General features: G+C 38.6%; 9 protein-coding genes and 2 pseudogenes across 13 annotated transcripts; 6 read left to right on the forward strand and 5 right to left on the reverse strand.

Annotated features, from left to right (window-relative positions):
* Positions 1-12016: 12016 nt before the first annotated feature.
* On the reverse strand, positions 12017-14687 carry LOC117126199 (annotated as a pseudogene).
* Positions 14688-14967: 280 nt separating this feature from the next.
* LOC103873856 (F-box protein At3g26010-like) lies at positions 14968-16834 on the forward strand. 2 transcript variants are annotated; one of them, XM_009152263.3, is made up of 2 exons: positions 14968-15733; positions 15881-16834. In XM_009152263.3, exons 1-2 carry the CDS (start codon positions 15301-15303, stop codon positions 16654-16656), a joined length of 1209 nt encoding a protein of 402 aa, XP_009150511.1. In that variant the 5' UTR covers positions 14968-15300; the 3' UTR covers positions 16657-16834. The 2 variants fall into 2 exon arrangements, with proteins under 2 accessions (XP_009150511.1, XP_033129707.1); XM_033273816.1 differs by having other exon boundaries at positions 14968-16834.
* An 882-nt stretch (positions 16835-17716) lies between these two features.
* On the forward strand, positions 17717-20714 carry LOC103873844 (pentatricopeptide repeat-containing protein At3g46790, chloroplastic). The gene has a single exon (XM_009152254.3). The coding sequence runs from the start codon at positions 18493-18495 to the stop codon at positions 20458-20460; it is 1968 nt and encodes a 655-aa protein (XP_009150502.1). The 5' UTR covers positions 17717-18492; the 3' UTR covers positions 20461-20714.
* An 11187-nt stretch (positions 20715-31901) lies between these two features.
* On the reverse strand, positions 31902-34211 carry LOC103873836 (protein PLASTID TRANSCRIPTIONALLY ACTIVE 16, chloroplastic). Its single transcript, XM_009152244.3, has 5 exons — positions 33664-34211; positions 33061-33528; positions 32866-32934; positions 32703-32761; positions 31902-32550 (listed from the first exon to the last, which is right to left on the reverse strand). Exons 1-5 carry the CDS (start codon positions 34084-34086, stop codon positions 32034-32036), a joined length of 1536 nt encoding a protein of 511 aa, XP_009150492.1. The 5' UTR covers positions 34087-34211; the 3' UTR covers positions 31902-32033.
* Positions 34212-38671: 4460 nt separating this feature from the next.
* Positions 38672-40313, reverse strand: LOC103873825 (receptor like protein kinase S.3). Its single transcript, XM_009152231.2, has one exon. It carries the CDS (start codon positions 40260-40262, stop codon positions 39273-39275), a length of 990 nt encoding a protein of 329 aa, XP_009150479.1. The 5' UTR covers positions 40263-40313; the 3' UTR covers positions 38672-39272.
* Positions 40314-40687: 374 nt separating this feature from the next.
* On the reverse strand, positions 40688-45181 carry LOC103873816 (low-temperature-induced 65 kDa protein). Of its 2 annotated transcripts, XM_009152221.3 has the most exons (5): positions 42213-45181; positions 41786-42118; positions 41276-41706; positions 40965-41175; positions 40688-40875 (listed from the first exon to the last, which is right to left on the reverse strand). In XM_009152221.3, exons 1-5 carry the CDS (start codon positions 42313-42315, stop codon positions 40832-40834), a joined length of 1122 nt encoding a protein of 373 aa, XP_009150469.1. In that variant the 5' UTR covers positions 42316-45181; the 3' UTR covers positions 40688-40831. The 2 variants fall into 2 exon arrangements, with proteins under 2 accessions (XP_009150469.1, XP_033140920.1); XM_033285029.1 differs by having other exon boundaries at positions 41786-45181.
* Positions 45182-50842: 5661 nt separating this feature from the next.
* LOC103873807 (AAA-ATPase ASD, mitochondrial) lies at positions 50843-53635 on the forward strand. Its single transcript, XM_009152209.3, has 2 exons — positions 50843-51625; positions 51905-53635. Exon 2 carries the CDS (start codon positions 51916-51918, stop codon positions 53422-53424), a length of 1509 nt encoding a protein of 502 aa, XP_009150457.1. The 5' UTR covers positions 50843-51625; positions 51905-51915; the 3' UTR covers positions 53425-53635.
* A 2777-nt stretch (positions 53636-56412) lies between these two features.
* On the forward strand, positions 56413-59604 carry LOC103873797 (protein TOC75-3, chloroplastic). Its single transcript, XM_009152197.3, has 6 exons — positions 56413-57679; positions 57783-58004; positions 58100-58207; positions 58304-58495; positions 58578-59081; positions 59161-59604. Exons 1-6 carry the CDS (start codon positions 56507-56509, stop codon positions 59398-59400), a joined length of 2439 nt encoding a protein of 812 aa, XP_009150445.2. The 5' UTR covers positions 56413-56506; the 3' UTR covers positions 59401-59604.
* Positions 59605-59933: 329 nt separating this feature from the next.
* On the forward strand, positions 59934-62290 carry LOC103874431 (annotated as a pseudogene).
* Positions 62291-62429: 139 nt separating this feature from the next.
* LOC103873789 (UDP-glycosyltransferase 76E11) lies at positions 62430-64293 on the forward strand. The gene is made up of 2 exons (XM_009152191.3): positions 62430-63183; positions 63264-64293. Exons 1-2 carry the CDS (start codon positions 62703-62705, stop codon positions 64154-64156), a joined length of 1374 nt encoding a protein of 457 aa, XP_009150439.1. The 5' UTR covers positions 62430-62702; the 3' UTR covers positions 64157-64293.
* On the reverse strand, positions 62866-66528 carry LOC103873783 (transcription factor LUX). 3 transcript variants are annotated; one of them, XR_004455367.1, is made up of 3 exons: positions 65505-66519; positions 64782-64957; positions 62866-63307 (listed from the first exon to the last, which is right to left on the reverse strand). XR_004455367.1 is itself a non-coding variant. In XM_009152183.3 (2 exons), exon 1 carries the CDS (start codon positions 66374-66376, stop codon positions 65519-65521), a length of 858 nt encoding a protein of 285 aa, XP_009150431.1. In that variant the 5' UTR covers positions 66377-66519; the 3' UTR covers positions 64603-64957; positions 65505-65518. The 3 variants fall into 3 exon arrangements, 2 of the variants coding, with proteins under 2 accessions (XP_009150431.1, XP_033140945.1); XM_009152183.3 differs by lacking the exon at positions 62866-63307 and having other exon boundaries at positions 64603-64957; XM_033285054.1 differs by lacking the exons at positions 62866-63307; positions 64782-64957 and adding an exon at positions 65380-65444 and having other exon boundaries at positions 65475-66528.
* Between the last annotated feature and the right edge of the window lie 2713 nt (positions 66529-69241).

Consider the following 69241-nt stretch of genomic DNA (forward strand, 5'->3'; position numbering starts at 1 on the left):
ACCGAGCTTTGGCTCGAGCTCGGTCGCTACGTAGCGACCGAGCGGGACGGCGTCTATGCGCGGTAATTACGCAGCGACCGAGCTTGGTTTGTTTGGTTTGAATCTTCAAGGATACTTCTTCGTAAAAAATTCGTATTGGTTATATTTTACGAAAGTTGTATCCTTCTTTTTACTTGTTCTTTCGGAAATACGATCTCCGAGGATTTTCGGGTGGTAATTCCGTCGTAACCGTTTTTAACCCCAACAGTTAGCCCCCCAGCCCGTTAGGATCATGCGTCGTAGGATCCTAGCGTGCGGTTAGGCATGTTTGGTAAGTTAGGCGTGTTGGATAGAATTTATTATCCGAAAGTCCGAGATTTGAATAGTAAATCCTCATGCCTATAAGAAGGGAGGTAACTTGTTTCTAGATTTTCATTTCATTATCTTCTCAAAGTTTAAGAGTGAAAAGATTCTTTCAACTTTCTCTCTCTGTCATTGAGACTTTTCCTTTTCCTCTTTGTCAAGAATGTCTCAAGGGATTTCGGCAAATGCTCGGCCTACTATCTTCAATCACGGAACTGTCCATCACGGACGCGGTGAGGTTTTCCGAGAGATCGAGTTCATGGCACACTCCGTTGACCCTGCCGAGGCCGACGTATATTGGGTGGCTATGTGCAACGTGGAAGAACCGCCTCCCGAGCCGTGGGTTCCCATGAGACCTTTTTCGGAAAGGGTCATTGGGAGACCGAGCAGGTGTACCCTTCCGTTCCTCGGGACCGTACGCAGCTTCTGTCACGTTCCGGAAAACGTGGATTTTCGATTACCCCTCGAGGGGAGAGAGCTGACGAACCTCCTGAAGGCTTTTTTACTTTGTACGAGGAGCATCTGATGCGTGCTCGTCTGTGGTTTACCATTCCGTTGGTTATAGTAGAGTTTCTGAACCGTTTGGAAGTTTCGATAAGTCAGATTTCTCCCCGCGGTATAAAGCATCTTGTCGGGTTGCTAGTCTTGGGATATGAGCGAGGCATAGAGCTCACTGCTGATTATCTCGAAGCTTTCCTTGCCAAGTCTCGAGTTGGGACCGATCGTCTGTATGGTTTAAGGTCGCGCACTCATATGGAAGTTTTGAAGGGATTCCCTCAGGGCGGTTGTGGATGGAAGAGTTATTTCTTCTACGTTAGGTTGGACCGAGCCTCGATCGCCGTGGAGTGCCTTCCCTCGTTTAGGCGACTGTGGGGGGCAGGAGGTAACATGCTGAATGATCACTCATTGCTTTTCTTACTACCCGCTTTTTTTTATTCTTCCATATCTGTACTACGTTCATTTTGCAGTACACAACCCCATTCCTCCTTTTCCGGAAGATTTGTGCATTGTCCGAGACCTTCTCCGTGGTGGTCCGCTGTTTTGGGGTCATTTTTCTCCCGAGAGGGTCCGTGCGGCGGTCGAGGCTCATCGATCTCGTTTCAGCTCATCGATTGATAATGCTATGGAGGCTTCTTTTGAAGATACCTCCTTGTCTGCTGTCTATGCCACTGGGCGGAGCAGCGGTCGAGGGTCGCTTGACGCTGAGGAAGATGGAGAGCCGACCGTAGAGGATCCTGTTTGGATGGACTGATCCTTTGTATTGATGGTTGAGTTTGATTATCGTTTTATCTGTTTTCGGCCGAGTGTGGCCTTTTGAATTTGGATTTTGCTTAGGCCTAGATGGCCGTATTTGTATTTACCGGGACTGGCCGTCGGTGGCTTTGAATCCCTTGCCGCCTTACGCGGTTTATTTATATGATGAATGTTTCGTTTCTCGAGTTTTTCCCGAGTAGGTTCGAAGTAAATATGAGTTGTCGTCTCATATTCAATTCCGATGAGACGTCCAATCTGTTGGTTCGTTCGTGATTTTCGTAAGAATTACCCATCTTTACGATTTTCTAGAATATTGAGATACGAACGGAGAGACATGGTTTAGGATCTCGTATCTTTTAGATATCATGCCTTGAGATGTTTGAGACCAGAGCGTTGGGTTTAGGGCAAGACCTAGGTTTACTTTCGGTTAAGGTTTGTGCGGTGACTAGCCGGCTATCGTTTTTCCTGTTGCGATTTCTTCCTGACTCGTACCGATTTAAAGTCCGCGATAGGTTCTCGGCTTATATGACTTGTATGGTACGAATCGAGCATCTTCTCAGAGTCAACTGGAATTGCTAAACCAAAATTTCAGATTTTTGTTGTAGCGCGCTTTTGTCCTTGTGTTGGACGTTTTGAAGATCAAAAGAGTGATCGAATTGCGTTTGTTTAAGACGGCTAGCGTGTTCGTCGGGACCAATCGACGAACGGGGTGTAAGATGTTTGGTAGTCGCGTTCGGACAATTTGTTAGTATTATCCTTGAATTTTAACTTTTTGCGACGTCTCGCAGTCGTTTCGGGGATTATACGTGTATCTTTGTGTGTTTGAAAGATGATAATCTTTACGATTTTTGGGCCGGATAGGGCCGCAGACAAGAGTCTTAACGTTTTCAGACGTGTCTTGAAAGTTTCTTTTGTGTTTTACTGAAGCGTAAACGTTTTCGATAAAAAGGACAACGTATATTGTAGTAAAAGTTTTTGAAGTTTCTAAAAACTCGATTACAATAATGAAGATTTTTCTAAGTGGGAGTATACGAGTATACGCACCCACTACCCCCCCCCCCCCTTTTTAGAGAGGGGGATAGCTGAATTCGTCTTTCGACGAACTGCCTACGTACCCCTTTCGAGGATCAAGCCATCTCGTAGTTCTGTTTCATGCCACGAATGTTCTTACTCGGCGGTAGATGTCGCGATGTCCGCCTTGACCGTGTCGATCGTGGCTGGGTCAACGCTATTTTCCGGATGTTCCGGTTGAGTTGTAGCGTGGGCTTCGGACTTGTGTCGAGCTTCGACGTCCGATGCGTTTGCGTCGGTAGACGATTTTAATTCGTCTTTTCCCAGGGCGCTTTTGGTCGAAGATCGATCTATCTTCGTGCGTTTGCCATTTGCAGTTGCAGAAGTCGTGATTTTCCTTAACTTGTGCTCTGCGAAGAAGCATAGCCGCGACTGTTTTTGGCATCCCCAGATAGCCGCGACTCCGTTTGGCGTTGGGAATTTGAGACCCAGGTGGTAAGTTGACGGAACTGCCTGCATGGCGTTGAGCCATGGGGTTCCCATGATCACGTTGTAGATAGCGGGATGATCGACTACCGCGAACTCGACGATTTTCGTGATCTCTTTGGCCATGACTGGCAATTGGATCGATCCAAGAGTCATCGATACTTCGCCTGAAAAACCCGTGAGTGGTTTTGGCGTCGGAATCACTTCTCCGAGTTTGATGTTCATCCGCTTGAGAGTGTCGCGGATGATTACATTGACCGTGCTTCCCGTGTCGACGAGTACCCTTCCGACTTCTAAATCTCGTATGACGAGATCTATGACGAGCGGGTCGCAGTGAGGTTGGTCGATTCCGCCGGCTTCTTCCTTTGTGAAAGTGATCGAGCAATTTTGGCCATCTCGAGGAGGAGACCATGTAGGCCAATTTGCACTCGACTCTGCCTTCCGTTGGTAAGCCTTGATGGCCGATACTGTATCACCGCAGTATTGTGATCCTCCGATGATCATATTGACTCTGCGACGATTGTTATCGTTCCCCTTGTCGTCCGGCCTCCTACCGCGTTTATCCCCAGGTTGGTTTCGTTGAGGGGATTTTTCAGCGGGCGGATTCCTGTCCGTCTTTGGAGGGCGATCAGAATCGAGGATGAGATCCTTGACGCTAGTTATTTCCGAGAGCTCTCCAGCGAGCAGCTTCGCGGCCAGTCTTGCTCCCAAGACTTTGCAGTTGGTCGTGGAGTGTCCTCGGGATTGGTGGAACTCGCAGAAGGTGTTTTCGTCATACCCTTGATTGCGAGTCCATGTGTTGCCCGTGGTCCGGCCTTGATCCGAATTGATCGCATAGTTATGCACCCCTTGGAGATCTTCCCCCTCGTGATGGACGTACTTGTCGTTACGAGAGTTCTTCTTTTTCCCTTTCGGATCCACGTCTTTCGAGGACGGTCTTGCCGCCTTATGTTTTTGCGACAAGACTTTAGTTTCTTCCTCGACTATGATGTACTCCGTTGCTTTGTGGAGGGCGTCCTGGATCGTTCGCGGTTTGTCGAGAGTTATCCACTTTCTGAATTTCGACTTGTACCATAGCGTCTTTCTCAGCGCGTCGATGGCCACTTTGTCGCTTATCCCGCTGACCCTGGACATTATCAGCTTGAAACGACTGATAAACTCACGGAGGGGTTCGTCTTCCCTCTGGGAGAGACTCCAGAGATCAACATCGGAAGTTTCTCTGTCTATGAATACAGAGTACTGTTTGAGGAATTCCGATGCGAGCTGTCGAAAACTCCCGATGGTGTTGCGACGAAGGCGTGCGAACCATTCGAGCGCTGCTCCTTCAAGATTTTCGACAAACAGGCGGCAATAGCCGGCATCCTTTTCGCCGTCCTTCAGTCTTGCTCTTCCCATCGCGATGTGGAAAGCCTGAAGGTGCGCTTTTGGATCGGCCGTACCATCGTACTTCGGTACTTTGATTTTTCCTGGATCGGACACCCTCATGTCCAAAATTTGACTGGTAAATGGGTCTTTCGAGCTCCGTCCAACAGTCGATCGATCTCGGGGGCAGCACTAGTAGCATGATGGATTTGAGACTTTACGGCTCTCACTTCTGCTGTAGTCTTGGTGATGTAATCACGAAGATCGCGGATATCCGATGTCTCGTCAGTGGATTTCTGAGCTTGTCGGCGTTTACTGCGAGTGAGCTCAGTTTGCTTTTCGGCAAGCTCCTCTTGTTCGTTCCAATAGGCGACTTCCTCTTCTTCCGTCATTGGTTTTTCGAACGGGGAGCCTTCCCGAGCGGATCGGCTTCTGGTCCTTCTTGGATGTCTGTCGACATCCTCGTCGGTGTCGTTGGAGACATTGCTAGGATCTAGGTCAATGTGTTCGGCTTCGTTATCCTCCGAGTCCTTTGCAGGGGGCGGAAGACTTTCGAGGTTTTCCTTTTCGATGGGAGATTTCTCGCTAGGGTTTTGACCGGAAGGTCGTTCCCGCGCGACTCCTGTTCTATCGAGTGGGGTGGCGAAGTCGAGCCTCTTCCCGCGGATTTTGGTGGTTCCGCGGGGACGGATTGCTTGGGTCCTTGCCGTTAAGGTTTCAACCTGTTTGGTCAAGGTATTCACGAGCTTATTCTGTTCTTCCAACCTTTTCTCATAGGTGGCGAACATCTTTTTAAACTCCTCGAGCGTCGCGGCGTTGGCTTGTGCGTTGGCCGCGGATACGTCCGCTGCTGGAGTGTGGAGATCAGTGCCGCTGCCTCCGTTAAGAGGATTTTGCATGTTATCCGCGTCGTTAGTTGACATGTCTGATTGAGAGTTGTGTGGCTTTTGCGGGTTAGATTGATCCGTACCCCCCCTCCTTCTAGCGCCAAACTGTGGGAACCGAAATTTGCACTGTCGATTTCCGTTTAAATAAGGAAACTAGGAAAACCCTAATTTCCCAGAGGACCCGGATATCTGCTAATTACCACACGTCAAGCAATCAGAACACGAGAATAACAACGATAAAGAATAAGAAATCGAAAAAGAGAGCAAAGAAGATCTTATTCCAAATTTGCGTATGAGCGTTTACAACAAGGTATAAGCCTGGGCTCGAGAGCTGTCGGCGAGATTCCTAGTTCTAGTAACCTTAAGACGGCTAAACCTAATTGAGTCGCAGCTCGAAATAACAAAAACGGAAAATTGCCTAAATTGCTCTAAGTGCTAAGTTTTCTCTGAAAAAAGTTCTCCTCCATGCTCCTCGCCTATGACTCCTTATATACTAGCTCCAAGGTGGGTTTATGCTTTTACACTTCTGCCCTTAAGCCGTCATAGCATAAAAATGGAGATATTCCATTTTTCCCGATCTTCACAATTATCTTCAAAACTTCCGTATTTATCCGCGGAAACTTGACATTTATCCTTCCTTGTGGGCCAAGCGTAAACCGTGCTGCGGTTTACGGGTTTTTGGTTAAGAAATCGCAGGATGGGCCTCGAGTCGTGTTTTAGGTCCTTTTGGGCCGTCTTCCGACTCGACACGTTTACTACGATATCTTTTTGATAAAGAACGAACCTTCCGCGGTTTCTAATCCGCGAAGTTTGATCGATGAGTTAGAATAGCGGAAAACATGGACTGAGCTTGCTACGGTCTTCGGGAGATAGCGTTCGAAGATTTGACGAGAATGCATGGATTGATGTCTGTCGATGTTCGGAAGAGTTCAATCGCTACACAGCGACCGAACTTCGGCTCGAGCCCGGTCGCTACGTAGCGACCGAGCTTTGGCTTGAGCTCGGTCGCTACGTAGCGACCGAGCTTGGCTGAGGTCGGTCGCTACGTAGCGACCGAGCGGGACAATCGCTCGGTCGCAACGTAGCGACCGAGCTTTGGCTCGAGCTCGGTCGCTACGTAGCGACCGAGCGGGACGAGCGCTCGGTCGCTACATAGCGACCGAGCGAGACGGACGCTCGGTCGCTACATAACGACCGAGCTTGGCTCGGGCTTGGTTGCTACGTAGCGACCGGACGGCGTGTATGCGCGGTAATTACGCAGCGACCGAGCTTGGTTTGTTTGGTTTGAATCTTCAAGGATACTTCTTCGTAAAAACTTCGTATTGGTTATATTTTACGAAAGTTGTATCCTTCTTTTTACTATTTCTTTCGGAAATACGATCTCCGAGGATTTTCGGGTGGTAATTCCGTCGTAACCGTTTTTAACCCCAACACCATTTAAATATGTAAATGCTATTGGGAAATTGGATGCATTCCTTCCTTTGGTGTAGGAGTATTGGGATCAAACCCCAAGTCTTTTTCACTCAACTTCTGCTATGTTTCGTTTCTCGAAGAAGTTAAAGAATTTGAAGCCACTCATTCGGGAGTTGGGGAAAGAGAAGTTGGGGAATCTTACCAAGAAAATAAAAGAAGCTTACGGGCTGTTATGTGAGAAGCAAAATCAGACTCTTGCAAGGCCGAGTGATATTGCTATTAAGGAAGAAGCAGTTGCTTATGAACGTTGGCTTCATATTGCTAGTTTGGAGGAGGACTTTGTGAAGCAGCGCGCAAAACTTCACTGGCTACACGTGGGGGATCAAAATAATACGACATTTCATAATGCCATCCGTACCCGTCAAGCGCAAAATACAATTCGGGAGATAAAGTGTCCAACTGGGAGCACTGTTACTCAGCAGAAGGACATATAAGAAGAAGCAGTTTGATTCTTTTCAGAATTTATGAACCGCATTCCTGATTACTATACTGGTGCATCTATTGATGAATTAAAGGAGTTGTTGGAGTTTTGTTGTTTTGAAGAAGATTGTACTCTTTTGGAAGCACAAGTTATTGCAGAGGAGATTCGTAAAGTTGTCTTTGCTATGCTATCTAATAAATCTCTTGGCCCGGATGGATTCCCCAGCGAGTTCTTCAAAACTTCTTGGCCCATTGTTGCGCAGGATTTCACCATAGCTGTTCAATCAGTTTTTAGGTATGGGTTTCTTCCGAAGGGAGTCAATTCGACAATCTTAGCTCTTGTTCCAAAGAAGACTGATTCCTTAGAGATGAAAGACTTTCGGCCTATAGCTTTCTGCAATGTGCTCTATAAGGTGGTTTCAAAAATCTTAGCAAACAGGCTCAAGAGGTTGCTCCCGCGTATCATTTCGGACTGCCAATCTGCGTTTGTTCAAGGTCGGTTGCTAATGGAAAATGTTTTATTAGCAACAGAGCTGGTAAAATATTACCATAAGGAGTCTGTCTCGCTGAGATGTGTGATGAAGATAGACATTTCGAAAGCTTTTGACTCAGTGCAGTGGTGTTTTGTGCTCAAGAGTCTGGAAGCTATAGGTGTTCCGAAGAGATTCATTCACTGGATAAAGCTCTGCATTTCCACTCCTTCGTTTTCTGTTCAGGTGAATGGAGAGCTTGCGGGGTATTTCCAGAGTAAGAGGGGGTTGAGACAGGGGTGTTCACTCTCTCCGTACCTATTCGTTTTGTGTATGAATGTACTTTCCCACAAAATAGATAAGGCAGCGGCCGAGAAGAGGTTTCAGTTTCATCCTCGGTGTAAGAATCTATCTCTCACTCACTTGTGTTTCGCCGACGATCTGATGGTATTTGTTGAAGGGACAAGAGAGTCTATCGAAGGGGCATTATCGGTGTTTGATGGGATTGCGAAATGGTCGGGGCTGCGTATAAGTCTTGAGAAGTCGACAGTTTATTTAAAGAGGATGAAAAGAGTCGAATATTGGTGAATTTCCCTTTCGCGGTGGGTACACTTCAATTACGCTACTTGGGGCTTCCTCTCCTGTCTCAAGCAAAGAGGAGACCAGACTACCTCCCGTTGGTGGAAAGGATTAGAAGTAAAATTTGCTCGTAGACTTGTTGGTTTCTTTCATATGCGGGGAGGCTTCAGTTGATACAATCAGTGCTCGTGAGCATTGTTAACTTATGGGCTTCTATTTTCAGACTTCCTAGTAAGTGTATGAAGGAGGTAGAGCAGTTATGTGCTTCTTTTCTTTGGACAGGTTCAGTCTTAAAGTCCTCAGGAGCTAAGGTTAATTGGCGTGATATCTGTAAACTGAAGATTGAAGGTGGTCTTGGGGTTAGAGCTTTAAAGGAGGTGAATACAGTGTATGGTCTGAAACTTATTTGGCGGATGCTTGTGGGTGACTCTGTGGGGGAAATGGATAAAGATGTACTTGTTGAAGAAGAGAAGCTTCTGGGCGGTGAAATCAAACTCTCAAGTGGGATCATGGATGTGGAGAAAGATGTTGAAACTTAAAGTGATTGCGAAGGCATTCTACAAAATGGAGATTGGTAATGGAAGACATATCTCATTCTGGTATGATTGCTGGTCGGATAAAGGAGTGATGTTTGATCTTTTCGGTGAGCGAGGTTTCATTGATTTTGGGTATAAGAAAGAAGGCTACTCTTGAGGAAGCGATTTTGAACATTCGTACAAGACGGCGTCTCAAATCAGATATTCTTCAGGATATTTAAGGGATAATTGATTCTGTGAGAAGTAATATTCAGTGTGGGAGAGAGGATGTAAGTATTTGGAAACGAAGGTCCAAGGTTCAGAGGAACTTTCTCAACTAATGAAACTTGGATGATGATAAGGGAGACTAATGTGCAGTGTGATTGGTCTCGGGGGGTTTGGTTCTCCAAGGGAACTCCCAAATTTGCTTTTATAACCTGGCTGGCTATGAGGGGTAGATTATCCACAATGGACATGATTATGAAATGGAGCCAAGGAGTTGATGCTGCGTCTGTGTTGTGTAAGTCTGCTATATAGACTCGCAACCATCTGTTTTTCGAATGCTCTTATGCTTCACAGCTATGGGAGTATCTAGTTAAAGGTATTTTGCTAAGCTATTATTCCATCAACTGATCTTCTTTGGTGAGGATAGTCACAGGTGGAAGCTTGGATAGGAAGGGAATGTTCTGCATTAGATATGCTTTCCAGGCTGCAATCTATGCAATTTCGTCATGGGGAGAAACCGTATTCGTCATGGGGAGAAACCGTTGTCTATTTCCATTTTACAAAAGCTTACCGAAAAGGGGATTAGGAACAAGTTGAGTTTGATGAGTTCAAGGAAGGGGGGAAGTGCTTAAGCTTTTGTCTTGTTTTTAAAGAGGTTTACACAGGATATAACAAGACTTTTTTGGTGAATAAAAATTTAACATTCATTCAAAAAAAAAGAATAAAATCACAAATCTTGATTTCTCGCCATAGTCTCCCTTCTATACACGAACATCTATCAAATTCTTAGGAACTTCTAAACTTTCCTTCTGTGGTATTCATCGATTTAGATTCGGTTTATTTGTTCTCTCTTGACAATTTTGAGGAATTTTAGTCTGAATTATGCATGAACCCTAATTCATTACGATACAACTTTACCTAGTTATATAGTATTTAACAGTAATATTATGTTCTAGTTTTACTGAGTTTGCACAGTCGGAATGGGTATAGCCTTGTAGTACTGAATATAACATAGAAACTACTCTATTAAAATAGAGTGATTAAAAATCTATCGTACAAAATCCATCGTTTTATCATTAATTAGTAATTTAACCAATTAACCTAAATATACTCATATATGTTTTTTTTTAACAAAAAGCAATATACATATACCCAATTAGATTCCCAATAAGAACTTAAATACATTTTCATTTATATAAGTATTGTTTGTTGTCATTCAATTTAGACTATATTCATTTAACAATCATATTTAATTTAGGTGATTTTATTAACAACCTTATATTGGCATTATCCCAATAATTTTGATAGAATATATGTACCGTACATCTAAATCCATTAGAAATATGACGACAGTTTTCCAATACAAATGACACATATGATTACTTGATTTTGCCTAAGCTATTTTACCATGAAATAAGACTTCTATTTTTTAATGGTAAGAATAAAAACTAAAAACTAAAACTAAAATATTATACATTAAATAAAAATATATTTTCAAAGTATCGTATTAACTTATTTAATTTTGCCACATATGACCATTTTGAGAATAAAATTTTGAAACAAGAAACCAATAAAATTAGTAATAATTTATATTTTATTTTTTGAAACATGGTAAATACTATATAAAATAATTTTAAAATTAAAAATTTAATATGTTATTACATTTTTGAATAACAAAAAGAAAGAGTTGTTATTATATGTTTAGTACAATTTCATCAAAAACAAATTTCACCAAATAAAAAACTTTTAAAATAATATTATATACAAAAACAAAAATTGATATAGAACATATATCTTTATAACTTATTTTTTAGTATTACTTTAAAAATAAATATATACGTGCACACCTAACTCTAGTTACACGATGTGAAAATTACAGAAAGCATACCATTGAGCAGCACTCATATGGTAGATAGGGATGGATGGCATTTGATAAACAATGGAAAATATTCGGTTAAATCAGGATATCATGTAGAACGGGTTTACCCAGACAGGGACAAACTACCATTAATGTTTCGACCCACAGTTGATATATTGAAAGCGTTCTGCTGGAAAATACGGTGCCCACCAAAGATAAAACATTTTCTATGACAATTGGTGACAGGATGTATAGCAGTCAAGAAGAATCTGCAAGCGAGAGGGATACATGGGGATATACGTTGTGCAAGGTGCGGAGCCGATGAGAAATCAATAAACCATGTCTTTTTTGAATTTCTTCCAGCACTTCAGGTTTGGGCTGTCTAAAAGATACCATCAAATCCATCTATTTTTCCAACAAGCTCGCTATTCATCTATTCTGGAGAGTTTTCCCGCAGATGGATGATCATCAGTTTGCATGGATACTATGGTATATTTGGAAAGGAAGAAATAATATTTTTTTGTAATCTGGACATTGATTCTAGAGACACGCTTAATTTGGCAGAAATAGAATCAACACTTTCGGCTGAGATACAAATATTGAACGAACAGAGGAATGTACAACACACAGAGGTTACGACTCTACCGCCAATTCCAGGACGATGGAGTTTCACAGATGGTTCCTGGAAAGAGAATAATATTTTCTCCGGATAGGGTTGACTCAGTACTCTAGAAGGATTTGATGGGCTGTTAGAGGTAAGGAATGTTCGGGCTAGTCTTTCACCTCTTCATGCGGAGATGGAAGCACTACTATGGGCATGCAATGGAATGCATGAAAAATTTACGTCAATTTCAGGTCACGTTTGCAACGGATTGCTCTCAATTGGTGAAGATGGTTTCGGAACCAGAAGAATAACCAGCTTTTGCAAATTATTTAGAATATATCACGGTCTTGAAAGAAAGTTTTCTCCAATCAGAGATTATATATGTACCAAGAACGCAGAATACAAAGGTGGATAGCCTAGCACGCAGTGTCAGGAAGCAACCGTCTTTCGTCATTCAAATGAATCAAGATCTACTGGTTTGGTTCACAGAGCCAGTATGAGTTTGTATAAATTGATGACAAGGGTAACATCTTGTACAACTTGTTATTTTGTTAAACAATAAATGTTGTAACTGGGCATTACTCGCTAAAATAACATTAAAAGGTTAAATAGAAGATAACATAATTAATTATTATTGTTTTTTACAGAAAAAAAGGAGAAATCTTGAAACTGAAATTGTGTCGGAATCACCAAAGCCTTATCTCATATTAACCTATCATCAGCTCAAAAGTGCAGTTAAAAGACCTGACTCTCTGATTCAAAATCAGCGCGCGGTTACATATATTTTGACTTTTACATTTCTCAATATACCAAAATACTAATCTTAGCCCTTGTATGAAGTATATTGACCATTATATAATAAGGAGATGATATATGGCATAAAATCATGCCAAGCTGATGCACACACGATGTGGAGAAAAAGGAACTGTAGCATGCATGTTGAGAAGCAACTCCCATCTACTCCTCTTATCAAAACAATCATAAAAAGAATGTCTACTAATATGCAAGAGTGTTGGTAAGGCAATCGCCAAGAGTGTTTGACCAAAGATACAAAAACCACGAGTTGTAGCAACAAATGGTAGTGGCAATCAACGCCCGTGTTGTCGGACGAGTGGAAATGGAAGAGAAAGAGCTGTTGCGCGAAGGCGAGTGCTACTATTAAGTTGATGACGTATTGACGTCCTATGAGCCACTGGTCTAGTTTTGTCAAAAAATGATGGCAAAAGCCGCAGAGGTTATGAAGGTGACGGAGATGCAGGAGTGCTCAAAGTTATGGGGATAGTTTTGTCACTGGGATCAAATGGTTGGTGATTCTTTTGACCAGGAAGAGATCCACAGACATAAAAAAAAGCGAGGAGCCTACAATGATCAAGAGAGCTCTAGATATCTTAGTTTTGAAAGGGAAACCATGTACATGATATGTATGATTTTGAATGAAGAGAAAATAGTTTGATGTGGTCAAAGAGGTGCCATAGACCAAGTGCAAAGAAGAAAAAAAACGGTATGATGTGACCCACTAATGTTCCCATGTTCTAGCTTTGGAGGTTCAGATTATGGAAGGTGGCAGTAAATATTACTTTGCGTAGATGAATAAATGGAAGATGAGTGTAACAGCTGAATGAGAAAAGATGATGTTTTTTTCAAACGCACATCATCGTGTCTTAACCACAAGTTACAGCGAATTTGGATAGGTGCTAAGCATTCTGGATTCAAAATCTACCATCTCAAATATCTTGTTTGTTTGTTACAAAAAAAAAAAAAAATATCTTGTTTGTGTGGCAAAAATAAGAATTCATTCTAACATTTTTATGGTTGGTAACCAATAGAAAAATAAGCTTTTATTTACAATTTTTAAAGTATCAATTATGCTTTAGACTATTTCTATAAAAAATACTGAAAATAGTTGTAAGAACCTTGTTCACTTTGAATTTTTAAAATGTCTATTAAGTTTTTTTAATAGCTATAACAAATACAGCTATAAAACAAATACGTCTAACCTAAACTATACAACAAATAATTTATCTTTGTCGTCCAACCAATTATAACCAAAGTATTATTTTCAAGTTAAAACAAAATAGCTTAAAACATCATAATAATTTTAGACTTTAATTATTTATGTAGTGATTCATTTTAATTATTTATGTAGTGATTCAAAATAACTTTATGTTCTTCTTTAAAACATCATAACTATCTTGAATCCAACTTTATGTTCTTCTTTATATTTTTCTAGAAAATAGACAAATTCTACTATAGAGTGAGATTTGCTTCTATATGTCTTTTTAATAGAATTCTATTTTTAAGAGAAATAAATAAATGTTATTTCAAATTCTAAATATAAAACCAAAAGTATAATTTATCTATATATTTCTTTAAAAATATAAGATTTCTATTATAGAGTAGTATATTGGGTAAATCCACTTCTATAATATAATTTTCTATTTTAGAAAAAAAAATATTAGAGATATACATTGGAAATTCTGTAAAACCCGGCTCTTTCTTTAAAACAACTACGATAAGACTTGCGTCTTGCGCATGGTAAATTTATATGAAAATTATTTAAAAAATATCGTATGGAAAAAAATTTATATTATTGATCTAATTAATATATTTGACCCTTAAACAATTTTTTAAAAACTTTTTTGTTAATTACATAATTTGTTTACTAATGAACTAATATCATTTTTAAAAATATTTTAGGTCAAAAAATTATTTATCGCATAAAAACCTAACGTTTAGGCTGAAGAATCTCATGCCTACTATTTGGTTACAATGAAACTATGTCAGCTCGGTTTTATATCATGATTTAGCAATTTAAAAGTTAATTATGGTTATGAGAAGTTTACGTTCATGTGTCAATCATATCCATCTTCGATATTTTTCTCATTTTGTTTTATGTTGATTATTGCTCGATATAAATATTGATTTTTGAGTTTATTCTCATTTCTTTCTTTTATTTTGGCCTCAGATTTAGAAAATATGTAAGATTCAAAATTACTAAAGAGATACATACTTAGGTTAAGATCTGCGCCTTGTGCAGAATAAATACTTATTTTATATTTTTCTGCATATTATGAAATAATAAAATAATAATTATATATTAAATAACTAAGAAATCAGTTACTATTATGTAATAAATTGGCTTGCACATATAAATCAAATGACCGCTCTTGTTTATTCGCAATCATTTTAGAATAAATAAATCAAAACAATCAATCTTATTTATCGTAAATGATATATAATTAAATTTAAACGATATAAAGTATATGTATATATATATATATATTAACATAAAAACCTACTAAAATAAAATTATTTATTTATATAATTTTATTATCATTGTATATTATTATAGAAAAAAATTAAACATTGATCACAAAAGTTTATGTGAGACTTTTAACAGTTTTAGTAATTTATACTAGTTTTGAAAAATTCTAAATACAACATATACAAAAAGATCCAAAATTTTAATATATGATTAATGTAATTGTGTAATTTATTTTAATAGTAAAGAATTAAACAAAAATGATAGAAAGCATACAGATTATTAGCAAATCTTTATTATTTAAAATCATTAATTACTATATATATAATAATTATATTAGTTAATTTCGTAGGTTTTATTTAAAGAAATAATATATAATAAATAATCATCTTGTTTTAGTTAATATAAAATGATATCATACAGTAATGTAGAATAATGTGGGCCTTATTATTGCCTCCTTTTAGTTTAACCCAAAAAGATTTAGCGGAACAACAGCTGAGTAAGTAAAAACCTCGAAACCCTAGTCATCACTTTCGCCAGAGTCCATCTCCAATGGCGATGGAAACAAAAACACACCTCTTGGAGGTATTGCAAACAGAGATTCTAGCGAGATTACCCTTGAGAACCATCTGCAGATTCAAATCAGTTTGCAAGACATGGAAATCAACAATAGAATCTGTGTATTTCCGCCGTCTCTTTTTATCTCTGCACGGAGACTCCTCCTCTTCCTCGTGGTCGCTCATGTGCGGACAAGACGAACTAATATTTTTCCATGGACGCAAAACATGGGATTATCTTCCAAAGTCTCCAGCTCCACTCATCCCACCGTCTTTCAAACGCTTTTATGTCGGTGATTGCAACTACGCTGATTCCTCCGGTGGATTGGTTTTGACCACAGACGGCTCTGATAAAGCTTACTGCTACGTGGGGAGTCCGGTTTTACAGCAATGGATCAAAATCCCCCCACCTCCCTCTGATCCCAAAGGTGATTCTTCCGTGTTTGGTTTAGTGACTCGCTTGGACGAGGACGGTGTCGTTTTGAGCTTTAAAGTGATTAGGATAGCTTCTTACCAAGTTACAAATGATTATCTCTCGAGTGACTTGAGTGTGTTACTGTATTCCTCTGAGACAGGGGTCTGGACTTTTAAAGTGATCCACTCTCCTATTCAAATCGGCAACATGTATAATATCAACCTCAACGGTACAATCTACTTTGGTTGTCTCTCTGTGCCTGGAGTACTCTTAGCTCATGATTTCTATTCTGAATCCGATCAATTCCGGGTTGTGCAGTTACCGGACTATCCGGATCACAACAAGGATTACAAACGAACCTTGACTACCTCAGGAGGCTTTGTCATGTATGTCAGAACATTAGCGAAAAAGGAAGATACTGTTTTGAAGATCTGGAGGTTGATGAACAATGATGACTACTCTTGGCAACTTTTGTGGGAAGTCGGCTTTCCGATTACAGGTAACTATGCACCCGTGGCAATGCATCCATTTGATGTCGCTACTGTCTATCTATGGAGTCAACGGGATGATCATTTGGTATCGTGTAACTTGCGGAAACAGGACTACACAGTCCTGGGGGATGCAGCTAATGATTGTTTCATTGACAAGTCTGTTTGTAAGAAGAGTGTGGATGAGTTATGGCGTCCAAGATCATCATCAGGCGAAGATGAAGACTTGAACTTTCAGGTTTGTATCTGGTTGTTCCAGTTCGTGATCCCGCGGTGGATGGAATCAGTGCCTCGTCCTCCCCATGCTGAGATGATAGATACAACTTCGCTGCTTTCTCACGCTACTGCAACACATGAGAGAATGGTGAGGGAACATGAGACAATGATGAGGGAACGTGCGGCAATAATGGGGGATGAAAGCAATGACGAGTACTTTTGGATGGGGTGATATCAGTATGTTTCTTTGATTTGTCTTTTCTGAATCTGATAGAACACTTTCAATTATTTTAATCCTACAAACTATTTTTGGACAAAGGTGTTTAGTAGCCACAATAGTATCATCAAAATACATTATTGTCGTAATATTATCAAAAGAAGTATTTGAATTCAAAACATGTTTTTCGTTATTACAACAAAGAATCGATTTGCTTTTGGCTCCAATCCAAAATCACGTTCATATATGTGTAACACACTATACATGAATGGATCGTCTCTTATCTAGTGTCATTTTAATAAATACAGAATTAAGTTTAAATTCACATGATCAAGTTCTCTGAATTGGAATACGAAAACATTATCAGAAGTTGGTACTTTTCCAGCAGCCATGATTTGATGTCTTTGTCCGAAGTTCAGAATATTCAATATAACAGTCAAAGGTCAATACAAAATGATGTAGGAATATGAAGTAACCTCCGAACGGTGTCATCAAATGCAACTACGTAGCATCTTATAAGGACTCTGGTATGCGATGAACATTCAAAGACTCAAAAGGAGAGATTATAACATGTGACATGGGGAAGCTTGAAGGAGGACATACAATAGAAGATGAATGTTCAACACTACTATGGGCAATGCAATCAATTCGGTCTCTAGGTTTTCATAAGGTGATCTTTGAAAGAGATAACCAACTGCAGTCAATATTGTGGCTATTTCTGAATTAATAATCTATGTTTTATAAACAGTGTTATTTCAATATTTTTTCTTGTTACATAAAAACTGTCATTTTAAAATTCTAATATAATATATGCCTGATTTAGATTTAACATTAATTGAAAAATACATTGATTTATAAATATTTTTATCTATCTCAAATTTTATTGGTTAAATGAAACGCCCACAATTGGCAAATTTACATGTCTTATGAGGATTCACGTCTAACTGCATCACATCATGAGCCGCTCTTTGAGATCTACGCCTAATTATATTGTTTGCAACATGTTGAAGATAATCTGCATCATCCACTTTCTCCAAGACTCGAAACCGAAACCTCTTGGTGTATAAGCATTACTAAAAACCCTTAGTTAAACCATTAGATTAAGAAGACTTTCACAATAAATATAATTATAAAAAAATGTGTTTAAATTTATATAAAAATTGTCAAAATAACACAATTATTTTAAATTTTAAAAACAAAAGAGTGTAAGAGAACAAAACACATGTGCATATCTTTTAGCTAGGAAAATCATAAGACGATGTTTATTGGGGGGTTCTTCAGGTGAGGTTTGTAGCATAATATAAAAATCGTCTCTTAACTTTTAACTAAGAAAAACTAAGAACCGACTCTAAAATATTTTATTTAATTAAGAAAAACTAAAAACCTCACCCTAACTATGCCATATGTTTGAAACTTATATCACACATGGATTAAGAAAATATTTATGTTTTTATATTTATAAAACAAAAACATCATTATTCTTTGTACCAAAAAAAAGAATATAGCTAAAAGAAGAAAAACTTTTGTAAAAGGGTCACTCCGGAACAGTTGTGACCCTCCGTTGGTCGCCGTGGTAGAATTTATTTCCGGCCGAAAGGATTGGCGATGGAAATGTGATCAACCTTATCTATCCTAAACCATCCATATATGGGCCTCCACCACGAAAAGCCCAATAAAACAGGCATTTTATTACCACGTGATTGGCACATGAAACCAACCAGGGAAAGTAGAAGAGAAACTAGTGGTGGCATCGGCAAGTTCGCACCCCTCTCTTCTCTTTCATCGATTCGATAGAAACTTTTATGTTTTCCTTTTTGCAAAAAATTCCGGGAAAATCTTAGTCACCGGAAAATGTTCCTACCTCAAGCTATACAACCGCCTTGCTATACCGTCAATTTCTTGCCTCGCTCTTCTCCGAAACCACCGTCGTATTCCGTTGCCTTTTACAATCATTCGACAACCTCCGCCGCGGGAGCTAAAATCTCAAACAATCATCTAATCCAGTCGTTGTGCAAAGAGGGTAACTTAAAACAGGCGCTTCGCCTCTTGTCTCAGGAACCAAGCCCCCCTAGTCAACAGACTTACGAGCTTCTGATTCTCTGCTGCGGTCGTCGAAGCTCTCTCTCCGATGCTCTACGTGTTCATCGGCACATTCTGGATAATGGGTCTGATCAAGATCCTTTTTTGGCCACGAAGCTTATCGCTATGTATTCAGACTTAGGCTCTGTTGATTATGCACGCAAGGTGTTCGATAAAACGCGTAAGAGAACTATATACGTATGGAACGCTTTGTTCCGAGCTCTTACGCTAGCGGGTCACGGAGAAGAAGTGTTGGGTCTGTACTGGAAGATGAATAGGATTGGAGTTGAATCAGATAGGTTCACTTACACTTACGTTCTCAAGGCTTGTGTCACATCAGAATGCACTGCGGATCATCTTGCCAAAGGGAAAGAGATTCATGCGCATCTTACTCGACGGGGATACAATTCGCATGTTTACATCATGACTACATTGCTGGACATGTATGCTCGATTTGGCTGTGTGGATTATGCCAGCAATGTGTTTAATGGGATGCCTGTTAGAAATGTGGTGTCTTGGAGCGCGATGATAGCCTGCTATGCAAAGAACGGGAAGGCTTTCGAAGCTTTGAGGACTTTCCGTGAAATGATGACAGAAACCAAAGATTCATCCCCTAACTCTGTGACTATGGTGAGTGTGCTTCAAGCTTGTGCTTCCCTTGCGGCGTTAGAGCAAGGGAGATTGATTCATGGGTACATACTCAGGCGTGGGCTTGACTCCATATTGCCTGTGATCAGTGCTCTTGTGACAATGTATGGTAGATGCGGTAGGCTCGAGGTGGGACAGAGAGTATTTGATCGGATGCGTGAGCGTGATGTTGTATCCTGGAACTCCTTGATATCAAGCTATGGCGTTCACGGATATGGAAGGAAAGCTATTGAAATATTCGAAGAGATGCTCGCCAATGGGGCTTCCCCAACTCCTGTAACATTTGTCAGCGTTTTGGGAGCTTGCAGCCACGAGGGACTTGTTGAAGAAGGAAAAAGATTGTTTGAGTCAATGTCGAGAGACCATGGGATTAAACCACAAGTCGAGCATTATGCTTGTATGGTTGATCTGTTAGGTCGGGCGAATAGGTTAGAGGAGGCAGCGAAGATGGTACAAGACATGAGGACTGAGCCAGGGCCTAAGGTTTGGGGTTCTCTTCTCGGGTCTTGTAGAATTCACGGTAACGTTGAGCTGGCAGAGCGTGCGAGTAGAAGGCTATTTGCTCTTGAGCCGAAAAATGCAGGGAACTATGTTCTGTTGGCAGACATTTACGCTGAAGCTCAGATGTGGGATAAGGTTAAGAAAGTGAAGAAGCTTCTAGAATACCGAGGACTGCAGAAGCTGCCTGGTCGGTGCTGGATGGAAGTGGGGAGGAAAATGTACTCGTTTGTCTCGGTGGATGAGTTCAATCCTCTAATGGAACAGATTCACGCTCTCTTGGTTAAGTTAGCAGAAGATATGAAGGAGAAAGGGTACATACCGCAGACCAAAGGCGTGTTGTATGATCTTGAGACAGAAGAGAAAGAGCGGATAGTGTTGGGACACAGTGAGAAACTGGCGTTGGCGTTTGGGCTGATAAATACAGCGAAAGGAGAACCTATAAGGATCACCAAGAACTTGCGTTTGTGTGAGGACTGTCACTTGTTTACAAAGTTCATCTCAAAGTTTATGGAAAATGAGATTTTGGTTAGAGATGTGAACCGGTTTCATCGGTTTAAGAATGGTGTTTGTTCTTGTGGAGATTACTGGTGATACTTTGGGGACTTTATACGTTTGCTTATGAATCATAAGCAAGGGAAGGGAGACATGTCGACTTGAGCTCCCTCTTGGACCTAATCAGGGCAAAGAAATAACAAACACGTTAGGCTTTAAAAAAGTTTCATGTAATATATGCCAACAATATCTGTTGGGGATCATGATTGTTATAGCATACGTATTTGTATTTTAGCGGCTGGAATAAAGTTTCAAAGACAGCTGGTCTTAAACGAATTGGTTTAGGAACTGGATTGATTTGCCTCATCTTGTTAGTCTGCAATATTTAGGTCAAAAACAGTCGAACACTTTGCTCACCTCTTTCTCTGGCTGCTTCAGACACCTCTTCCTTGAGTTTTGACGCAGACGCATCTGCAGCTGCGGCGGTTTAGTCTTCAGTTTCCTCCGTTCAGCGCTGCTTTCTTGCGTGGCAAGTTTCTTGACTCTACCCTTTAACCGTAGCAACCTAGAGGGCTACAATTTAGACGTTTCAGAAGCGTTCTGAACCGCGGTAACGACCTGAGAGCCAGTTTATCGTAGGAGCTTCCCGAGCTGGTATCTCTGGCCTTGTTAAATAAGTTCCCACGGCCTGCACATTGTCAGATAAGCTAGTAGCTTTTGAATTTGCTTCTCTAGCTATTTAGCTGCTGGCGCTGCATCTCAGGATTTCTCAGCTGGGACTTTGGCTTCTTCCTCAGCTCTAGCCCTTGTGATCCCATTTGCGAGCATTTCCTCATCCCGTATTCGAGGAGTACACACACTGTCGTGGATGATACTACATCAAAAATAGTTCATATAAACATTAATTTTAGCCATAAACAATCTGTGGAAAACGCGTTTAAGATCACTACAACTTTACTAGCAATCCAACAACTTCAAAATCAACAAGAGCCAATGTATCACATAGAGGCTTCTTTACTTAAACTGAAAAGTTCATCTACATACGAAAGGACACAAAAGTTTCTAAGAGGAGCTACAGGTTTCGCTCTTGTGTTATACTTGTGCGATAATCCTTTTTAATCACAGTATAATTAATTGGTGGCCTAGGATGAACTATTACGTCTAGGGGTAGGAGTGATGTTCGGATATCCCTCTTCAGTTTCGGATGAGATTTTTGGGTATTTTCACATAGGGGTATTTCGGTATATGATTTTATTGAACATATCGAATTGGTACTTAACGCTTGTCTAGAGTAATCGGAATCGCAACGAGAATTGGTCATCGACGATTTAGACATCGATGATTTAGACATTTAATAGTAATTGCAACGAGAGTTGGATGTCTTATTTATGAATTCGAGTTTTAGGATTGATCTTAATAAAATCCTTACCAACTATTTATTTGAGTAGAGTTTCTCTTGGACTAGTTTAAGCATATCAAATTTGGCGCAATTTTCGGGGAGTGTTTGATTCACCATTAGACTATGTGAAAAAGGTATAGTTTAGGTTTTTGTTTTCTTTGTTATTTATAAACTTTTTTTTGTGTCTTTCAGGTGTATGCGCGATCAGAAGCAATAAGAAAGGCGAACTAAATAGCTAGAGAAGCTACAAGAAAGGCGAACTCTTTGACTTCTTGGATCCAACTAAGTTAGAATGCGCGATTCGTAAGCCGAAGCGCTCAGTATCGATCGACACCCTTCAGCGTTGATCGACAACACTCGAAACCAAGTAGTGATCGATACACATCAGGCATCAAACGACACTCACTTGCGGCAGACAGAGATTGTTGCACCACTTGTGTTGATTCAGAATGCTAATGGAGACTTGCATGTCCGTGTGGGTCATCTGCATAATGCAGCATGTTAAAAGATAGATGATCATGGAGCTAATCTCAAACTTGAAGTTGGGGCTAAGTATGCTGCAGCAGCTATTGATGCTGCAAATGATGTGATAGATGGACCCATAACGTTGGTTGATTACTACATACCTTTCAGTACTACGCCAACAAATATGCTATTCTTCCTCCAACTTTCAAGAGGCATGAATTTGAGCTGAAGCTGGCATACTTCACCCTTGTGGGACATCAGCCTCATCACGGGCTCCCACACGAGTATCTTAGGGACAATTTGAAGAAGTTCAAGGATTTGGGTTCTTCTATTAAAGCCAATGGAGTCTCTTATGACCGCCTTCTCTGTAAACTCTCCAAGTACTCTCTTGCTGAAGATGCTTCTTATTGGTTTAAACCGTTACCACCAGGATCTCTTACTTCTTGGACAGTCATCCTGCGAAATTTTTTTGAAGACACTAAATCTGAAGACTTTAGAAACTTGATCTCCATATTCACTCAAGGACCCACTAAATCATTCAATAAATTTTTGATCAGATTCAAATACTAAAGAGATTTTCCACACTATAGATTCAACGAAGTACAACTACTTGGTACATTCTTCAGAGTTCTTGCGTTCGTCAATAAGATGGATCTTGACATAGCTAGTGAGGAAAATTTCAACACTATAAATCCGGAGGAAGCTGTAAGACTTATCAAAAAATTGGCATCCAACAATAGTACAAAAAATATTGAATACAAGAAGAAGTTTGTTGAAAGTTTGGATAAGAATCAGATGGCTGAAGTAAAAGCAAAGCTGGACACATGTCACATTCTTGTCAATAAAGAGGTTAGCTTCGCAAAAGTCTAGAGGTTGATAACACTACTAAGAAGAAAGAAGAAAAGGAAGATGTGAATTTTGTTAACGAGACTTATTTTCAGGATCAGTGATTTGGAAACCAGGAGGGAAACAAAAACTTCAATAGTGCTGACCAGAAAAATAACTACATCAACAACCAAAACTCACAGTACCAAAAGCACTTCAACAATAATAGTGGCATCTTCACCAAGAACTATGGAGTTTCCTCTTATCAAACTTCTGCTGCAGCAACTCAGCAAAGCAAGATGGGGTCTATGATTGACCAAGTCCTGGAGGGTCAGCAGAAAATGGGAGCAGATTTCAATGGGAAACTAGATGTTGTGTATACTGAGCTTAACAGCAAATTCGAGGCTCTCAACACCCACGTGAAAAGCTTCAAACGCAGACTATCCAACCCAATGAAGCTGGGAAGAAACAAGAAATCCTGGTGAAGGGAAAAGGTGAAGCTGGACAGAGGCACTACGTGAATGCCATCATTGAGGATGAATTTTGGCAAGTGTTGAGGCATGTGAAGCTTGGAGAGACGACTTTGAAGTTGAACGTTCTATGTCGTTTGGCAGTATACTCACTAGTGTTGAGTGACGACATCCCAGCATCGACCGATACCTCTTGAAGATTCTGAAAACTCTCGACATGCATCAAGTGTCGATACATCGATTAACACCCTTCTGAACTTTCTGCAAATCAGACACACGCTGCAAGTGTCAGTCGACAGTCCATGAACATCGATCAACGCCAGCTAAACTATGATTGACGTCCTCTAAAGTACGATGCACAAAACTTATTATTTATCAGAAAGCTTCTAAGAGACAAATCCAGATTGGAAAGAAAAAAAAAAGAATAAGCTAAACATCTAGAGAGAGAGGCCAATGATAAGGAGATGGATGCCTTCACTAAAAATGTATTGCAGATCCCCAAAGAGGAGTTTTGGAGGATGCCTTATACAAGCATATGCTTTGGATACTCACAAGCATAGACATAAGAAAAAGTTATGCAGATGTTCCATCAACTAAGAAGCAAGATGAACAAAATCATAAAGTTGAAGAAGAAGAATGATCAAGGAAAGTTTGTGGTTCCATGTATTGTTGTAGGTCACTAATATCCAAATGTTTTGTGTGGAACTTTTTCTTCATTGAGCATCATACCTAGAGAAATAGCTGATTTTTTGGAGTTAAAAATAAAACAATGTCTTGACACTTTCACCTTTGTAGACTGCTCCAGATTAAGTTCAAGAGGCATTATCAAGAACTTGGAGGTGAACATTGGAGATGATATCTTCTATGTATACTTCCATGTTATGAACATCCACATAGAATGGAAAACCTTCTTGCTGCTTGAAAGAGCTTCATGGCTACAGTAGAAACAATTTGCGATGAAGACGAATAAGTTGTTTCTGACATTTGTTGATAAAGATGTTTTCTATGATCTTGTTCGTTTGTTTAGAGGGAGAGACACCAATTCCTACATTGAGCTTAGTGATAATCTAGGAAATGTGGCTATTATTGGCGGTGATTAAGATCGAGATAGTAAAAACACAGAGGCAGCATTTGATGGACACCCCATTAGTGTCGGTTGATACCACAAAGATTTCTGAGCAGATGAGACCTTTAACGTTAAAGTCTGCTACTTTTTGAGGGCAACCCCTCATGGACTGCAAATGACAGTTTTGTAAGCTGATGAGTACGAGATCTATAGATATCAAAAGGGTTGTGCTAGAACAATAAAGGAAAACTTATTGATGCATCAGAGGCTGCAATCTCTGATATACTCATAATGTCTGTGAGGGTAGGAAATGAGAATCACATGACACATGAGGTTCCTAGACCCTTCCAGAGGAACAACAAAACCCTAAGGAACTACGGTGCCTCCTCTTATCAAAATCCATCAGCAAAGAAGAAGCAATACACATGCTATGCTGGAACATATCTTTATAGGCCAGGAAAAAATGGTAGCTGATTTGTGTGGAAAGATGGATGCAACCTACATCCAGCTGAATAACAAGATCGAGTGGATAAGTAACCGTGGGAGTATGCTGGAAGTTCGTGTGTATCAGATTGGTGCTACTGTGAGGAGACAATAACAACAGAGAGCAAGAGGTGATGATGCCATACAGAGCTTTGTGGGCTGGTGGTTCAAAATGACTGCAGAAGATGTTGAGACTTTTTTTCCAACAAGTTCTCATTCGCTTCAAGCCTAATTTAAAATTCCAGACGTCGAGCTAAAGACTATAAAAAAGCATTGAGTGAGAGGCAACCCACTATTAGGTACTTTTTGTTTTTATATTTTATAAAAAAAAAGACGAAGAAAAGGATTCAAATACCAGCATTGATCGGCAGCTGGCAAGTGTTGGTCGACACTACTTCACATGAGCATTGATCGGCAGCTGACAAGTACCAGCATTGATCGGCAGCATGCATGTATACTCGAGTTTCCTTGTTCAATTTTTACAATTTTTATTTATTTCTTTTGCCAATTTCAGACTGTATAATATTGGAGACAATGTTGTTTAAGTTTGGGGGAGGTTTTACTGATGTTGTATTTTGTTTTGAATGTCAGTTATATTGTTTTATTGGGTCAAAACAAAGTCAGTTGAGGATGATGAATTTTTTCTTGGAACTAACTGCCTAAGCACTTTCTAGTACCATTCTCTGATTTATTGACTGAAGGATGTACTGAATGTAAACACCAAAGTAGATCACCATATTATGTTGAAGATAATAATATAAAATTATTGGATTGCATCTTCTACATTGTGATGTTTGGCTTTAAATTTAAATATTAAAAAATAATTATTTAGTGTCGAATCATGATTTTTTATGTTTTTATAAATTATATTTTTGTAACTGAACTAGAACAAAACTAAAAAGTCAACTCGACTAAACTTAAAAAAAAAGTATTAAACCGAACCAAACACAAACCAAACCGAATTAAAATCAAACGAACTAAAATCAATTCAAACCAAACTAATTAGAGTTAACTTTGGTTAAATTTTTCTTAGACCCATATAAACCGAACAAACCGAACCCAAGACGAATCCATAATTAAACCAAAAATGTCCACATCTGATGTACGCAATTGCTATGGATACTCGAGAGGTATGAGGCTTGCAATTCATTGTTTTCCCTCGGAAGCTCCATTTATTTTGTGCTATATATTTTTTATATTAAAAAGGATACAAAGATGGGATACAACATTAAGCATCTCACTACGGAGCATCACCGAAGAATGTCAACGAACGAAACCAAAGTTTCCCAAAAACAACAACCCCTAAATAGGGAACCAAACTTACAAACACCAACATGAAACATAATATATAATCCAGATTAAAAACAACCAAACGATTAAAATCAACGAAAAACCCAGGAAACTCCATTTCATATTCTTTCTAGAGTTTTCGTGACATAATATGGGTAATAGAAAAATATACGTATATATATATATATGTCTGTGTATGATAGCGAAAAAATACCTTTGAATTTGTTTGGTTTTAATAGAATGTAAAATTAATTCAATAAAAAAACTGTTTTACATCGAGTGCAACTTTTATTTGTCAAACAGTGTAAAAAAGAGGCTGATAAAAAAACAGTGTAAAAAAAATAAAAGAAACTTTCGTATTAGCTAGCTTTTTGTGGCAAACCATTTTCCTAGACAATCTGTGTAACGTTTGTCTCCTAGTGCTGTGATAGATGACACTCTTTTTCTCACAATTTTGTCGAAGTTCTTCGCGATTGTAAGAGCTGCGGTGGGTTGATCTTGTTGAGATAAACTTGAAGATAGCTTGAGGTTGAAAGTTATTAATCCATTTGAGATGTGGTTTACAAAAAAGATTAGGAAATAATGAGTTGTGTTATATCTAATGAGTTTAGGATAATTAGATAGCTATATAAGGAGATACAAAGATGTTGCATAAACTTGTGAGTTTAGAGAATTGTGATTGAGAGCTATGTTTTGTGATAGTTTCCTTGAGAGAGATTAATAAGAAGTGTTGTTCTTATTGTGGGAGTTTTACAATCATGATTCTGAGACTTTTGATTACAATATTTGGCATCAGAGCCACAAGGAACAATGAGTGATATCGTAGCTACAACGGGATGTTTGAAAGAAGGTGGAAGTTCCTCGACAATCCAATATCCCATGCTCAATGCAACCAATTACACGGTTTGTTCCAAAAGAATGAAGATTGCACTTAGAGTTCACAAGGTTTGGGAAGTTATTGAGGAAGACACCACGGATAGGGAGAAAAATGATATGGCCACTGCATTATTGTTTCAATCAATACCTGAAGCACTTATTCTGCAGGTAGGAGAGTTAAACACATCAAAGAAGGTTTGGGAGGCCATTAAAGCTACACACATGAGAGGAGAGATAGTTAAAGAGGCACGACTTCAGACATTAATGGCTGAATTCGACCGTCTCAAGATGAAGAAAATGAAAATATTGATGACTTCAGTGAGAAACTATTCAAAATATCATCAAAGTCAGCAGCTCTAGGACCTAACATTAAAGAACCAAAACTGGTTAGTAATTTCTTAAGAGTCTCCCTCGAAATAAATACATCCATATAGTAGCTTCTCTTGAATAAGTGTTAGATCTCAACACGACGAGCTTTGAAGATATTGTCGGCCGTTTGAAAGAATACGAAGAACGTATTGCTGAAGATGAAGAAACCACATAAGATTAATCTAAACTAATGTATGCGAATATGGTAACTCAGTATGGCCAATCGAATAAACCCTATGGACAACAAAACCAAGATTATAATGGAGATTGGAGATACAAAGGTCGTGGTGGTGGACGCTTCTATGGTCGAGGCAGAGGTAGAGGAAGATACTATGGAGGACAAGAGACACGAGATGCATCTAAAATCAAGTGTTATAGATGTGAAAAGTAGGTCACTTTGTTGCTTCTTGTCCAGACCGTTTACTTAAGTTACAAGAAACACAAGAAAATGACAATAACGAGACAAAGGAAGCGGACGAACTCATGATGCATGAAGTAGTCTACATGAATGAGAAGAACATGATGCCAGGTAATTTTGAGATGAATGTAGACAATGAGAACATATGGTACCTTGACAACAGAGAAAGTAACCATATGACTGGAGATAAACGGTATATCGAGATTGACAATACAGTCACAGGAAAGGTGAGATTCGGAGACGATTCACGTATTGATATCAAGGGAAAAAGGTACCATATCTTTTGTCGACATGAATGGAGAGCTGAGGAATATGACAGATGATTATATTAGACTGGACTTGAGAAGCAACATCATCAGCCTAGGCCAGGAAACATAACCAGGGTGTGACATCAAACTAAGAGGTGAAACACTTACAATGCACGATCAAACCGAAAGCTGCTTGTTCATGCAAGAAGATCTCCGAATAGATTATACAAAGTAAGAATGGGAATCAAGAATGTCACATGCTTGCAACTAACGTCAATAAGCCAGTCACATAAATGGCATGCGAGGCTTGGCCATGTCAATGCGGACACAATAAAGCTGATGATACGAAAGGAACCGGTTCAAGGAATCCCTAATGTTGATATTGAAAAGAAGATATGTGAGTTGTTTTTACTAGGAAATCAAACGCGACAAACCTTCCACAAGCTACCTCTTATCGAGCATATAAAGTGCTACAATTTATACATGCCAATCTCTGTGGTCCGATCACACCCAGTACACTAGCCAGGAACAAATACATCTTTGTTCTCATTGATGACCACTCTATGTACATGTGGACGATCTTGCTCAGAGAAAAATGTGAAGCGTTCGAAAAGTTTAAGAAGTTGAAGTACTTAATCGAACAAGAAACCAAAGAGAAGATAGAAATACTCAGGACAGATAGGGGAGGAGAATTTGTTTCTCAAGATTTTAATATATTTTGCGACAAGTCAGGTATACTACGACACCTTACTGCTCCATATACTCCACAACAAAACGAAGTGGTAGAGAGAAGAAACAGGACACTAATGGAGAAGGCTAGAAGTATGTTGAAACATATGCATATGCTGAATTATCTTTCGGAATGGCTAGAAGTATACTACGGCACCTTACTGCTCCATATACTCCACAACAAAACGAAGTGGTAGAGAAAAGAAACAGTAGACTAATCGAGATGGCTAGAAGTATGTTAAAACATATGCATATGCTGAATTATCTTTGGGGTGAAGCAATACACCATGCTACGTATTTTTTGAACTGGATTGCAACAAGAGCACTGAAAGATAAAACACCATATGAAGCATTCCGAGCTAAGAAACTGAACATTGATCATCTGAGAATTTTTGGATTGCCTATGCTAAGATAGTGAAACCTCAGTTGAGAAAAATCGATGACAGATCAAGAAAATTGGTTCATCTAGGAACTGAACCAGGTTCAAAGGCGTATCGACTACTAGATCCTCAGGCATGTAAGATAGTAGTAAGCCGGGATGTGGTGTTTAACGAAAGCAATGGTTGGAACTGGGGTCAGAGAGAAATAGAGCATGAACAAGATGGAACTTTCTCGATTATAATTGGAGCCTTCGGAAATCGGGGTATACAAAGTTACACAGATACTGACCAACCACTATCGACAGCCGAGAATCAACAAACTTTCGAGGCAAGTCACGAAGAAGGAGAAGATGTTAGTGGTTCTGGATCCCACGAGCCTGAGGTAGAAAACGAAGAAGGTCAACTAATACCCAATCTAAGGAGAAGTGAAAGGCAGAGTATAAAACCAAAGTATCTTGAAGATTATATCTTGCTAGCTAAGGAAGAAGGTGAACTACTACTGCTAGATCTCAACAATGAACCGAGAAACTTCAATGAAGCAAAGGGATCAAAAGAATGGGTTCTTGGGTGTGAGGATGAGATATACTCTATTAGTCTATTGTTAAGAACGAAACGTGGAGTCTCGTAAAAACTTTCGTATGGAGCAAAACTGATTGGGTTAAAGTGGGTCTTCAAACTAAAACACAACGCCGATGAAACGATCAACAAGTACAAAGCGCGTCTAGTTGAAAAGGGATATGTAGAGAAATATGGAGTTGATTTCGACGAACTCTTTGCTCCAGTTGCAAGAATTGAAACCATAGATTACTTATTAGTCTTGCAGCAACCAACAGATGGGAGGTTCATCACTTGGACGTTAAAACGGCTTTCCTTCTTGGAGAACTCAAGGAAACTGTTTATGTAGAACAGCCAGCAGGTTTCGTGATTAAAAGAAGTGAAGCAAAAGTCTATAAGCTCCATAAATCACTATATGGACTCCGACAGGCTCCGAGAGCGTGGAACAATAAGTTGAACAACATTCTTATGGAATTTTGGTTTACAAAATGCTCTAAAAAATCCTATGTTTATTGTAAAAAGGTGAATGGACCCCTTCTTGTGGTTTCAGTATATGTAGATGACTTATTTGTTATGCGAACAAACAAAACGATCATTGAAGAGTTTAAGAAAGAGATGGCGTCAAAGTTTGATATGACCGACCTAGGTAAACTGACGTACTACCTTGAGGTTCAATTTGATCAGCATGAGCAGGGGATATCTTTGAGTCACGAACGATATGCTTTGAAGATAATAGATGAAGCTCGGATGAAGAACTGTAACTCAATTCATATACCAATGGATTCGGGTCCGAAGTCAAAGGCTGAAGATGAAAAGGAAGTAGACGCTACCTGGTACAGAAAGAATATAGGTTGTTTTCAATACCTTTTGCATACGAGACCGGATATGTCATATTGTACTGGAGTCTTAAGCAGGTACATGCAAAGTCTTCGAGATTCTCATGGGATTGCAATGAAGCAATGTCTACGATACCTTTAAGGCACTACCACTCTCAGACTATCATTCAACCGGTCAAGTGAAAGCATTCCAAGACTTATTGGCTACAGTGATAGTAGCCATAACGTTAACCCTGATGATGGAAGAAGCATGACTGGACACATTTTTTTTATCTCGGAGAAAGTCTAATCACGTGGTGTTCAACAAAGCAAGAGACAGTCGTGTCGTCGTGTGAGGCTGAGTTTATGGCTGGAACTGAGGCAGCTCGTCAAGAAATTGGGCTCAAGGATCTACTCTGTGAAGTTATGGGATTCGAGTGGAAGAAAGTTGTGATCAGAATCGACAATCAATCGGCAACCCGTTAACAAAAGTGCAGTCTTTCATGGCAGAAGAAAGCATATACACACGAGATATCATTTTATACGAGAATGTGTTGAAAAGGGGTTAGTAGAAGTTGAACATGTTCCAGGGACGCAACGAACGGCGGACATACTGACCAAGGCTCTAGCACGGATATGGTTTAGTGAGATGCAGAGTTTTATCGGTTTACAAGATTTGAAAAAAATTGATTTCAAGTGTAAGGGGAACAATGTTGAGATAAGCTTGAAGATAGTTTGAGATGGAACTTCTCTAATTCTAATGAGATATGATTTACTAAAAAGATTAGGAAACAATGAGTTGTGTTATACCTAATGAGTTTAGGATAATTAGATAGTTATATATAAAGAAATGCAAAGATGTTGCATAACTTTTTTTTTGTCAAAGATGTTGCATAATTTATGAGTTTAGAAAATAGTGATTGAAAGCTTAAAGTTTTGTGATAATTTCCTTAAGAGAGATTAATAAGAAGTGTTGTTCTTATTGTGAGAGTTATACAATGGTGATTCTGAGACTGTTGACTACAATAGACCTCCATGCCGACGTGCATTCCTTTCCCTCCAAACCATGTAAACAGAGACTTGAAAAGCATATACACCTTTGAATTTGTTTTGCGTCAGCTTTTTTGTTGTTGAATTTCTTTTTCAGAATTCACTTAATGAAAATCAAATTACTAAATACTGAACAATTGATTTATAAATAGTTATAGAGTTGCAGACATTTAAGTCGAAACAGAGGAAAGACAAAGGATGAGCTGTACGGAGCGATATCGTTGAATGGCGTATTCAATCGTCGTCGACGTAGATGGTCTCCTGCTTAAACAATCCTCCGAACACTTTCCTCACCTCTTTTTCTGGTTCCTTAAGACGCTCTTCCTTTTGTTTGGACGCAAACGCAGCTGTGGCTGGTTTAACCACGGCTTTCTTGGGTGGCAAGTTTCTAGCCTTTGCCTGTCCTCTGACAGTAGCGACCTGCACTTTCGGCGTTTCTGAAGCGTTCTGAACCGCAGTAGCAATCTGAGAACCGAGAGTATTCCAGGAGAGTCCGGATCCAATATCTTTCGCCTTGTTGAATAGACCGTCCACTGAGATTCCCACAGCTTCTGCTTTTTTCTGCGCGTCCTCAGCTAGGCTTGCAGCTTCAGCTTCTTTCTCAGAGAGCTTCAGCATTTGCTTCTCAAGCTCTTTGGCTGCTTGCGCTGCCTCTTGGGCTTTCTCAGCTGCGACTTTAGCTTCTTCCTCGGCTCTTGCCTTTGCCATCGCATCTGCGTACATTTTCCTCCTCCCGTCTTCCGGGATTACACTATCATAGTATTTTATCAAAGAAGTTGACACAAACGTTACTTTAAGCTATAAATCCAAATTTTCTAGATTTAATACCACTTTAACATATCTAACAAACAACAATGAGTACTGAATAAGTTCGTAGAATGTACGTAGTATAGCTTCTTTTACCTGAAAAGCTCATCCAGTGGCCGTGACGGTGCGGATGGATCTGTAGAAACTTCTACTACCTGAAAAAGAAACACGCACATAAATGACATATTCAACAGATACAAACGTTGATGGCTACACTTTTTGCCCTTGGCGAGTACGTTGCATGTGCCACACACGTTACCTTATTTTCTGCCACTGCTGTGTTAGCAAAAATGTCTGCAACCATGGAGGCAATCTTCAACTTTGGGACCTGTTAGCAATCAGAGCACTAAAGAAGTTCAGTGACGCTCATCAATCACAATCGTTTTATTACAAAATGATTTTGTTTCGAAGTAATGTATTCTATATCCCTTTTTAATCGCATACATTACATTACTTTGTACGCCTCAGATGAACTACTGCCACTTCCGCTGTTACTCCCTTCAGCTGAAACGACGACGTTATAAGATTTCTCCGGGGAGAAATCCTCTGTCAAGCTCGTCTTTATGAGTGTGTAAGCCACGTCAGTTTGAGCCACTTTCTCGATAAGCTCAGAGATAGTCAGCGGCTGAGATTGAGCGAACAAGTTGCTGAAGAACGAAGTTATCCCGTCGAGTACGTTGTATGTTGATCCACCGATGCTCCCGTCGTAGACTATTGTCACGTGGCTTACGCCGGCGAGTTCAGCCGCTTGGACCAGGACCAGCGCGTCTGAGGTCGAGACTGGGGTGTCCGGTCCGTTCTCTGTCGCCCCGATGGTAACCACAACTTTGGTCGCGTTTCCAATGGCTTTGGCGATTGATTCTGCGTCTTGGAATGGCGATTCCACCGCGTTTAGCCTCTTGATCTCATCCTTTGATAGAATCTGTTGAAAAGCGGTTCGTCAAACGAATCAAAAATCTTAAGTGCGATTGAGACCAAGAATCAAGATCATTTTGGCTTTTAGAAATTGGACATTTTATTATGAATCAAGAGGGACAGAACAAAAAGAAACCGAGACCTTGTAAGTAGCCGCGACACGAGCAAGGTCCTGAGCGGCTCCAAGATCAGGAACACCAGCTCGGACACTGAATCCTCGTTGCAAGAGTGTTTGAGCTATGCGTATACCGGCTTGTCCTGTAGCACCGGCCACAAAAACCGTACCGGGATCTTTTCTTCTGTTGTTACCAAAAGCCAAACCGGTGGAAGGGTTCGTCACGACCGGCATCAACGACTTCATGTCAGGTAACTTACCGAAATCAAACCGGAAAGGGTTTGAATCTGGTGATTTCCCGGTTTGTTTTCCCTCCGAGTCATCGCCCTTGGGTTTCCCGAGCTGAAACCCCGTCTGTTTGGCAGCCCACACGGTTAACACTGGTTTTCTCCGGTTAAACTTTGCACCCGGCGCGGTGGTTAACAGGAATGAAGTGGAGCTGGAAGTCATTAGAGGAGGTTGAAGAGTTTAGGCTTAGTTTGATTGTTCCTCAAGTAAACAATGTGGATGACGATGTCATAGATTAAAGATGAGACACCATGGGGGAGTGCCCAAGACTTTCGTTGTTTGTGTTTTCCACAGATGCTTCATTATCCTGAAAATGGATTTAGCGCCAATGGGATTATACCACGTCACAAACATATCTTGATGTGGCTTCGTATGAACTTTTCGCCACAGAATCTCGATCATGGGGGCCCAGAAATCAGATAATATTTCAACTTTGCCACAAAATTTTATGTAATTTCATTTGTATTAAGAAGTCAGATAATATTCCAAAATAGTTTTTTTTATACATAAAAACGTCATTTAAATCCCAAACTAACCAAATTAAGCTAAACAAATCCTCAACTTTTGGGTAAGCCAAACAATTCCCAAACTTTTAAAATTTTTCCAAAATAATCCTAAACTTATGTTGACTGCAGCTTTTTTAAACATCCCCAAGTCAACGTTAATTTTGCTTAAACGTCTGTTAAATAGTAAAACGATGTGTTTTACCCTATAACTAGGTGTTTTACCCGCACATGCGGGCATTATCTTCTTACGAATAATTTTTGGTTTATGTCTTATTAATTCAAAAAATAATGTAATGAATAATTATTAATGATTTAACAAAATTTTTAAATCAAACATCATATATATATATATATATGATGAATATTTCCATCAAAATATATATGTTTATTATTGTGTGCTAATTTTTTTAAAGCACTTATATATTAGCAATATTTTTGATATATTAATATTTAATTATAAATGGTTATATATCTTAATGTCTTATAATAAAAAAATATTTCCAGATAACAACAGTATATATATAAATGGTTCTATATCTTATGTTGACTAAGCCTTTTTAAACATCCCGAAGTCAACGTTAATTTTGCTTAAACATCTGTTAAATAGTAAAATGATGTGTTTTACTCTATAATTAAAAACATAAACTCGTGTCTACTCTTCTTCTTCATCTTCTCAGTGTCAGGTCGAGGTTCGTTGCGTCTCTCATCAGCGGTGATTCATTCAACGTCACAACCTTTCCCTCCCTGCATCGTGGCCTTCTTCAATTGTTTCACTTGAACTCGATGTAGCCTTCTTCTTACGACGTCTATGATCAAGCTTCTTCGGCCTCTCCATCTGTTTTCTTCAAATAGTCAAGAGTTAAGCTTGCTTCATGTATAATAATCTATGGGTTTAGGTCAATGATTTTGGGAATTAGGGATTGTTATCGATGGAAAAGAAGACTACGAGTTTTTTTAAATGATAGTAAAACTCATCGTTTATTAATTAACGGAAGTTTATAAAAAGTTAACAGTTGATTCGGAGTTGCTTAAAGGAAAGAGTCAAACATAAGTTTATGATTATTTTGGAAATTTTTTAAAAGTTTGGGAATATTTTGGTTTACTTAAAAGTTGAGGCTTTTTTTAGCTTTTTTTGTTAAGTTTGGGATTTTATTGACGTTTTTCCCCATCTCTTAATAGTTTTCTTTGATGTAAATTTAGAAACGAAGATTAGGTTGAATGACACAAGAATAAATCATATTTAATTACCTAACAAAAATAAAGTGTAAATATTACTTTTACATTATATACTATACTATCTTTACTATTTTGTTAATGAAAAATAAACATATTTTTTTATTACCGACCACTGCCACCACTTTCTCCATAACCAAACCATTAGTGCCGTCAGCTCATCTACCATAGTCACTTCCACTACATCCACTGCCTAATCCGTAATTTTGAAATGTCTTTTTTTTTGTGCGGTCTCTTTACTATCAACCATCTCTTCGTAAACCGTCATATCTTCCTCTGTAACTATCATCACCTCTTCTGCAATCACTATCAACTTCTTCGTAATCACATTCATCATTTGGTCACTAGATTTATGGTCGGCCCTGAGAGTTAAGGGCCCTAAACCATTTAGTAAGATTTTAAAAGTTTGGGGATCTAAATTTTTTTTAAAATTTTGAAGACCTATTAGATATAAGAAATTTCAAAAAATTTGAAAATCTGAGACGAATGTTTTATTAGGCTTGGACTCAGGACCGGTTTTGACTAGATTTGTAACCTTCGCTGAATCTTCATTTCCACCACTACTGATTCCTCTACAACTACCATCATATTCTATATTATTTTCTAATTCTAGTCATACTTATATTGTATAGCATCATACACTATTAATTTAATTATTTATATAATATTTTTATACTATTTAAGATTATGTTGTTTATGAAAACTGGAGCAATATGGATTTTTGGCCTCTTATCCCCATCTTGTCACTTTGTTCCTTCCTCTTTTAAACAGAGGGCATCTTAGCTTCTCTCGTGCAACAGACGACAACAGTGAAACCATTTTTGCGAACTCTCATACTCCACATCTACTATAGATGTTCCCCCTGAGGAAGATTCACAGATTTTGTGTCTCGGAATGGCTGTTGAAGATCCACGATCACAAGTGCCCGAACATATTCATGCAGCAATGGTTTTTCAAGATCATATTCAATCACATTCACATAACCCACACCACCAGCCACCGCATTAATGATCTTCAGCGTGAAGTTGACCGGGATTTTGTGTATACGGTTGGGTATGGATCTGATCCTCCCAAAAGGTCCACATAATAGCTGATCTGGCCCATAACCGTTTGGAAGAGGCTCAGCTCGTCGGCTCGCGAACCGATCGGTTGGCTCGATCCAAGACTGGTTTTAGTCGATGGAATGAGCGACTAAAATCAGTCGACTCGACGGCCTGACACAGCGGCCCGATTGCTCAGCCCAACAAGTGGAAAGCCCATTGAGTGAAAGCAAATTAAGTCATCAACTGGTCGCCTATATAAGGAGATATAGAAGCAACAAAAAAGGGATCCGAAATCGACTACATATACTTTCGGCGGCTAGAACTAGGGTTTTATTTCTCTTTCTCGCCGACTTGTATTTCCCGGCGAACTAGTTTTCGCTGATTTGCTTTCTACCGCACATTTCCTTATTTGTAAACCGACTAAACATTCTATGATCTAATAAACGTTTTTGTCTCGATCCACCAACGAGTTCTCGTCTCTTTTACTAGTTTCCAACAGTTCTCGGTTCAAACATATACAAATCCAGATCGGTGTCGTTTATAGGAAGTTAGAGGGTGGATATTTCAACCATCTATCCATTACCATTCCACAATCATCAATCCGTGCTTCATGATCGTCAGAAGGTCTTTTTCTAGATCGAAGATGAACTGAAAGATCTCATTTGTTAGCGACTTAGTGCTACTCCCATGACTCGTTCATGTATTTTCCATATTTTAGGCATCATTCTCAGCATTTTCCCCATGTTCTGTACTTCGGGATTAAGATGTCGTCCAATCAGACTTTTCGAGTTTTTCTTGATGGCAATAAAATCATCCTCATCTGGTAGATTTATGGGTACGTCCTCGTCCAGAGACATGTACTGCATTACTTGAGCCAGATTCTCGTCCATTAGAAGTAAAAACAGTGAATTGGTTGTGTTTGGTTCTTTTTTCACTTGGTATTGGTATGAGTGCATGTTCTGTGAGACTGACTGTGCGATGAATCCTAGACAAACACTCAATGTTGTGGAAAATTTGAAGAAATATTAAAGAGTTTTCGAAACTCAAAGATATTTTTGATATGCTTATTGGAAAATTTTCAAAAGAATTTGAAAATTGGCAAGGAAAAAGTCCATATGTAAGTTATCTTCATTCTGATTGGTTGATACACACCCTCGTATCAAAGGAGAATATTTTGTTTATAGAGAGAATTTTGCCATCCGCTGAGCATATGAGATTGATCCGGTTAGTATTGATTCCCGATTTCTAATGCAAAGAAAAATTGATATTGAATTGAATTCTATTCTATACAGAAATCAATCAAATTTCCCGCGTATTGAAATCGGGAAGATGTTTGTGCTCAGAGTTTCTCTCAAAGCAATATTCTGGAATCAATAGATTGAGTCGGTTGACACGATTTAACGGTTTAATTAACACTAGAACCAAAACCTGAGATTTGTCTCGGTGTTTGATTATTGAATGTGATTTACAAAGTTTCCCTTTCCTTTTGCTTGAAGATTAATGATGGATAAGTAAGACTTATTCTTAGGTCCACCCCCTAAACCAATAAGATTGTCTTATTTTATATTCGATATCTTTAAAAAAAAAGGAAACAAAATATTATCAAATTATATTATGTTTTTAAAATTAAAAGGTAAAAAAAAATAATAATAATTACAAAAAAAAATATTTTACGTCGTCAGCATAACATTAAACCCTAAATTCTAATCCCTAAACCCTTAATCCTAAACCCTAAACCCTTGGATAAACCCTAAACTATAGGATAAATCCTAAACTCTAAGATAAATCCTTAACTCTAAATCAAAATCACTATACACTAAAACATTCAAGCGTTTAGGGTTTAGGGTTCTAATCGTTTTTATTTAGAGTTTAGGATTTACCCAAGGGTTTAGGTTTACCCAAGGGTTTAGGGTTTACCCAAGGGTTTAGGATTTAGGATTTAAGGTTTAGGGATTAGGATTTAGGGTTTAGTGTTTTGCTGACAACATTAAAAATATATATATTTTTTAATTCTTTTTCTGTAACTATTATTTTTTTTTACTTTTTTATTTTAAAAACATAATATAATTTAAAAATATTTTGTTTCTTTTTTTAAAAGATATCGAATTTGAAATAATGAAATTCTATTGGTTGGTGAACCTAGAGGTTCACCCTAGGGGGTGAACCCAATAATGACTCGATAAGTAATCTGTTGAAAATATCCCAAATCTTTGCCTTTTCTTTTTTACAGTGAATGATTAAATGGGCTACACCGAACTCTAGAACATTCTGAACGTATACACCATTAGGCTGAGTGAAACTTAGCTTAGAGGTTAGAAGTTATTGAGAGAAAATTGCTCACGAGAATTATAGGAAAACTATAAACTATGATATTATATTATTATTGTCATACTTTTATGATAAATTTTTCATATATAAAACAGTACAAGCGTGTGCTGGCCATAATTGTTGTTATGAAGTAAAGTACAATCAGCAAGTGCAGACCTTTCAATGGTTGTGCAGATATTTTGAAGGTGTTTGAAGAAAGTAGACTCACTCATTCTTTGAATATGAAGACACTATGCCGCTAGGCCAGAACTTCGTGGTATGGTGTGGGAATACTGATCCCAGGAGTGTCTGGAGGCATCTCAGGCAAAACATCTTTTCCTTCAAGATAACTCACCACTTGTGCCATGCTTGGCCTGTCCTCTGGGTTGTACTGTACACAGAGTAGCCCAAGCTTCAGTACAATCTCTATCTCCTTGCTGACGTAATCTCCTTCCAGTCTAGCGTCTCGGGCACCAATCAAGTTCCCTCTTTTCGAGCAGTGACATACCCAGCTGATTAGATTAAACTCTTCAGGCTTCCCTGGATGCTCTATGAACATTCTCCCACATGCAAACTCAAGTAATAAAGCCCCAAATGAATACACATCGGCTTTGGTTGTTGGCATTCCTGTGATGATTAGCTCCGGAGCCACGTACCCTACGCTTCCAAGCATAGGGTTCCTGTTTGTGCCGAACATAGCCAGGCCAAAATCTAGCCGCCCGTTTAGATCCTCATCCAAGAGTACATTCGCGGCTTTAACATCTCTGTGGAGAAAGATCTGCTCGTGCAAATAGAGAAGAGCTGAAGCCACTCCCTTGATGATGTGAAACCTTTGTGACCAACTTAGCTTAGGCTTCTCTTCATTAAACAAGAAATCGTCCAGGTTTCCGTAAGGCATGTAATCATAGACCAGTAGTAATTCACCTTTTCTTCTGCAGTATCCTAAGAGCTGCACAAGGTTCTTGTGCCTTAACTTCCCAATACCAACGATCTGAGAAACAAGGTGCTTCGTATCTTGCTCTGCATCCAGTGCGACTCGCTTCACAGCGATATGTGCATTGGACGAGAGCTTTCCCCTGTAGACTGTCCCGTTTGCCTCTGTACCAAGCAACTCGCTCTCTTTGAACCCTTTTGTGGCTTTGTATAGAGCTTTGTAAGAAAATCTCTGAGGGCTGTAATCTTCCTCCCATTCTTCTCTGACTTCTTCATACTTGCTGTTGGCATACATTGATCTTAAGGCTGCTCCCATTTCCAGAAATCAATTTTCAGTTTTTTTTTTTTTTTGCAGGTTCTCAAGACAGCTTTTACTTTGTTGTCTGAACCAGTTTTGTAAATGGCATTGTTTTGTCTGTTGCAACTTTTTCAAGCCGTCTCCGTTTGGTGAACTTTTGTGTTTGTGGGCAATGAGTTGCCTACCACTTTCTTCCAGGGGGCAAGGTCAACTGTTGTACCAGACCGTCCATTCTTATTCTTTAATAGTAATCAATCTCTTAAAATGGAATTTAATAATACGAGTTGCATTCATAATCTCGAATTAAGATCTTTCATCATCAGTTAAATGTTATTAAAATTGCACGTTGAACAGATTCATCTGCTTGATCACCTGGATGAATTCAATTTTAAAATCATTTTTTTCTGAACGTGAAATATTTTTTTTTTATAAAAGAAGTCAACTACAAGAAAACAAAATAATGTTTTCAATAAAACTAATGGTCAATTAAATGAATGAAAACAAAACAAAAATGATGTATTAGTATCTTCAATCTCATAATACAACAAATAGATGCCAATACAGATTTAACACAGCCACTTTGTTCTTTAGTTTGGTTGAAGCATCTTCCCATGATTTTCTTCCTTAACAACTGCATTTCAACAAATGAATCAGAATACAAATGCAGCTTGAAATGGTTAAATCAAATTGTTTTATTTAAAGATAAGAAGAGGAACTCACTCTCATTTGTGTTGGCTAAAATGGGAGCTTTGTTGTCTGATGAGTTTGAAGCAGGCACCATGTTTGTGGCTCCATTAAATGTACCAGCCTCGGAAGAAGCTTTGCGAGGGCTTATAGCTTTAGATATCACTCGAGAAAGTTCTCTATCGTCTTCCCCAGGCGTAAACTTCTGGCTTATGTATTCCTTCATGGACACGCCTTTGTCCCATACCTGATTGCCATTACAAGCAGAAAATGGTTGACTAATTCATTTATCCAAATGCGCGGACACAGATGGAGAGGTAACACATATAATAAACAAGTTATATTACCTGAGTGTTGAAGCCAGCAGGCTGGTTAGTCCCTGCGGTGTTGATTTCTGAAACATCTTTTATCTCCGGCTCTGCATCTGTTGTTTCCGGGAAAGCCATATCTTGAATCTTCTTGGTTATAGCGTGAGTAGCTTCAGAGACTTTGGCATAAGCAGGTGCTAGCGTCTCTGTTACGGTTTCTGCTACTGTCTTGCTTGGACTAGTTGGTTCCTTTTTTGTGTACTCTTTCCCTTTCTTCTCTTGCTTGACATTCGACAAGACATTCTTCTCAGACATCATTCTGTTGGAACCAGTACAATCTTTTTGTTGTTCAGCGTGGTGATTGGCTGGGAGAACAGACAAGACATTCGTGTCAGTGATCACAGGAGTTTCTCGGGGATGCTGGCTCGCAGTGGCCTTTAGCTCTTCAGGTGCCTTCTTTGATTCATACACTACACAAGACCATCAATCAGTCTTAAGCAATTTGTAAAAATAAAATAAATATTGTTTGTCAATGCAGTTTTGATTTACTTGGGGCTCCGAGATATTCAGGATCTTCTTCTTCTTCTTCTTCTAATTCTCCTTCTTCTCTTACTTTATGGTCTTTAGAATTGTCACGTGGTGAGAGTGTGGCAAAACCTCCTGCTTCTCTAACTTGGTGGTCTGCGGATCTGCCAAATGGTGGCGACATGGTTGCATCACCTTCTTCATCATGTCTCCTCTTGCCGCTGAGACTGTGCTGCAGCTTTTTTGCCTTATCCTTCATTTTTGAGAACAAAGATTTCTTATGGTGGGAATGTTCTCCATGATGCTCATTTTCCTTTCTTGGTGAGCCAATAGGCGACAATTTAGACGCTTCACCAGCTGGAAAAAAGTATGAAAGAACATCAAAATAAGTTAGGGAGAAGCAACAAAACAAATATATTGTGAAATCAGATAATTTCTTGAAGAGATTTACAATGATGACGCTGGCGAAGTGTTGAGAAGCTAGGGCTTCCTGGTTGATGAACATGTGTTTTTAAGGTTTCGAGCTCAGCTACCGGGTCAAGTTGATGCGACATTTGAGAAAAACAAACAGTCTTGTAGGTTTTCTGTTTTGGAACTTTGATTCTCAGATGATAACACAAGATGCATATAAAGACAAGAAAGGGTGGTGTGCATGTCCCTGAATCTTGTTTATCCGATGTTCTTGGAGAGACCACAAGAAAATTGCTTAAGAATAGCCATGGCCTCCAATTGAAGAAACATTACAAAAAAAAAAAGAGACAGTCTTTGCCTTAGGTATTGACGTTTTGAGCTGAATAATAGGACTCGCATCTATAGGGTTTTCTAGAGAAAAAAATGGAAGCAGAAAATAGAAAGACACTCCTTAAAGAACTCAAGCATGACTCGGAACTTCTATGACCGAAAATATTGCTTGTGTGAAAAGGAAAATAGAACACAAGAAATTTAGTTGATATCGAATTTTAAATAGCTCCGGATCAGTCCAAAGCACATATAACTTCAATGAACGTGAATTGAATAGAAAGAGAAGTAAATATAATGGAGAATAGAGCCTGAAAGTTATGAAGAGGCAATGAATGATCTTAACAACGATAAATGAACAGATGCAGCAGAAAAACAGATGACGTCTCTGAAGAAAAATCACACTTGGAGTTTGATTGACAGACCTAAGGATCAAAAAGCGATTTTTTGCATAAAGATCTTTAAAAGAAAACCTGGAATTGTTAGAGTAGAGTCTCCGAGCTATAAAGCACGGCTTGTAACCAAAGGCTATTCACAGAAAAAGGGCATAGATTATCAGAAGATGTTTGCACCAGTTGTAAAACATGTATCCATCAGATACTTACTGTACATAGTAGTACATTTCAATATGGAACTATAATAGCTTGACGTAAATACAGCTTTTTCCATGGATATTTGGACGAGCACATAGTGATGGAGCAACCATAAGGATTTGTGGATAAGAAGAATCCAAATAAATTTTGTTTGCTCAAAAGGTCATTGTATAGGTTAAACAATCACCTAAATAGTGGAATAGGAGATTTGATGACTTCATTATAGACAATGGACATGTGAGAAGCGAATATGATCATTGTTTTTGTTACAAGAAGGTGGAGATTGGTGCATATGTATATTTACTTATGTATGTCGATGACTACTGATTGCGTCTAAAGAAAAAGCTCAGGTGAAAAAGATGAAGATTATACTACAAAAGAAAAAAAAAATTGAAATGAAGGATCTACAAGATGCAAAGAAGATTTTGGGTATGGAAACAGAGAAAGATAGGGTGAATGGTGGTTTGTGGATATCACATGATAGTTACTTGTGGAGATTTTTGAGTAATTTTCATATGGATCAATCAAAAGCAATAGCTACTCTTATGTGAGCTTTAGTTCAAATTAAAGACACCAACTGACAGACAGTATCAAGAGGAGTATGAAGTCATGAAGGATGTCCCATATCAAAATGTCTTGGGTTGTATAATATATTCAATGGGCGGGACACGTCCTGATCTGGCTTATCTTGTGGGACTTGTTAGTAGGTTTATGAGATAACCGATGAAAGAGCATTGGCAGGCTGTTAAGGTGGATATTGAGGTACATTTAGGGTTCATTTGAAATAAGGTTATGCTACAAGAAGAAAGGGAGTTTGTGCAAAAGATCTATCACATGTATGACTTATATTGCAAATGAGAATGCTAATAGATAGAAGTCGTCATTACAAAAGATGGATGCCTTTACTACAACAGAGGCTGAATATATTGCATTATCAGAAGCTATACATGAATAAGCATGCTTGAAGGGGTTTGCAGAGGAGTTTAGGTTTGGACATGAAACAGTGGAAATTTATTATGACTCTCAAAGCACAATTTCTTTGTCAAAGAATGCTGTATTTTTTATGGGATGAAACACGTGGCTGTAAGTTGCATTTTAGAAGAGATCTCTTATTTGTAAGGCAGAGGTTAAGATACTGAAGATAGCTATATAGCTCAATTCCACAGATATATTTACAAAGGGTTGTAAGTCTACAAGTTAAAGGAAGCATTGCATATGCTTCGGATTTCTAAAAACTAAAGAAGCTAATCTCATTAAGCGATGAAGATATCCGGATTTGGATACAAGTGAAGGTGTAAGGTGGAGATTTGTGAATTGTAGTCATAGATCATGAGAGAGATTTGAGTGTGTATGTCTCATGAGAAGTGGAGATAAAGTAGTTATAACAACAAAGTAACTAAAAATTCTGAAAGGGTAAGAATGTTAGGAGATTCATTAAGGAGTGTACAAGTGTTCTTGTGTATATTGGACGTGGAATATGGTACGTGGATGAGCTGAGAAGTTGAGTGTTTAAGTTGCTCATCTCATTATCTTTTCTTGATTATCATCATCTAATAAAAGAGAGAGACCAATAAAAATGAGACATATGTTACCACCTATCTTGAGGACAGCGTGTCACCCCCACCGTGTCAGTATATAACAATGTGACACATGTTTCCCTCTCTGTAAGGACGATATGCCACCAACAATATCACGTAATATAAAAGCTCATAAACCCAACTACACTTACCCTAGCCCAAATAAAATCCGAAAGAAAAGTCCAGTACCACCAAGTCCGTCCAAATATCACAGAATTGTTTGTCTCACCTGAAATAGGAAAGAAAGAGGGGTGAGCGACAGTGTAATCGTTCAGTGAGGTATGAGATGAAAACCCGAAGTCCATGGACCCGGACATAGCATTCTAAATAAATATAATTTAATTCTAACACTTGTCAAATACGGTACCTAAAGTACTAAAACAACAAACAATGGTCCTAGCGATGTGCTAACATGCCAACAAAACTCCCAAGATAGTGCTCGGTCACACCGCCCGTAAACGCTTTATTGACCCTCCAGACTACGGCCCTACCGGTCGACTATAGCTGGCCATAACCTCCATACAATCTGGCATACAAAAGCACCTCTCACTCTGAATCCGTCTCAAACAATTCTGACTAAGACTTTACATCAAGTGAAGCAATCAATATTGAATCATCTAACACCCTAGTTCTGTTTTAAGCAAATAACTTAAGTAAGTAAACAAGCAATAACTCCAATCATGACGCAAGACAGACTCGATTCACAGAGATGAAATATATTAAAATTAAACTATATTTATTCAAAATTCTACGCCGCGTACGAGAAGTTTGAGAATAGCCCTCACCTTAGCAATATAGAAAATGGGTGTTTATGAATTTCAGCTGCTCAAATAGACTCCAAATCTGAAATCAGGGCAAAATTCTGAGTCCAAACGCCCTTCGAACAGTTAATAACGAGTGTGTTCAAAGTTTTTCGAAAAAGTCAACATGCTGGTCAAAGGTAAAACCCCGTCAACTCAGACCCAAGCCGGTCAACCCTTAACCAGAATGAAATCGAAATGGACCAACTAGTTTTTCTTAACCGAATTCGATTTCAGTTAAACCAGATGCTAATATAATTGTAAATCGGATTAATCCTAATCGAAATCCATTTCTAATAACCAGCCGGTTTAATCCCTAACCCAAAATAATTGCTAACGAAACTGGTTTGACCGGTCAACGAGTTGACTCGCTGAGTCGATTCAGCCAAGTCGTCGAGTCTCTGGCGAGTCAGAGAGTCAACCGGCGACCAGTCGCCGTCGGCAAGAAGGCGGCGACGGTGGACGGTGGCGGCAAAGCACGGCGGATGACGGCGGACGGTGGAGCACGGCAGAAGGCGTCGGACAGCGGCAGAAGGTGGCGGAGGTGATTTCCGACGACGGCGCTTGGATGACACGCGCACGGTTGACGTAACTTCTGGTGGCACGTGAGGGCTTGTCCAGGCTCTGATTGTGGTGTGGTCTGTGGCTACGACTTCATCTCGTCGAGAGGAATACGGTGGTGGTCTTGGATGTGCGAAATTTGCAGTGGTTATCGAGATATCGTCGATTTACTAAACGACCTGAAACTAAGCTCAAAGCATTGCAATTTCCGGTGATTCTCAACTGCGGCGAATGGTTATGATGAGCTCGACTTTGACTCTGCGTGTGGTGCTCTAGGAACGATACTTGGTGGTTCACTTTAAAGATTTCCCACTTCATCTTTTAACTCTTTCTTTTTCTTAATTCTCTCTTCTGATCTTTTGATGTTTTGAAATTAAGAGGAGGAAACAAAGTTGATGGACTAGTATTTATAGAGAATTATTTGGGCTTTCGGAAATGGCATGGGTGTTAGGAGGCTAACAAATTTTGAGACTAAATTCGGATCGGTACAAAAAAAATCAATACTATTAAAACTGAAGGGCCTTTTTTGAGGTGGCCTTGGAGTTTTAAAGTATTTACAGATTTCTGCCACTGAAATATGTTTAGTCTATGCTTTTAACTAAATGCTTTTTTTTTCCAGAAATAAAACAATACGAAAATAAAAATATTGCGAATCAGTTACGATAAGGAATATTCCAAAAACAAATTCAATTAACCAAATCTTTTTGAAACTATTTCTATCGCAACCTACAATCCCTTTTAATATATATATGCTACCATCTATTCAGCTATTGTGTACCATCACAAAAATCTTAATATTATCATATGGCATACAAAAATCGGCTACAGAGGTGAAGTTTGAATCGAAATGATGATTATCATTTTGGTAAAATTGGTTGATCTGAGTGGGATGTGGGTATGATGGGAAAAGCCGAAGGACACTGCTGTTCAAAGAAGATTGACATTATTTGTGGTGTTTTTTGAAGTCAGTTTTGGTCTGCTATCTCTTTTTTTTTTCTTTTAGAATTGCTCAAGATTTGTGTGCTGTTATTATAGAGAAACGAGATTTCACTTTTGTTTTCTGGAAATTCCAAAATGTAACATTTGAGTTTTTTTTTCGTAAAGACTTGAGTTTTTAATGAACTTCAATATGATATCATCATTTTAGTTATATAAACCATTCCTATACTATGGTTAATTTTAGATACATGATCCGTAGTCTCATACCTTTAAACAAGTGTGATATATCAATCATATTGTTTTGTTTCCTTACTTTTTTAACAACTGTGTTTGTTTCAAAAAAACATCTGTTTTTATACTTAGAAAAGTATTATGTTTTAAAAATAAGAAAAAAACTTAGAATTTTTTTTAATTATATCTTTCTGGTTTCCAGATCCAAATCAACATAAAATCTCATAATTTAAAGTAGTCTTTATGCTCAATATTGTTTTTTCGATTGTAGAACTGTATTTTAAATTCAGAAACTGGGATATTCTGATTATATACAAATATCAATACTATTAATATAGTAGTTTATTTCTGAATATTTAGTAGCTCAAGATTTTTGAACCTTATATCTCAAATCAAAGTATTCTAAAATATTCTACCTTTTAATAAACTAGAAATAGATAGTGTTCTATTTTATATGTAAATATTCTCAGGATTGATTACAAATATATTTTAAACGTTATGCGTTAATAAAAAAATATTATATGTATGTATTCATAAATATTAAATAATTGTTTATGTATCAATATTTTATTTAGTGTTATGTGAATCTTTTAAATCATAACTACAATATATTGGAATTTGTTGTCCTTTATTTAATGTTATATGGATTAATTAAATCATAACCATAATATTAACGATTATGTAGTCAACAATTGTTTTTTAAACAATGAAGATACGAGTCTAAATGAAGATAGGACTTTAACTATTTGGACCAGGATTGTGTGTTAGGAGTGTTAATGAAGATACTTATCGGTAGTATTATTAACCCATAAACCCCAAATAATTTTTTTATTTCATTAATTCATTTATTAATAGTAAGCAGTGTTAATCCATACAGATAACAATGAGTCAGCATCTATGGAATTTGTGAAAAAAAAAAGCATCTATGGAATAAACTTATATTTACAAAATACCCATATCTTGAGAAAATAACAGTATAGATTTCCTGTCCACTTATATATACGAAATACCTAAATTATTGTATCTTAAATATTTTAAAATTCAATAATTTTAAAAAAATCTCTCTATACGTAATCAAAGCCAAAAAAATCGGCAACTAAACACATTTTGAGGAAGTGTAGATATACATAACAATAGGGAATATACTAAAGCATACATACCCAGCCAATCATTATACTTGCATGTCTTCAACATATCAATAAGAATAAATCAAAACAAGAAATCGCTAATTTTGTTAACTTAAAATATCTATTATAAGATACTCGAAAATTGAATTTTCCATTAATTGAAAAAACTTAATTGTCAAGATATGTTATTTTACGTAACTGACTGCCTATATTCTCTAACTGTATTCAATAGGAAATCCTAAACCCACAAACTTTACTTTTCTTATATATACTACGTTTTAACCTCAAAGCAAACACAAACACAAACACAAACACACTTTTAACGGTTTTCACAATGTCATCAAAACAAAAGATGGTTTACCTTGATGAGATTAGGCCATGGAAGCCGCACTGGTTGATCGAAGCCAAAGTGATTCCACCTGGAGACCATCAAATGTGGGTTTGGTGAGAGTTTGGAAATCATATCAAAAAGGTAATAAAATTGTGCAAGCTACTCATAAATATATTATTGTATGCAAACGAATCAAAATATGTTATTTATTCTTGTAGAGGCGAAAAATCCATGCTACATGTAATATATATGGTGATTAAATACTATATAAGCCGTAAATTAGGAGAAGATGAATAAAAAATATGGTGATTGAATAGTTTAGATGGTATTTAGAAAAACACTTATCTCCAGCTGATTGGTTGTAGTTAACAGACTGGAGGACGTCATTTGCAGTTCATGAAAATGGTCACACTAGAAATGTCAATGTGTGTTTTTGAATACTTATAGAAGACAATCTATGTTATTTCTATAGTAAATAATTGAACAAGATAATTTCTAATATTTTAATTCAAAAATGACCTGTCATTGTTTTTAGTTTTTTACCTTTATCAATGTTTATTAATACAGTCACTCTTCATTAGTAGATATGTTTGTGAACTCCTAATGGCAGACCTTACAATAAAAAAATACAATAAGAATAATTAGAGAAAAAATAATTTAGACGAAATAACGAAATATTATTTACTAAATTTTTTTTAATAAAACATAATGTTTATTAAATTATATTTAAAATAATTATTTAATGTACATGAATCTACAATTTTAACATACTTATCTATACTATTAAAACAGCAGTGTGTCCCATTGATAAAAGTAGTGTCCAACAATTATTTTCATATATCAATATTATTAAAAGATAATTAATACTAACTACTTTATACGCTAAATAACTTCCACTATAAACTCCTAAATAGTCGGGACCCACTTTTTATATAGCTAAAATTGCTGATTTACTTTAATTCCATAGCTTTCGTTTTTTTGTGTACTGGTTTTCTATAGCCCACGCCATTTTTTTAATACAACTAATGCCATATCATTTCATCAAAGAAAATTACCCAGTAAAAAATATTTCAAACGATGAAACTACCAATACAATGTCATCTAAAGCTATGTAAAATTATTTTTATTTTAACATTTTATTAGAAGAAAATTAACTGCCATAAATTATACTAATAAACAATATCCTAAGAATTTTATTAAGTTTACATCAAACATGCAAAAATTTGTGATTGCAACTTTTTGCAGGTTATTTTAAAAAGCACTAGATTCTAGCGGGTATATTTTTGTTTTAATTTTTTTTTTAAATTTAATTTTTTAATTTGTGTTTTTTAATCATATTATGTTTAACAATAATTTAACTACCAAAAATATATTAAATTAAATTAATATTAAATATAATATGATTACAAAAAAATACAGTTAGAAAAATTAAAAATTTCAAAAAAATTAAAATTAAAATATTTTTACTTAATTTAAAGGGCAAGTATATTTGTATTTCAATATTTTTACATAATTTAAATGAGTACCCGTATTTGAAATGAACCCATACTGATCCAAACTGAATCCGAACTAAAATTTATAAATATCCAAATAGGTTTTAATCTCTCATCTAAAGACCAATATCTGAATAGTCGGAATTGAACCCGAACTCTTACCCTTACATGTAGTCTATAATATGATCACAGATAAAAACATAAATATGATTACAAAAAAATACATATATGATACAAGGAAAGACACAAGTATATATGAAACTTGATTTATTTAATATACTTACAAAAATAATCTATTCTATTAAATTCATATCATACAAAAATATAATTATACAAACACACAAACATATAAATTATATTAGACAAAAAATTTAAAAACAAAATATATACCCGCCCGTCAATATCTAGTACATTATTATTATACACAAAAAAGTCCAATCTAGAGATTTTTGGTAAATTGTTGCTTAACTCCAACCCTCGTAGTATAGCTGTTATTTTGGATTGGAGTAATGAAGTGAACACCGAGTAAATTGTTCGTGTGTTCTTTACGTTTTGGACTTTTTCCTAACTGAGTGCAAATCAAGAAATGAGAAACTTCACAAAATAAATAAAACAATATTAGTAATTCGTAGAAAAATATTTCGTAGTAAGAAAAAGAGTATTAAACCACAAGATGGGTTGACTCTTACAATGTCGGTCTAAAGTTATGAATTGCCATAAGGCAATTTAAAAATTATGCCATTATATATAGTTAATCTAAAGTTATAAAAAAAATCAAATACAAAAATAACTTAAGTTTTGATAAACGATGTAATTCAATCAATTATTTATAAAATTAGTAAATTTTAAACAGTAAAAATAGTTTTACTATATTTATTTCTACAAAACCCATAAAAAAATTTGTATTGTCAAATATTTCAATCATTGTTGTGTCAGGTAATAACAAAACGATCTTTTTTATGTGGCATGCTAGACGGAAATATTTTTTTGAAAAATTACAACTTTGAGAAATTTCTCATGTGTTTTTAATAGGGTTTCTAACTTTTTCTGGCATCGAAATTTTTTAGTTCCACAAACAAATTATCACAAATCATTGTTTTAAAGAAATTTCAAGATTCCGAACATGATGTTCTTAGGATATTATAACTAAAAACGTTTAACAAATATTTTTCTAAGTTTAATATTGTCAATTTTATTTATTTATACATTAATAAGACAATTTTTTTTTAAGTACTGGATGCCATAATTAATGGTTGGGTGGCTGGCTATTCCTCTGGGGGCGGCTCTAACTAATCTTACATGTGTCATGGTAGTCTTCGTGTCTAAGATTTTATTTCATCGTTCTTCTGTTTTCTTAGTTGATAAGGTTCTATTTTAAAAATTATTTTTATCATCTACCAAGTGTTCTCAAATGGTCATCCAACAGGTCATCACATATGTAATGGACGGGGATGGACATTTTGACAATTTCATGGTAGTTTCTTAATTATATTTTATCAGAATTGTGCGGTATATACATATCTAAAACCCCTCTCTCTTTCTTTTTTTTTTTTTTTTTTTGAAACATCCCCTCTCCCCTCTCCTCTCTCTTTCTATATACATAAAAGTCAAGAGTTGTGGTGAATCAAACTCAATTAAGTTTTTCAGTAAGCTCACCATTTCCTCTCTGATATATAGGTTCACGCCAAATCCAGCTTTGAAACCTTTCTTGCTTCCCAAGAAACCTAAATCAAAATCATTTTTTCTGAAACAGAGCTGCAAAAAATGGCAATAATGGGTGAAGTATGGACTAACATAGGGTCTGCTGTCGCAAGCCTCGTGTTCATATACACGATCTTCGAAAGATTCTTCCCTTATCATCTCCGTGAAAATCTCGAGCCCTTAGTGCAAAGGTTCATCAATCTTTTCTACCCGTACATACAGATAAAGTTCTTTGAATACAGCGGCGAACGGTTCGAGCGAAACGATGATTATGCAACGATCCAGAACTATCTCAGTAAAGACTCTTCTTCTCGAGCAAAGAAACTAAGGGCCAACACAAGCAAAGGAAGTAAATCTATTGTCCTTAGCATGGACGACCATGAAGAGATCACTGATGAGTTTAAAGGAGTCAAGGTTTGGTGGCAATCAAAGAAGCACCAAACCGATAGCCGGTCTATTTCCTATTTCCCTAAAACCGAGGAATCGAGATTCTACATCCTCAAGTTCCATGTACGTGACAGGCAAGTAATTACAAACAGGTATCTTGATCATATTAGAAAAGAAGGAAAGAAGATGGAGGTAAAGAACAGAGAGAGGAAGCTTTATTCGAACAATCCAAGCCAGAACTGGTCTGGCTATAATCAGACGAAATGGAGCCATGTCACTTTCGAGCATCCCGCGACATTTGATACTCTTGCTATGGAGAGTGAGAAGAAAGAAGAGATCAAGAACGATCTTACCAAGTTTAGTAATAGCCAAGATTGCTACAAGAGAATTGGGAAAGCTTGGAAGAGAGGATATCTCTTGCACGGTCCACCAGGAACTGGAAAATCAACTATGGTAGCTGCAATGGCCAATTTCTTGGATTATGATGTCTATGATCTTGAATTGACAACGGTTAAGGATAACACAGAGCTAAGGAGGCTATTGATTGAGACTTCAGGGAAGTCGATAATTGTTATCGAAGATATTGATTGTTCTCTTGATCTAACTGGTCAGAGAAAGCAGAAGAAGGAGGAGGAGGAAGACGACGAAGATGAGATTAGCCCAATTGAGAAGCAAATGAAGAAAGAAAAAAGTGAGGGTACAGGAAGCAAAGTGACATTATCAGGGTTATTGAATTTCATAGATGGGTTATGGTCAGCTTGTGGTGGTGAGAGGATCATTGTGTTCACTACTAATTTCATAGATAAATTAGATCCGGCTTTGATTCGTAAAGGAAGAATGGATAAGCATATAGAAATGTCGTATTGTGGCTTTGAAGCGTTTAAAGTGTTGGCAAGGAATTATTTGTATGCTGAGGAAGAAGGTGAGTTGTTTCAAGAGATTCAGAGGTTGCTTGAGGTAGAAAAAATCAAGATGACTCCAGCCGATGTGGGAGAGAATCTGTTGATGAAAACAGAACATGAAGCTAAAGAGACTTGTCTGAATCGATTGATCGTAGCGTTGAAGGAGGAGAAAGAAGAAGCAAAGAAGAGGGTTGAGGAAGAGGAGAAGAAGAAAGAAAAAGAGAAGGATATTAAGAGGAAGAGGAGAGATGATGATCAGAGGGAAAAGAAAGAAGATATATGAATTGCATATCCAGTATTTTTGGGGTGTGTAACTTTGAATATGCACAATTCTTACGTCATCTGTCTTAAATTATAATTCTATGTATTTAAGTGATCACTTGATTAATAATGATCTTTCGACTTTCTGATTCAATTTGTAATTAATCATATGGAAAGTAGACCCTGATCAGCCCTTAACATCCTTACTTCCTTAGTTATCCCCTGTTTCAGTATTCTTCTGTTTTGTTTCTTAACACTTGACGTTATTTACTTTTTGTGATTTAATTTAAAACTGTGATAAGCAAATATATAGATTACTTCTACGACCAGGAACATAACTATAGCTACATATAGGTGAATCATCTTAAAATATATTTGCTAGACCAAGAGGGCAATGAAGAAGTTAAGATGAATCATCTTAAGATAAATTATTGAATAAACTGGAAGTTGGAAGATTTCTCCTCTCGATCTTTCCAGCCACTAAGGGTTAGACTAGTTTTTTCTTTAACATCGCAAACGAAACCGGAGGAGAGGAAGCTTCTTCTTTAACCGATCATCATGACAACGATTGTAGTAGATCTATCTCAGATTTTCAATTTTAAAAAATCTATGTTTTCAGATCCAGTTACGAAAATAATAATTACCAAAACCATAAGATTTCAAAGAAAGATAAAGAAGAAGTTGAAGAAGATAGATAAAAAAGATGAAGAATGAAAAATAACATAGACCCTTATTTTATTGTTGTAACATTATTGATGACATGACAAATCTGAATTGATGACATGACATATGACATGGAAAATCGGTTAGTCAGCTGCCAAATGAATATATAACGCAGCCTAAATAAATCAGCCCTCATTTATAATGTAAGTCAGCCGAAACGTGGATACTATTTCAGTAATTAATTTTTCGCTAATAAATCAGTTGTAATTAGGATGAAAAATCTTAAGTCAGTCATATCGTCAAATAAATCAGCCGTCAAACAAATGATATTCTAGTAATTAATCTTTCGCTAATAAGTCAGCCGTAAATAAGCTGAGTTTACTATTAATCCATCCAATGACGGCTGATTAAATATAACTCAGCCGTAACAACATCTCATAAGTCGGCCGTAAATTCAATAACTCAGCCAGTCGATGTTCATTAACTCAGCCGTGTCTTAACTACAACTCAGTCAAATTTTACAAAAATCAAACCGCCTATGTAGAAGTCAGCCGTAACTTGTGTACGTAAGTCAACCGTTATCCCATAAATCAGCCAGATTTCTGTAAATCAGCCGTAACTAACGACTGATTTATGTTCTTAATTCAGCCATTTTCTCTTAAGTCAGCCGCGTTGTTTAATTCAGCTGCAACATAGCAATAACTCAGTCGTAACGACGTATATAGCTCTTTACGGCCGACTTAATGAAAACACATAACCAAATTTCTATGTGGCGCCGGGTTTTTGATTACTTGGCATTAAAAAATAATGATATTTTTGTAAATACGTTTTTTCTCATAACTTAAAAAAATGGCACGCTTGATATTTAAAAAAATACCAGTAATAAAAAAAAAGATATTTATGGTTCTAGTCAATTTTACTAAAATATTATATATTTGAGTAAACTTCCCATATAAAAATTGAACTTATGTGAATTTTATAATCACAAGCCAGATTAGCTATGTATCGAGACCCAACTTGTGACAGTTTTGTTTTTATTTTTATGCTGATAAAAGATATTTTCCTGAATTGTTTTCATCGTGAAAATCTGAACAATAAAAAAAGTTGCAGTTCATATACATCATCTTCCTCATCGTATCTTCACCTGCTTATCATTATTACATTCTATGTTGTTGTGGAGTTTTATGTAATTTCACATACCCTCTTTGCATGATTCTGTAAATACTTTTGAAAAACTACCATCTACCTAATTACCACTCTATCTATGTGTAAACACCCAAATGACTCTACAATTTATTCAATACTCATATGGGATGATTGGTAAGTGCTGTAGCTTTATATTTTTTGCTGTAGAATTTAATCTGTAGATTTATTTGCTGTAGCTTTCCTTGCTGTAGATTTCTAAAGCACTAATTTTTTGCTCTGGAAATAAAGCTCTCTACAGCCATATTTTGATTTTTCAGAGATTTTTTTGCTGTGAGTTTTTTAAGGAAAACAAAACTCGATTGGTTGACATATATAGCTGTAGACTAAATTTTGGCTGTCCAGAGCATCTACAGCCCCAACCAATCATCCCCGTAGTTATTTGTTTTCAAACAATTTTTTTTTCTTTTTGCTTAGAATTTTCAAACAATATTTCAATTTATCCAGTGCTTACAATTTCCTTACAATTTCAAACAACATACAATTTATTCAGTGCTCACAGTATTTGTTTGAACAGAAAACCAGAAGCAATCATTTATCGGATTTCTCAAATAAGTTTTGTTATCCATTCATTTTTCTCTTTGTTTTTTGTTAAAGGATCCTTTAGAACTTTTGTCTTGTTTTAAGAGTGACTTTAATTTACAAAAATAAAGATTGTAAAATAATTGTAACAAATATAATATAATATATTTTATTGTTTTCTTAAATGCAAAGAAAAATATCTAAAGTGGTTAATATAAGATATGAGCTTCGATTTTTTTAAAAATAAGAAAATGCTAATAATAAAAATAATAATTTATTGTAAAAATAGTATATGAAATATAAACGTTGTAAAATGATGTTCGAATAAGACACATAACAAAAACTGTTAGACAATTATACGATATATATAACATCAAATGTCCAAAAAATGACAAAAAATCCAGTATCAGTCAAATTCCAGTTTACCTTTATTATGCACTTTTACAAAAACAAGTTTTACCTTAATGGTTCCTAACTCTAAACACACGAGCGAAATGCCTCGATCACACATGCACAAACGTGTCTCTCAGCGGCTTTGTATCTTCTTGGTGAACATGCGTGCTATTTCGATGTAAGAAAAACGTCACGATGTTTGTCTGTAAATACCAAAAGGAAAATGACGTGTAAAGAAACTTGCGCAAAACCCAAACATAGCTTTTGCCGAAACCTCGGCATCTTCTCTCTGAAACCTTATCTTCGCTCTCCTCTTTCACGCCATGGCCGCCTTCTCCGTCAACGGCCAGCTTATCCCGGGCACCACAAGCTCCACTTCTATCTGTACCCGTCGGAAGCTCTTATCTCTCCCCTCTTCTGGCCTCCCCCGTATCTCCTCGCTGTCTCCTCGCGTCCCATCCATAAAATGCAGTAGTAGCCGAGATACAGAAGCCCCTCCAAAGGACCTCCTCCTTAAAAACCTAGCCAAATCTCTCGCCGTCGCCTCTGTCTCCTCCGCTGCGTCCTTCTTCCTTTTCCGAATCTCGAATCTTCCGTCGTCGTTTCTAAGCAGCGGCGGAGGAGGAGGAGGAAGAGGAGGCAATGGAAATTTCGGCGGGGGAGGCGGCGGCGGTGGAGACGGAGGATTTTGGGGGAAATTGTTATCTCCAGCGCCTGCTGTTGCCGACGAGGAACAGTCACCGGATTGGGATTCTCACGGCTTACCGGCGAACATCGTAGTTCAATTAAACAAGCTAAGCGGGTTCAAGAAGTACAAGGTCTCCGACATTGTCTTCTTTGATCGGAGGAGACAATCCACGATCGGCACTGAGGACTCCTTCTTCGAGATGGTATCGATCCGGCCAGGTGGAGTCTACACCAAAGCTCAATTGCAGAAGGAGCTCGAAACCCTAGCTACTTGCGGTATGTTCGAGAAAGTCGACTTGGAAGGGAAGACCAAGCCCGACGGAACCTTAGGAGTCACCATCTCCTTCGCGGAGAGCACGTGGCAGTCCGCAGATAGGTTCAGGTGTATCAACGTCGGTCTAATGGTTCAGTCGAAGCCAATTGAGATGGATGCAGACATGACGGATAAAGAGAAGCTTGAGTATTACAGGAGCTTGGAGAAGGATTACAAGCGGAGGATGGATAGGGCCAGGCCGTGTTTGTTGCCTGCGCCTGTGCATGGCGAGGTGATGCAGATGTTGAGGGATCAAGGGAAAGTCAGTGCGAGGTTGTTGCAGAAGATTAGGGACCGTGTTCAGAAGTGGTACCAGGATGAAGGGTATGCTTGTGCTCAGGTTGTGAATTTCGGGAATTTGAACACTAAGGAGGTTGTCTGTGAAGTTGTGGAAGGAGACATCACTCAGGTGGTTATTCAGTTTCAAGACAAGCTTGGTAATGTCGTTGAAGGTAACACTCAGGTTCCTATCGTGCGCAGGGAGTTGCCAAAGCAGGTATCTGTCTCAACTCTCACAAAGCTTCCCATTTTGAGACATGTTATGGTTGATCTCATTTGTTATGTTAGTGTTGGTGATAGTATCTATGTTTTGTTGATAGCTTCGCCAAGGCTATGTTTTCAATATTGAAGCTGGGAGACAAGCTCTGAGGAACATCAACTCGCTAGGGTTGTTCTCTAACATTGAAGTGAATCCACGCCAAGATGAGAAAAACGAAGGGGGCATTATCGTTGAGATCAAACTGAAAGAGCTCGAACAGAAGTCAGCTGAAGTCAGTACTGAATGGAGTATAGTTCCTGGACCTGGAGGCGCTCCCACTCTGGTTTGAATCCTTCCTTACTGGAATAAGTACAGATTTGATTGGTTTTAATAAAACATTGTAATTGATTTTACTTTGTTATTGTTTATATGCATCAGGCCTCATTCCAGCCAGGTGGGTCTGTTACTTTCGAACATCGAAACATCCAGGGTCTTAACAGGTCTCTCATGGGGTCAGTGACCACTAGCAACTTCTTGAATCCTCAGGTACATTTTGGCATGCTTACATATTTGACTAATATCTACCTTACCTTAGCTTGTTTTCTTGACACCATATTTATCACTGCTTCTGCGTGCCTGCAGGATGATCTTTCGTTTAAGCTCGATTATGTACATCCATATCTGGACGGTGTTTACAATCCTCGTAACCGTACATTCAAAACAAGCTGCTTCAACAGCCGCAAACTTAGCCCTGTGTTCACTGGAGGACCAGGTGTTGACGAAGTACCACCAATTTGGGTTGATCGAGCTGGAGTGAAAGCTAACATAACTGAGGTAAGCTTGCCAATACTCTGTGGCGTAGTCCTCGTGTTCTGTCCTACAGAATATTTTTAATCAAACATATTCTTTCTTGCAGAACTTCACCCGTCAGAGCAAGTTTACATATGGGCTTGTGATGGAGGAGATAACAACTCGAGATGAAAGCAGCCACATCGCTGCAAATGGTCAGAGACTACTACCTAGTGGAGGAATCAGTGCTGATGGACCTCCGACAACTCTCAGCGGTACCGGTATTGACCGGATGGCCTTTCTACAAGCCAACATCACCCGTGACAACACCAAGTTTGTCAACGGGGCTGTTGTTGGAGAGAGGAACGTGTTCCAGGTGGATCAAGGATTGGGTATTGGAAGCAAATTCCCCTTCTTCAACCGTCACCAATTGACGTTGACAAGATTCATTCAGCTTCAGCAGGTGGAAGAAGGCGCTGGGAAGCCACCCCCACCGGTTCTAGTTCTTCATGGACACTATGGTGGTTGTGTTGGCGATCTTCCAAGCTACGAAGCCTTTGTTCTTGGAGGTCCTTATTCTGTCCGTGGCTACAACATGGGGGAGCTCGGTGCGGCCAGAAACATCCTCGAGGTAAAACAGCAAACACCACGAAACTAAAACACTCGACAAAAACATAAGTCTCTGATTTTGTTTGTTTCATGAGTTGCAGCTTGGTGCTGAGATTAGAGTACCTGTGAAGAACACGCATGTGTATGCATTTGCTGAGCATGGGAACGATTTGGGAAGCTCCAAGGACGTGAAAGGGAACCCAACAGCAGTGTATAGGAGAATGGGACAAGGTTCATCATACGGTGTAGGAGTGAAGTTAGGTCTGGTACGAGCTGAGTATGCTGTAGATCACAACAATGGAACTGGTGCTCTGTTTTTCCGGTTTGGAGAGAGGTATTAAGGTAACGAGAAGTAAGTTCGTGTAACTCACTTTAGGCTTTGCCATTTTTCTCTTTAAGGATTTGTTCAAGCCCTTGTGCATTTTTTTTTCTTTTTTTTAGTGGATTCTAAATCTTTTTTTTTTTGGTTCCCTTTCAAATAATTGTTTAATGTTAAGAGTTTTACTTGTGTTGTTAAGTTATGCTGAGAAGTTTCTTCATCCTTTTACTTCATTGTTTAAGGTTTTAAGTGCAAGTGAGGGAATACGTTGAGCTTCTTAAGATTAATTTTTGAGAAGAAAATTTTATAATTTGATTATAAGTTTAATCCGCGCTTAACTTTTCTAGTAGTTGACAAATGAGAATCTATATGGGTACTATATCACGTCTGCTTGGCTTTATCTTATAAAATTACCAGCAGGAGATGGGTCATAGAATAGTAGGAGGCAACAAAATTTGATAAGTGTCAATACAAAGATCCACAAAGTCGGCTTCATGGCTAGCAAGGTTGACCACAAAAGAAACAAAGAATATCTTATTTGGAGATCTTTCAATTCGATTTGAGATGGTTGATGCGATCACTGGATTCATTGTCGGAAAGATGGGCGTGATATGCCATTGTGCGTATACACGAGGAAGAGAAGAGATAAGAAGAGTAATGAGAAGAAAGAAGATGATCCGAAGGAAGATGAGCTGGCACTAGCTGTTGAAAATGGCGGTTAGAGTTGTTATGAACATTTGTATTTGGGCCTTTGTATATATAAGAGGATCCAGAGTTAATAAGAGGATTATGGAAGTTTTGGCTTAGGCCTACTTTGTTTAAAAATTGTATTGGCTTGATTTTCGGTTTGAGATCAAGAGAGGGTGGTTGGGCGGTTATTGAATATAATACACCTATTCTCTATCAAATTGATGTGGCTTTGAGCGATCTGGACCTGACAACCGCGACGACGAGATGAAGAAGGCATTACGAAATCAGAGTGACGATGATCCGGTGACGCTGGAATCACTGGCCAAGACGTTGCGCGATCACACGGCAGCGCAATTTGAGATGAACAGTGAGTTTGGCGCTGCGATTTGTTCGTCGGAAGAGAAGACGATGTCGAAGATCTGGAGAAGAAATCGATCGATCGTTACGACGAATTGCAAGCGAAGATGGATTTGAATTTCGAGAGATTGTGTGAATTGATCGCGAAGAAAGGATTCGAAAACGGTGGAAGTTACGGATCCAAGTCCTCCACTGTATCGTCATCCCAACTATCAGGTACAAAATCTAAACTCAGAATCTGGCCGTAGTTCTAGGATGGAGGAAGGACATGAGAGAAATACGGGGAATGATAGTAGAGATAGTTTGCTGAAACGTGTGGGATTTCCTTCGTTCTCTGGTGATGATGCTTATGGCTGGTTTGCGTTAGCTGAGAGATATTTTAGAATTGGAGGTTATGATGGAAGGAAGAAGTTGGAAATTGTGTCTGTGAGTCTTGCAGGTGATGTCTTGAGTTGGTTTAATAGTGAAGTTCAGAGAAGCAATTTCACGAGCTGGCAGGAATTCAAAGACGGTTATAGCAAGATTCAGCAGAGAGAAGCTGCGTGATCCGAGCCAACCGTTCTTTGCAGTTAAACAAACTGGGAAGATTGCTCAATACACTCACAAGTTTGAAGACCTTTCTACTTAGGTCAGTAGGTTGACTGATACACAGCGAGAAGGGATCTTCATGAATGGTTTGTCTCCAAAGATGCGTGAAGTGGTGAATATGAGTAAGCCTCTAGATCTGCCAGACCTGATTGCTACTGCTTATCAGATGGAGAACAGCTCTTTGTATAAAATGGTTTGTCATCTTCACCACTACAAGTGCTACAAATCATGCAGCACGATGCGTTCTCAGCAAACTCAATGCCGAGAGGTTCTTCTCCGACATAGGAGGTGCCTAAACTAAAAGCGTAATAACTCATCTAAGATCAATCGTTTCACTAACAATGGTTTCTTTTTAATTTGCAGATCCAGAAGTGCAAAACAAGGTGGTTGAAAATTTGTATCCATTAAGATACAAACACCTACGACCTTCAGGACTTGGACCATTAGAGCCACATCTGGAGATGCGTCGGGAAATACTCAACAAAAGAACAGCTTTCGCTTTCATCATAAACACGTCAAGCTGTCTAGAGACATTGTCTCTGTCTTGGCTGCAACAAGAACTCAAAATTCCAGTGTACCTCTTAGGCCCTCTTCACATTACAGCTTCAGCGCCTTCCAGTTTATTGAAACAAGACAGGAGCTGCATTGAATGGCTGAACAAGCAGCAACCGAGGTCAGTCATATACATAAGCATGGGAAGCATGGCTCACATGGAAACCAAGGAAGTTGTGGAGATGGCGTGGGGGTTGTCTAATAGCAACCAACCATTCTTATGGGTCACGGAAGCGGTTCTATCTCTGGTCCCGATTGGATAGAGACATTTCCAGAGGAACTGCAAAAGACGGTGTCAGAAAGAGGATACATTGTGAAATGGGCACCGCAGATAGAAGTACTTGCGCATCCTGCAGTGGGGGGGCTTCTGGAGCCACTGTGGATGGAACTCAACGCTCGAGAGCATTGCGGAAGGAGTTCCAATGATTTGCAGGCCTTTTCATGGCGAGCAGTTGTTAAACGCTATGTATATAGAAAGCGTCTGGAGTGTAGGAATTAAGCTTGAAGGTGAAGTTGAAAGAGTAAAGGTCGAGAGAGCTGTGAAAAGGTTGATTGTGGATGAAGAAGGTGCATGCATGAGGGATAGAGCTCGTCTTCTAAAAGACAGTGTGAGAAATGGAGGCTCCTCATATACTGTACTGGATGAGCTCGTCAAGTACTTGGAGACTGACTAAGAAGCTGCACTTCATGTATTACAATAGATCACTGAATGATTGGTTCATCAGGAACAAAAAAAACAGACCAGTGAATGTTTTGATCAAATAAAATTCGTGAAGTACATGGTTTTCTTTTAAATCCAATTTTTTTTTTAAAAAAAAGCAATTCAAATCAATTATGAGTCTCTTTTGGCAGTTTGCCTATTATGGAATTGTTGTATTGAAGAAAAATAAATAATTTTACATGAAGACAAAGAAGACAAAGAGGACCAAGAAGTAAGAAGCAACTTTGATTTTGTCTCTGATTTCTCTAACAAGATAAAGAGATGCAACCGCCTTATCGTACTGACATATACATCATACACCACATGCCTATAGAGCCCACAAGCCTGAAAATATGATGTTTACATGGAGAAGATACTTCTTTCATTAAAACTCGTAGGGGAGATTACTTTTTAGTTGTTCTTACAGGAAAAAAAAAATGGAGGAAAAGCGAGCGAGGAAAAGGCTAGTGTTGGTTCCAGTTCCAGCTCAAGGACATATATCTCCAATGATGCAACTTGCCAAAACTCTTCACTTGAAGGGTTTCTCAATCACCGTTGCTCAGACCAAATTCAATTACTTTAACCCTCCAGATGACTCCACTGACTTTCAGTTTGTCACCATTCCAGAAAGCTTACCGGAGTCTGAATTCAAGAATCTAGGGCCAATACGGTTTCTGCATAAGCTCAACAAAGAGTGTCAGGTGAGCTTCAAGGACTGTCTGAGTCGGTTGTTGATGATACAACAAAGTCATGAGATCGCATGTGTCATCTACGACGAGTTCATGTACTTTGCTGAAGCTGCAGCCAAAGAGTTTAACCTCCCAAACGTTATTTTCAGCACCACAAGTGCCACTGCTTTTGCTTGCCGATCTGAATTCGAAAAACTCTATGCAGAAAATGCCCTGGTTCCCTTCAATGGTATTCTAAAACTCCTCTGTTTCTATTTTCACTAGTGTCTATAATCTCTAACCGCATGGTTCTTGACCTTTTTTTTGCAGAACCCAGAGAAGAACAGAACGAGCTAGTGCCAGAGTTCCATCCCCTGAGATACAAAGACTTTCCGGTGTCACGGTGGGCATCATTAGAAGGCATAATGGAGATCTATAGGAATACAGTTGATAAACGGACAGCTTCTTCTGTTATAATCAACACGACAAGCTGTCTAGAGAACTCATCTCTGTTGTGGCTGCAACAACGTCTAGAAATCCCAGTGTACCATGTAGGCCCTCTTCACATGGTGGCCTCGGCTCCTACAAGTCTGCTTAAAGAGAACAAGAGCTGTATTGAATGGTTGAACAAACGAAGTCAAAACTCTGTGATATTTGTAAGCTTGGGAAGCTTAGCTTTGATGGAAATCAACGAAGTGATGGAAACAGCTTCGGGGTTAGGTAGTAGCAACCAACACTTCTTGTGGGTGATTAGGCCAGGGTCAATACGTGGGTCGGAATGGATAGAGTCATTGCCTGAAGAGTTTAGTCAGATGGTTTCAGATCGAGGTTACATTGTGAAATGGGCACCGCAGAAGGAAGTACTTGCTCATCCTGCAGTAGGAGGGTTTTGGAGCCATTGTGGATGGAACTCGACACTAGAGAGCATCGGGGAAGGAGTTCCAATGATCTGCAAGCCGTTTTCTGGTGATCAAAAGGTGAATGCCAGGTACTTGGACTGTGTTTGGAAAATTGGAGTTCAAGTGGAGGGCGATTTAGACAGAGGAGCGGTGGAGCGAGCTGTGAAGAGGTTAATGGTGGGCGAGGAAGGAGAGAACATGAGAAAGAGGGCCGTTAGTTTGAAGGAGAAACTAAAAGCCTCTGTCAGAAGTGGAGGTTCTTCACACAACTCGCTAGAGGAGTTTGTAAACTTCTTCAAGACTGTGAAACAAATTAGGAACTAGTATCTACATAACTCACCATGTATTGCCAGTGAAATGGACAGTTAAAAAAGCTTATGCTGAAGAAAGCAATGGATAAATAGTGACTTGTGTTGTTATTACGAAATAAATGTACTTTTCTATTCCAGAAGAATCTTACTTTTCAACAATAAAATCAAACGGGGGACACTAGTGTAATGTGAGGATAAGGTTGTCACTGAATGTGTGATGTGCAGAGAATAGTATATTGCTGGAGATTAATGTTTCTTTATAAAAGTATGATCATCTATTGGAGAGGAAAAGGTAATTAGATTATTATCTAAATCTCAAAGTAGAACCATACGTAGCTAAAACCAATAAGATATGTTAGACAGTAGACATGCTTTTGTTGTAATGTCACTTTCTCCCTATTGTTCGAAGTTAATTGGCTCTCTAATCCAATGAAAGGTTATTACTTGAAAAAATAATAGTCGTCTTAAACTGATATAAATATATATATATATATATATATAAGGTAGATAAACACAAAGACTGTGTCTGACGCCATCGCAAGAAGAAATAAACAGTTAACAATGCTGAGAAATACGACAGACGCTCTCTTGAGTATCTTTTTAGGGTGTGACTACAAAGAGTAAGGAAAGAGACTTACCTCAAATTACAATATAGAAATCAGTAGATGAAACTAGTCAGAGGTCTTCATGTATGCATTGTGCTCCAACAATAGTCATTGGTCTAGTTTCGACATGATGGGTTGTCTGAACAGCTGATCTCCTATGTATGATGCAATGATGACGATGGGCTTAGAAAAAAACTCGTAAAAAGATCCTGTAACAATAATCAAGAAAGATCAAGGCTTGTAAAGATGCAGGAGTATTCTAGAACGGTGTACCTAAATCTGACCATACTACCTGAAGACATGAACTTCGCTGAGAGGATTAAAAAATAGGGAAGATAATAAACTCACTCTTGAGTTATTATTACCAGCAATTACAAATGATTTACACGCAGGAATGGTTTAATTTACCAAAAGCATAGCGAAACTATCACTATTGTTACAATATCTATAATCAAACTAGAAGAGTACAGCACTTGTGCTACACAAACATATGGCTTTAAGAACAGTTTATACTTCCCAAAGATGAACCGACTCTGTTCTGAATTATATATTAAGTCTCAAACTCCCATGAGAGCATGTTTTCGACTTGGTTGATGTTAGTTATGACAAAAATTAAAATGCAGAGAACAAGTCGACTGAAAAAGACCAAAGACTTTATTGTATTACCATTTATATATAGCAAAGACAGAAGAAACTTGATTAGTTTCAATATTAACTGTACTTAAAAAGACAGAAATTTGTAAACACAAAGCTGACCTATTAAATTCATTTTAATTCTCATTAGCGCTTCCACCCCCGACAGGAGGATAAGAGGCCATGGATCCGAACTTGTTCTGCTGCATCATATATGGATTTGCAGGTGCGCCACTTCCGCGATGATGGTTCTGATGATAAGGATCATGAGCGTGATTCTGGTGATGATACCCTTGCATACCCATATGGTGCGCATAGACTGGCATCTGCATCATCGAGGGCGCTCCGGCAGATGCACTCCCTTGGTCTTGGAAGCTCTGCGGAGGCACAGGGGTTGAGGAGAAGAGCTTATCGGAAGAAGAGGGACCTTCCGAAGTGAATCCCTGCATCCGTTTGAGGTAGAGCCTGTACTTCTGGAGGTGGGACGCGACGTTCTCTCGAGTCAATCCTTGGACGTTCATCAGCTGCATGATCGTCTTCGGCACTGCGTTTTTAATCCCTAAGTGAGCCACAACATCCACGAATCTCTTGTGCAGCTGCGGCGTCCACACCAAACGCGCCCGTTTCAGTTCAGTTCCCGAATCTCCTTCCTCCTCCGATATCTTTTGTTTCTTGGAATCCGACCCGGGACTGCTCGATCCTACTCGATCTTCCTCCTCCTCCTCCGCCGCCGCGACGCCGAGGTTGGTGGACGAAGAGGTGTTGGGACCGGAAGATCCGCCGCGCAGCGACGAGAAGGTCGTCTCCGAAGCACGATTCACGTCCTGGATGGTACGGCTCTTCTCCGGGGTTATGCTGAAAGCCATCGCGAGATTCGAAGGGACAAGAGAGTACGAGAGCGACGCCAAATCTTCGTCGCTTGGTAGCCCCTTCTCCCATTCCATTACCCTCTCTCCGTCGCCCGAAACATCCTTCATCCTCACTTCCTCTCCCATCGATGAGATCTCGCAAGATTGAAATTTCAAAGGAGAGGAAATATATTTTTCCAGGAAAGAAAAAGACAAGAAAAGCAAAAGCAAAAAGATAAAAGAAAAGTACACTATCTAATTCCAGATGGGTTTTTATCTTAGTGCCAACGTGGACGAGTTAGCTAGATATTTTTGATCTTCTAAATATCTCCCACCGAACACGTCATGAGAGCAAGTTTTGTAACACTAGTCGCGACATAGGTGATTAAACACAAGACGAAACTACCAAATTAACACCCACGTGGATAAGAAGTTAAGCTAACTCCGTGGGTTTTTAAGTAATTTACTATTTACTTTCAAGTTGCCTTTGTGGGGCCCGGGAGAGAAAGTGGGAATAGCCGGTGTGTTCGGCCAGCTGGAGAGGAAAAAGAGGAGAAAGATTCGGTGATTAGTGTTGACACGAAATAAGAAATCGTACCCGTTGGATCATGGTTTAGATATTTATAGAAGCGTCTAAGGATCAATCTAACGGCACAGACTAGCAACTACGTCATGATTTATTTTTCCGGTTAAATTTGGAACTCTACACATGAGTTGATAAAATACTCTAATTAACATTATTTGATAATTGATTTGCTTGGGTCAGAGTTGACCGGATTGACCGGTTGGTTTAAATCAATTCCAATCTGGTCAAGGGTTGACCGGCTTGGGTCAGAGTTGACCGGATTGACCTTTGACCAGCGTGTTGATTTTTCCGTAAACCTTGACTAAATCCGTTTTAAACCGTCCGAAAGCCGTTCTGAGTCGAATGTCACCCTGATTTCAGATTTGGAGTCTATTTGAGCAGCTGGAGTTCATAGATACCATTTTTCTCAATTGCTAAGGGGAGAGTCTATTTTCGAACTTCTCGTACACGGCTTAGGACTTCGAATAAGTATAACTTATTTCTAATATGTTTTGTCTACTTGAAATCGAGTCTGTCATTGCTTGTTTAGTTATTAGGTTCTTTGCTTAAACTGGAATTAGGTTGTTAAAGGATTCAACATTGATTGTTTCACTTAATGAAAATGCTTAGCTAGGATTGTTTTTGTGTGGAGACGGATACAGAGACGGACTTCTATATGCCGGATTGTGTGAGGTTATGGCCAACTATAGTCGACCGGTTGAGCTGTAGCCTGGAAGTGTCGATAAATCGTCCACGGGCGGTGTCCGAGCACTATCTCGAGCTGTGTTATGTTTTTTGCCTGTTAGTGGGCGGCGAGTGCGCGGCTCGCTAGGATCATTGCTTGTTGCTTGGGTACTTTAGGTGCCGTGTTTGGCATGTATTAGAATTAAATTATATTTATAAGGAGTGTTATGTCCAGGCCCACGGACTTCGGAGTAGCATCCCATACCTCATTGAGTGATTCCCTTGTCGCTCACCCCTCACTCTCCCCCTTTCATGTGAGACCAAACAGCAGGAGTGATTATCGGACATGTGCTATTGGGCTTTTGGGCTTTTATTGCTTTTATCGCTTTTATTGTTATCAGGCCTTTAGGCCTTTGGACTTTTATCCTTTATGTTATATCCTATTTCAGACTTTCGGATTTATGTTGTAGTTTATTTCGGATTTATGTTGTTACCGGTATTTGCGGTTTGGACCTTATGGTATTGTATTTGATCCGATATTATTATATGGAGTTTATTATTATTTCAGTATTTATTATTATGTTATTTTTCGCATTCATACTATTTTGAGAAAACCGGGTGTTACAATTTTTGGTATCAGAGCGGGGTTTCGTCCCGGCTCCGACCCGGGATGGCGATTTTTGGAGACTCGGTTTTATTCGGTTTAAACGTTTTAGACGATTTCAAAATATTTTCGTGGATTTGGGAATTTTGAAAATGAAAATAAATAGCACATTTCTGTTCGATATCACTTTTCCTTAAATGTTGGTATCAAAAGTTCAGCGTAAGTTAACATTTCGCTTTCCTTTCAGATGCTGCCAAAGAGAAGAGCCACCCGTGCCCAGACCGCCAGAGCTGTTTGAGACGATGTAGATGAGCATGATCAGCCCGCGGTTCCACAGCCCGCTGCTCCACCGATTGATCATGAGGCCATGAGACAGATGGTTCAGGATTTCGCTAGACATGCCGCTCAGGAGGCAGTTCAGCAGATTGCCCAGGAGGCAGCCAGGCAGGCCGCTCAGGAGGCTGCCCGAGTAGCTGCTCAGGAGGTTGCTCGTCAGATGGCTGCAGTTCAGCAGGCTCCTCAGGTTCAGGTGCAGCAGGGTCCGCAGATTCGGGTTCAGCAAGTTCTACCGGTTCAGGTCCAGCAGGATCAGCAGATTCCTGCTCAGCATGATCATCAGGATCCCGTTCAGCAGGTTCCCCTTCCTCAGGTTCCACTGCAGCAGGGTCCAGCTCAACAGTTTGCTCATGGTGTTCAGGATCTACCACCACCACCACCGCGACCTCATGTTTACCCGGTTTATGATGAGAGGTTCTACAGGTTGACGTGTCAGATGAGGAACATGAATATGGAGCATTTTAGTGAGACAGTGGATGTTGTAGTTGCACATGATTGGAAGTTAGCCTTGCAACGGAAGCTGGAGATTATTGAGTATCCACCAGAGTTGTCGCTCAGATTGACTATGCAGTACCTTCGTGGGGATGCTCTTATATGGTGGGAGGGAATACGATTGAGTCATTTTGGGCCAGAGAGGCTTACCTTTGCTGACTTCATTCGTGAGTTCGATAGGAAAGTATGGATATGAAGAAATGCGAGTTCGAGCATGTAATCCAGGGAGAGATGTCTATCAGGGAGTATGAGGTTGTGTTTAACCAACTTCGCAGATTTGCTGGAGTGGGCATTTCAGAGGAAGACTTGATCAGGAAGTTTTTGAGTGGGA

This window comes from Brassica rapa, chromosome A01 (assembly GCF_000309985.2).
Source record: "Brassica rapa cultivar Chiifu-401-42 chromosome A01, CAAS_Brap_v3.01, whole genome shotgun sequence".
Classification (NCBI taxonomy): Eukaryota; Viridiplantae; Streptophyta; class Magnoliopsida; order Brassicales; family Brassicaceae; genus Brassica; species Brassica rapa.

What these genes read in the sequence shown, in the direction of transcription:
- LOC103873856 (XM_033273816.1), top strand. Translation starts at nt 15,301, where the DNA reads ATGGCGATGGAAACAAAAACACACCTCTTGGAGGTATTGCAAACAGAG.
- LOC103873844 (XM_009152254.3), top strand. Translation starts at nt 18,493, where the DNA reads ATGTTCCTACCTCAAGCTATACAACCGCCTTGCTATACCGTCAATTTC.
- LOC103873836 (XM_009152244.3), bottom strand. Translation starts at nt 34,086, where the DNA reads ATGACTTCCAGCTCCACTTCATTCCTGTTAACCACCGCGCCGGGTGCA. An exon ending in GTGTCGCGGCTACTTACAAG is followed by an intron (nt 33,529 to 33,663) that starts GTCTCGGTTTCT and finishes GCTTTTCAACAG; the next exon opens with ATTCTATCAAAGGATGAGAT. An exon ending in CAGCAGTGGCAGAAAATAAG is followed by an intron (nt 32,762 to 32,865) that starts GTAACGTGTGTG and finishes TTTCTTTTTCAG; the next exon opens with GTAGTAGAAGTTTCTACAGA.
- LOC103873825 (XM_009152231.2), bottom strand. Translation starts at nt 40,262, where the DNA reads ATGGGAGCAGCCTTAAGATCAATGTATGCCAACAGCAAGTATGAAGAA.
- LOC103873816 (XM_033285029.1), bottom strand. Translation starts at nt 42,266, where the DNA reads ATGTTCATCAACCAGGAAGCCCTAGCTTCTCAACACTTCGCCAGCGTC. An exon ending in TGAATATCTCGGAGCCCCAA is followed by an intron (nt 41,707 to 41,785) that starts GTAAATCAAAAC and finishes GGTCTTGTGTAG; the next exon opens with TGTATGAATCAAAGAAGGCA. An exon ending in CTGCTGGCTTCAACACTCAG is followed by an intron (nt 41,176 to 41,275) that starts GTAATATAACTT and finishes AATGGCAATCAG; the next exon opens with GTATGGGACAAAGGCGTGTC.
- LOC103873807 (XM_009152209.3), top strand. Translation starts at nt 51,916, where the DNA reads ATGGCAATAATGGGTGAAGTATGGACTAACATAGGGTCTGCTGTCGCA.
- LOC103873797 (XM_009152197.3), top strand. Translation starts at nt 56,507, where the DNA reads ATGGCCGCCTTCTCCGTCAACGGCCAGCTTATCCCGGGCACCACAAGC. An exon ending in GCAGGGAGTTGCCAAAGCAG is followed by an intron (nt 57,680 to 57,782) that starts GTATCTGTCTCA and finishes TTTTGTTGATAG; the next exon opens with CTTCGCCAAGGCTATGTTTT. An exon ending in GCAACTTCTTGAATCCTCAG is followed by an intron (nt 58,208 to 58,303) that starts GTACATTTTGGC and finishes GCGTGCCTGCAG; the next exon opens with GATGATCTTTCGTTTAAGCT.
- LOC103873789 (XM_009152191.3), top strand. Translation starts at nt 62,703, where the DNA reads ATGGAGGAAAAGCGAGCGAGGAAAAGGCTAGTGTTGGTTCCAGTTCCA. An exon ending in TGCCCTGGTTCCCTTCAATG is followed by an intron (nt 63,184 to 63,263) that starts GTATTCTAAAAC and finishes TTTTTTTTGCAG; the next exon opens with AACCCAGAGAAGAACAGAAC.
- LOC103873783 (XM_009152183.3), bottom strand. Translation starts at nt 66,376, where the DNA reads ATGGGAGAGGAAGTGAGGATGAAGGATGTTTCGGGCGACGGAGAGAGG.